We start from the raw sequence: 72,089 nt of genomic DNA on the forward strand, positions 1-72,089 counted from the left end.
AATTTGATTTTCAAAAGAAGAGATAAAGAAAAATCACTTTGCCTAAGCCCCGAGATCTACAAGAATCAAGAGTAAGAAATCATGATTCGGCCATTTGCAAAAGTTGGCATTGAAGAGACACTGGTACTTTACATAATGGCGGCTTTCTTATTAAATAAGAAAGCCGCCATTTTTGTTTCATTGCCATCAATCTCATTATTCATTCGACTATTAGATTAATGATTGCCCTGTCGCTGGCATCAAAGCGAAGCGAGACCATTCCAGGGTCAATTTATAATAGCGTAGAGTCTAAGCGACGCGAAGCGAATTCCCAAAAACTGAACACAGAAAATTCAACCTTAACTCCAGAACGTAACGCATAACATTACTTCTGCGAGGCCAGCGTGCGCCTTTAAAATTTGTTATGTTCAGTTTTAATAATTCGCTTCGATGCGCTTCGACTCTGCACTAGTAGGTATAAATTGACCCTAAATCTATGCTCATAAAATTTTTGTTATCTAATTTCGTCATCGTAATAAGCGAAGCTACGTTGGCTAAGGGCCCAGCTATGAGTACTATTGTTACACTGCTGAATTTTTGTAAATTTCCCCCGCAATGAAGCTACGGACCATGATTTGTGGGAAAATAAACTCTATTTGTTATGTTTTGAAGGACAAAAAACTTTATTAATTGTGTACCATATAGTCCATAATCAGAATGGAAATTTCTGTCTATCATGCTTGCAGTGTTTAATTATTATTATTATTGAACAAGTTTTTAGGCAAAAGTGACCATTTCAGGTCAATTTTTCGATACAAATTACGTGGTTCCACTGCGGGGGGCGATGAGAATCAGTCTTTCATTTAAGAAGAGAATTGAACAATTAGGCCTGTCTAGTGTCTAATGTCTTTGCAAATCAAGATACAACCCTGTACGTAAAATAAGATCCAATTTCGGCGACTTATTTCAACAACACATAGCTAAATCTATAGTCAACAGGAAATGTCATAAAAAAGCTCCGTAAACTCAACCGAATGATCTACTGTTATATTTGTCAAGCGTATTCATTATTTTACAAATTTACTTCAAAAGCACATAATTGGCATCTGAGCTCATCTGGCGATGTCCGCGACCACATTCACACATTCTCCTACTACCATTTACATCCTACTTAAATATTTTACATAAATACTAAATATTTTATTACATATTATGAGCCATGATTATGTTGTCACGAGATACGTATGAAGTTCGTTTTTTAATAAATATTTGTAATAAATAATAGTACAATTGTAATAAATAAAAGTAACAGGCGCTAGAATCGATCCCTGCGGTACTCCCGGGAATTTCGGTTTCGCGGCGCGATAAACGATATTTTTACTAAAATATTTAATTGACTAACAATATAAAACAATGATAAGTTGCATTTCCTATCCTAATTCGGAATCACTCCGGATCTAGCCAGTCGCCAAATGAAGTCAGACGCCTTACCTAACCTAACCGTCTTAAGCCCAGTGGCCAAAGACTTGGGTATCCGTACACTGACATATAATATGTTTTTGCCCACTTGCACTAGTCTAGGTTAAAAGTTTACTATTGGTAAAATATCATGACGTTATCTTTCTCGTTTTTTATGTAAATGAGAATGCATGATGTTCTAACGTAACTGGACTCTCTATTTAACTCTATTACATAGATTAATGCAACTGCGCAGAACCCTCAAATCCAATTTAATGTAAACGTAAATAAAATGTATTTTACGAAATAATTAGTCTGAATCTTTCTTTATTGTATTGTCTAACAATTTGGTAGCATTATAGGCCCCTGTCATAAATTAATAACTAGTTTAAACGATACCATCTTTACATCATACATGTTTACGCTTACATTAAATTGCATCTAAAAGGCGTTTAAATATGTTTCCATCATTTAATTGAGAACCTTATCGTCAGTGTAGAAATTATACTCCCGAATCGAGCTCCGGGGAATGAGGATATTCGATATTTTATTTGCCACCAAGTGGAGTAATGCAGCAGTAGGGTCTTTCGTGTCAATCGTCGTATCAAATACAGATCTATGGCAGCCGTTTAACACGAATGACCCTACGGCTACTATATCTCCACCTGGTGGCAATTGAAATATCGGGAACCCTTATTGTAAGGAATGTCGCGAGGGATATTTCGCGTTAGTCAATGGAGCCTTGGATTCCTCGGAGCTGGCGCGGAGTTTACTGTCCAACGTCCGAGTGCTAGTGTTCTTGGTCCGCGGCGTCGATGGTTTCGCTCTGAGCGAACTTGAGGAACACTTGCTCCAGTGTAGTCTGGCTGAAGCTGTACTCCACGATGTTTAGAGTTTCCTTAGCTGAAACAATTCATTAATTTTCAGTCGTCAATCTGTTCGCCTTACAAACTTTTAGGATGTATAATATATATTAAAGGTGCGAGTTTTGCTCCTCTTGCTCTATATTATAAGTTTGCTTCTCTTTGCACTATTCTACCATCCCTTTTCACCAGACAAGCCACAACAAATTTTGGGTCACCCATTCCTTTAGACCCTCACCTCTCTCTATCTCCTCGAAGCACCTCGCTAAGCTGGAGACGGCAGCCTGGGGCACGCTGAACACGAGCCGCTCCGCGAAGCTCTCCTCCAGCACGGCCGCCGGGAACAGCTTGCCCACCAGAGCTATCGCCGCCTCCGCTCCGGCGCCGCCGCTCGACTCGGTCCTGTCAATGTCACATAATGCCATGAAACTTGTATTGTACTACAGACTGAATTTTTGAAAGGATATTATGGTAAGCGAAATCTGAAACTACACCAGATTATAACACAATTTGATAGTCTTGCTGATAAGGAGCAAATCCTGGAGTTGATGAATGGATGTTTAGAAATGTTGTTGGATGTTTAGGTTACATTCTGAACTTTTTATTTTCATTGACACTAATTAAGCCGTTTGTCACCTACGCACTCTAGTTGTTTAGACTTTAGAGCTTCTTCATTAAATTCGGGGCTACATAGACGTTTAGACGGAGAAAGGTGTTTACCGTGTATGCGTCGGCTGCCTGGGTAGCGTCTGCGTAGATACTAGGGGCGTATGTATGCTTACGTCCACAGCCTCCGCTTCCGCTTCCGCCTCTGCCTCCGCTTCTATTGAGCCCGTACCCGAACCCGCTAGAAACAAGGTCAGTCACATTTATTCATATAGAAATTAACTAACATTATAGAAATTAATTAACATCTGTGTAACCTAAATTCGCAATAAATAAATGATTATGATTATTAAATAAGTCAGTCAGATTTATCATAAATACCTTCATCGGCTTCTCCAAGTGAGGGAGAGTTGTCAGGGGATCTCAAGGGTGAAGACGTCATTGATAGGTCTGACTCTATCATCTGAAATTATGACATTTATTTTAGTCTCACGCTGAATTACTCGTAATAACGAAAGTTAATGTTATCAAACGCTTAGCGAAGAGAAGAGAATGATCTAGTTAAATATTAAGTTGATAAAACATTACTCTTTTTTTAGGGATAGCTGAAGGAAACGAAAATAAGTATGTAATTGTAAATACCGTCGCCTTTTGATTGCTCTGCCCAATTTTCATTTCTAACGTATAACCAGCACCGTACAGATTTTTCAAATGTTGCGTCGAACCAATACATCTAAAATTATTTCAAAATAGGTAAATTAAACATAAAAATATAATATGAAGAAAATAAAATAATCTTTTTACAAAGAAGTTATCAAAAGCTTATTTATAATTTAATATTGACTCACCTTAAACTTCCCTTGACCATTATACCGACCCTAGAACATAAAGCATCAGCCTCTTCCATGGAATGTGTTGTGAGGATCGCACCTTTTCGCCCCTAAAACAAACAGAAGAATTTGATTGAGTCAAAACGATGCTGAGGTTTTAAATCGACTGACAAAAAGTGTATGAGTCAAATGGAGATGCAAGAAGTCGGTTTTGCGCTTGATCTCTCACCAATTGTGTTGGATAGCCTTCTACTCAGTTATAAAAGATATGAAAGAGATGTTGCTTTGCACGCACACGCTCCAGCAGAAAATATCCCCTTCATAATTGGCCTGGTTAATGCCAACGGTCTCCAAAACCTGTGTAGGCTATACCTGGAAGCTCGCCAAGATGGTGTCCCAGAGGAAGCGCTTGCTTCGCGGGTCCATGCCGGTGGAGGGCTCGTCCAGCAGCACGACGCGCGGGCTGCCCACCATCGCCAGCGCGAACGACAGCTTGCGCCGCGTGCCGCCCGAGCACGAGTCCGCGTTCTTGCCCGCGTGCTCCATTATCTGGAGGCCGTTGAGGTACGCGTCCACTATCCTGTGGAATACGGTCATTTAATGTGCAAAGTCTCTTCAATCATCTTCGCTAATTTCTTACTGCGAGTTGAGTTAGAGTGAGTCATATATAGTTTTTCTAACACACCTCAACTAGGAAATTATGTGAATTTTAACTTCCAAAATTCTTAAAATCCTGCCATATTTTCAAACTTTGTCTTAACTATTAAGCCATTCTTTGTAGAATTCCATCAATACCATTAACTTATCATATATTTATGCATTTCATCACCTCACCCAATGATGTTTTATTAAAGATGGCGTATGCTCATACAAAGCGGTCCTCAGAATTTGTTCCTTTATGACTCTCCTCTCTGGTATATCTATAAATTACAACAATGAATGCGACAGATGATACGTTACGAATGATATAGAAAAGGATTGCTTTATACTTTGAGTTGCACATCGGCACGCATGCGCGATTATTTTGTCACACGATTATCTGTCCTTATCACGCTGCAGTTGTCGTCCGAATTTTCTATCCTTTTTTAGTTAAATTTTTTGCATTATATTATTTGTCGATAATGTTGGAAAATATCCAAATAAAAATTAATTACTAGATGTTTTCATGTACTTACTTGTGGTACGTAACTTTTTCATCCTTTTTTACCTTATAACTATAATTTTTGCATTTCCTAAAAACGCAGCTTGGCATTTTAAGTCAAAAACGTGACACAATGATATTCTAACGTGACACCTCGTCGCTCACTCGCTGCCAACATGCAACTAATTCAAAAGAAGGGACTTACCTTCATTTCGCCGTATCAGACTGTACGCGCTAGTGCGATATCTACCTTTTTTTTATAATAGAATATCATAGACCTCACCACAGCATTCCCATAACTATAATCATCAAAATAATTATCATCCATCATCATTATACCTGGGCGTGTCCGCCTTGCTGATCCCGCGTATGGCGGCGTAGCACTCGATGTGCTCGCGGATGGTGACGTTCTTCCACAGCGCGTCGTGCTGCGGGCAGTAGCCCAGCATCTGGAACGCGCTGGACTGCGCCTCGTCGATGTTCTGACCACCGAGCATCACCTGAAGGGGAATGTGAAGGTCTAATAAGTCCACATGTTATTGTAGATGATATAAGAATATGTAGAGAAAAGGATTTTCAAACAAATTATACAGAAATTAAAGGATAAAGAGAGAAAAAGAGAGAGTGCAAACAAAATAAAAAAGTTATCAATTTTGAAGCATAACAAAATTAATAACAAAACTTACAGTCCCGCACGTGAGGCGCTCCTCGGCAGTGATGATCTTCATGGTGGTGGTTTTCCCGGCACCGTTATGGCCGAGCAGCCCGAATACCTCTCCTCCATGGACGGCAAGCGACAGCCGCGCGAGTGCCGCGCGACGCTGCCGTATGACGCCGCCGCAGCACCCGCTGCCGCCGTCGTCGCCCCGCATCTTGTACTCTTTGCGGAGATTCTGGTGATATGGATAAGTAATTTAGCATCCATGTAAAATAACATATTAAGATTATAATATAGTGAACTAGCTGATAATGATAAACTATTGCTAAGAATTACACTCTCGATCACAATGGATCAAAATCAGCCCACATATAGGAATGCTACGATGCTACAAACACACAGACGCGTCAAACTTATAAGCACTTCTCTTTTGTCGATAACGATATGTTGTAATGTTATTCAAACTTATTACTTTCTACGTTACTATTTTTTGACTAGGTACAAAAGCTATATTTACATGCACAAGCAGCGCCGGTGCCTGCTGCCCCGTGGGTGGCGCGGCCAGCAAGGAGGCGACGCGCCTCCTCTCTCTTCTCACATCCTCATCTTCTCCCAAGTCCCCACCTATATCTGCCTCCATATCCACCTTCTCTACTTCGTTCCGCTTCCGCTGCAATAAAATATGGTTTATTACTTTTACAAATGAAATCTACGATTTGTCATCTTGAAATAATTCAGATGGATGGAAAATTACTTCTAAAATCTGTGATGGAAAATAATTTTCGGGACCGTTACGTCACTCATCACTGTGAAACCCATGTCCATGCCCAATCATTATTTGCAAACGCTTACAACACAAATGCTCTACTCTTTTTATAAGACCTGGACTAAAAATGCGCAAGACCGGAAAATTTACAATAATTATTAATATACCTCATTTCATGCTGGCAGTATCCATGGCCAGCAATTCGTCAGTTTATTATTATGATCCATTTCCCAAAAGACTCACCGGAAACAGCCGTCCCCCAGACTTGAGGCGGTCGGCAGCGAGGAGGGCTGCGCCGCAGACGGGCACGTGGACCACCATAGCGACGATCAGCACCCACACCTCCGCCGTGAAGTAGGTGCTTAAAGACGGCACCGTGCATAACCCGCGCAGGTTGCAGGTTACGTATACTCTGTATAAGGGTTTAGTGGTAAGATTCAAAGGATAAATGATATCAGATTATACAAAGTGAAAGATTAACATGAAGAGCATGTATCTAAGACACTAATGATGGCAATAGTAAGACCAGAGAAGTCAGACAGTTAAAAAGTTTCGTACTATCGCAAAACAAGTGCAACGCTTGAGATTTGCGCTCAAGGCAGATGAAAACTTTTGTGAGGCCTAGCAAAAATTAACGATTTCATAGCTTTTTTTTAAACAGCTATACATTAATAAGTGAATACTCACCTATCAACATAGTAAATAATAGCATAAGGTATATACATAACATCTAGGAAACTGAACACTAAGTGGAGGTAGAAGGCTATGTTGCTTCCTGAAACAGAAAAAAAATTGTGAATTTACCATCAATTACTATTATTAATAAACACAAAGCTTTATCCAAGTAGTAAAAGAACTTACCCCATTTAAAAGTATCCAAAACAGCAACTAAAATGAATGGAATCACGCCAACCCATGTTGTAATATTAGGCATTATACTTTGCGCAGAGTCCATCTTGTCGAAGATATACGAGAGGCAGGTGTTGAACAAAATGGCGGATGGACTATACAAGATCAAGAGACCAGAGAGCATTGTGATCGCTGACCCGTTGGTCAAGCTGGGGATATCGTTGAGGATGACCTAAAAGGAAGAGATAAATTGACAAAAGTAGACAAACATACAAACATTTATGATGATAGTGTCACAGTAAAATATACTTACAAGTACAAGAACTCCAGCGCTCGTAACGATCATAATAAAGATGAGTATAGTAAAGTATGTAAGGAAATACATACTCATAGATAGGCCGTTTACACGCAGCTGATTTTTAGCTTTGATCTGAAAAATAAAAAAAATATATATATGGAAAGATAATAGTTTAAGAGCGACTCGACAGATAAAGACAGGCCTCAACATGTGTATTAAGGAGGTCTAACAGAGGCACCAATATGGAAGGATGGGATGTTATTCTTACCTCACGGTCATAAACAATATCGACAGCTAACGTAACGGGTACCAGAGCGAAGATCATTCCCATGAAGATCGCACAGACCACGTTACCCAAGTTAAATTCCTCCTGCTGCTCTGTCTGTTGAAATGGGTGGGTTAGCACTTCTATAGGTCTAAAGTTTTCCAGCTGATTTGAGGCCATCATTAGAACCCTGAAATACATTATGAGTTGCTTTGAAAAGTTAAATTCTAGGACCTAAACTTTAGACTGTAGCTTCTGGTAATGTGCTTCGTCTCACCTGTAAATACTATTGTCCAGTAAATTAACAATTATAGGAAGGCTGTGTGTATATGTACTATTATAATAGGCCATAATGTTTCCATAGGATATTTCACTATCTCTTAAACTGAACGCTCCAAAGTTGTCGATGTCTAGGAGACTAGAAAAATTTCCATCAAAAAAGTGTATCGACGATACTCCTAACGATTCTAATGAGTCTTTAAAGTCTGGGACGTCTTTCATACTGCTCTCTTCGCTGAACAAGGCAATCGGAGTCATATTGGCATACGCAGTAGGACTTAAATTCAATGGCTGCATACGGAAAAATACAATTTGCCGCGACTTCACATACAAGCCGATGGCACAGGATACTGAAAAAGTAAATAGAAATATTTTAAAATAATACTTTGTACAAACATTTTAAAGATTAATAGTCTAAAACAACCAACTTACTTATAGGCATGAAGATCATAACGTATAACTTGTAAGGATCTCTGATCATGCGCACAGTTCTGATGTACACCAGCGCACAGAATGTCCTCCAACACGACTGTTTCGTCTTTACTATCTCTCCCAGGACGTCAGACACAGCTGGCTCGGGGGTTACCTTTTTTGGGAAAGATAAATAACATTAAATTTTTAAGTATATTTTATGTCTGCTACATTAGCTTTTTCCACGATTTATAATAATTTCTAGGCAGTCAAAACTGTATGTTATAAAATCTTCTTGTTTTACTTATTTCGTGAATCAGTAGCTCTTCTAATACCAGACCAGTCAATGGTGCCTTACCGGGACCAGTAATTTTTAGCATTTAAAGTCTAACTTTTGCACTAGCATCAATGTTGTTTAATTATACGTATATCTTTAATAATATATTTACAATTGACTATCCTGTTACCTTTACATGTTCAACGCCGTGTGTAGTGGAATGTAACGCATGTGACGCTGGGGGGGTTGGAAGGGATGTGGTCTTTTGCTGTTCCTTATCGTTAAGTTCCTGAAAATTTTGGGTAGTTAATAGAATATTATGCATGGGTCATTAAAGAATTGAAAGTTTTTATGTAAAGGTCTTTTCTAATTTTCAATTATGAAATTGTGTAGGTTATGTTTTATGTTACGAAAAATGTTATCTTTATCTACAGTTCATTAGGTATTATAAAAATTTCCGTACCTGATAGCTTAACGTCTTGCTTTGTAATGACAAACTCCTGGACAGCGCTCTCGCTCTCACTAGTTTTACCGAAGATACTCCTTCTACTGCTTCTGTTTCTTCAGCATTCTCTCCTTCTAGACTCAGGAACACTTCTTCTAGTGTGGTCATTGATACTCCATAGCTTGTTATACCTGTCACAACAATGTTACGAAATTGTAATACTTGTTACTTTTTTGCATAAATGTCTAAATGTCAATTTCTCCATTGAAGGTCTAGGATTTATTAAGTATTTTTTGAGAAGTTGATTGGAGTTTATAATGACTTTTTACATCTTTTTGAAACTTTTGGTAAAGTTTATTTTTTACCAAAATTAAATTTTAAATTATCATACAAACCGATATTGCCTCTGGGCAAAGTTGGAAATGGCTCTAGGCAAAGAGTTTCAACTAGTCGGTTAAACCGGTCCAAAACTGGAAACCCCTGAAATGTCTATGAGCTCACCTAGCCGATTAGTCCGGTGCTGTATCTCATTCTCGATGGCGTGGAAGAGCGGCGGGAACAGGTGCACGGCGTAATGCGGCAGGATATAGGAGAGTTCCCGTCCGTGCCGTCGCGCCTTCTCCGCGCGCGCCACGTGGCCACGCACCAGACGCGTGATCTGGTGCTCGCGGCACACGCCTGGGTCGTGATAAGTATTTTAAATATTATTGTTTGTTTTTCTATGCAAATTGTATGACACATAACATCTGAGCAACATCATTAAGAACATGTAATAGTTATTAATGAGAGTCGAAATCCTTGTTAAGACGAAAACTTAACCAGGCTTTGATTAGAAAAAAGAATACGTCTCAATATTTCCTAATTATGTTTTAAATTGTACTGATAAATATACAACCACCTCATAAAAGTAAAATAATACTAAAATGTAAATATTAGAAAATAAGATAAAAACTTACCGTCTAACACTAATGTTAAATGGTATCCGATTCCAAATTTGTTTTTGAGAAACAGGGACGTTCCCGCACACCGAACCTGAAAACGCGAATTTTATTAAGAATTTTTAATTTTTTTATAATTTTAGAAACAATTACGGGTTAATTTAGTACTTACAGTAAATTGGATTGAGAAGTCGGTTAAAAATAGTCCGAAACTGCACCAAATAGTTAAGACAATTCAAACTGCATACAAAATAATTTTTGTGCGTGTGATTTACGAATTAATATAATTTATTTAATCAATATAATATATTTCAATGATATTGATTCGTAAATAAGTTTTGTCAAGTTTGCTCACCCTGCCCTTGCTAATCACAGCCTTCCTATCCCCCAGTATGTCCGCCTCGTCCATGAAATGCGTAGTCAGCAGCAGCACCCTGCCGCGCCGGGCTCTCTGCAGCACGCGCCATGTTGCACGTCGGGACACCGGGTCTACACCAGCTGTTGGCTCGTCCAGTATTATGATCTGAAAGACGAATATATAAAACTTAAAGGTGTTAGATTTGAATATTATATATTTTTACGTATAAGTATTATTATTAATTTTGGTTTGCACGTGATACCTATTCAAGTTTAAAAGACATCAATCCCTACCATTATAACACTTATAAAAGAATGGTCCTAGAATAGAGCCTTGGGGTACTCCGATTCAAAGTAACCAGAAAATTAAGATGGAAATGTAGTTTCATACCTTGGGATCACCGATGAAAGCGATGGCTATACTCAATCTTCTCTTCTGTCCCCCGGATAGATGTTTTGAATATTGTCCTGACTGTTCTAGAAGTCCCACTTCGGATAGTGCTTTGTGTACCTCATCGGGAATTCTTTTACTTGGAATACCCTAAAAAGATTATTATGTGAGTTATTTGTTACGAAAACTTTCCAGTAATTTCTATTTATGTTTGTTTGTTTGTTACCTTAACAGCTGCGAAAAATTGTAAATGTTCCTTGACTGATAGAAGGTCAAACAAAACATCTTGCTGTGGGCAAACCCCAATCATCTGACGAATTTCATGCATATCGTTGGGATCCCTGTAAGAATAGAAAATGTAATACTGAATCTTTCAAATCAAACTGAATTTGTTAAATTAATAATTGTGCATATAAGAAGTTATATACACAATTATTAATTTAACAAATAGACTTGACTCTAGAGAATAGAACTTTGAAGATTTAAAAGGCGTTCGATGGACGATGAAATACACACATAGAAATGCAAAGTTTTAAAATCTGAATAAATAAATAAAAATTGTTTTATTTCTGAATAAATTTGAATCAAATATTTTCAGAATGTTGAACTACATGTTGCCTACCACCGGTTCGGGAACTAACTTTCCCGAAATAACACCAATAGATGTTGGTTTTATTCTAAACGAATTTTCTATTTCTCACCTGACGTCAAGCCCATACACATACGCCGTCCCAGCTGTGGGCGCTGTCAAACCAGTCAGAATATTGAACAGCGTGGACTTCCCAGCTCCGTTGTGACCCAGAACTGCTGTGATTTGACCCTCGTATATGCTGAGGTCTATGCCGTCGATAGCTTTGACCTCGGGCCGCCGACAGTGACGGAAACTCTTCTGAAGACCAACGATCCTTATCGCTTCCTTGTCTAGAAGTTCCCTGTAAAATTTGGTTGCTTTGATATTAAAATGTCTGAAGTTAGTGGTGATGTCTAAAATGTGGTCCAAAGGGTCTTAAGATATGTTTAAGGAGGGTTTGCAGTCTCTAGCATCAGGAAACTTTAAAGAAGTGGGATGCTGTTTACTTTTAATTGTAGCAAATATGTTCTCACTTGGGCACAGGTTCAATGTCCTTGTTGTGTACGGGCGAGGCGGGAGGCAGGCGCGCGGCTGTGACCCCCCGCCGCCCCATCCAGAACGACGGAAGCAGACAGAACCAGGGCTTCTGTTTTATGCCATATTCACCTGGAAATTGAAAACATGAGCATTTTTGAGATGGCACTTCATCACCGTTTTTAGCGATAAATAGCACGATATGATTCCTAGGATTTTTTTTTGAAGTTTATATCTCTACGTTTTGTAAAAGAATAAATGGTTAATTTTTAATGATACCAAAAGGATGAGCACTGTATTATTGTAAGTAAAACCAAAATATAGTATGTAGACGTGTTTTATACCATATAGCATAAAATGATCGTACCCGCTATGATATCAATTAAATTCATTGCTAAGAAAATAAATAAATGATTCTTACTTGGTACAACAGCGTCAAGCCAGTACGCCGCCAGACCGTACAGGACGGTGTCAACTGCCATCATGATGAGGCTACCGCCAAAAGGTACCCCCGGCCCGCTCCACAGGTTCTCCCACGTCACGCCTTGTCCCGCCATGTCCAGAACAAGGGCCTGGTAATCAAAATATTACTGAAATCTCTCATATTCATAACTCCTTGTAAATCATAATTAAAAAATTGTGAATCATAAGGAATGCATCAATGTCGTATAATATATTTTACTTTTACTGTTATAGATGTAGGAGCTAAAGGTAGTAGTATTTATGCTGATACTAACCTTGTCCATAGCAAGTGCGTAGCAGCTGGAGCTGATGAGGGACACGAACCAGAAGGCAAGGGAGTCGGCATTGGAGACGAACACCTGGATGAAGTACAGCCCGCTCATCAGGTTCACCGCGAAGCTGCCCAGGATTCCAGCGGTCTGAAATGTAGTACAGTTTGTAATTCAAACGATGATTAAGATGATATTGAGGATGATGTTGAAATAATGGATTTGGTTAATGAAATAAAAAATCAAACAAAACTTTAATGTAAATTCGTATTAGCTTTTGATAAAGAGACTATTGTTTTAAAATTAACAACGATACAAGGGCTTGCTGGACATTCGTCATCAATATCGAAAATAGTAGATGTTACTTACTCTGGCTTTATCAAAGAACGGCGTAAGCATAAACGCGAAGGTTATGATTGTGAAACCAAACAGCAACATTAACAGGAATATGAGAATGTAGGAAGAATGCTGAAAAACCTGAAAAAAAGAAAAGTAATTACGTATTAGTTAATTCCTATTTTCCTATAATTTTGAGACATAACCAAGGTAACGGAATTTTTTGTAACTTACCTTTAACGTAAACAGCAGTACAGTGCTCACAATAGATAATATTGTAACAAATACGGCGTATATCAAAAACCACGATCCCCTGAAATGACACCAAAACACATTTTGATGAAGTAAATATATTTTATTATTTTTAATTTTTATTATCTTTTAACGATCACAATTTAGTCCATAATTCAACAGCAAAAACATTTTGTATTGGTTCAACGCTTTTTCAATGCTTACCAGTACACAGAATCTTTCAATCCCATAATCCTCATGCCCTCCCGGATCTTCTTCTCTTTCTCCCCCACCACGAACATCAGCAGATAGGTGATGAACTGGGAAAGGGTCATCACCATATACATGGGCATGATCACCCGGAAGATCACCAGCCAGTCCCCGGTGTGTTGTGGCTTCGGGAACTGACGGAGGTCGACGCGGGGTGGCGTGAAGCCTGTACCGGTGTCCATCTGAAAGTTATGGTTGCCAATAAAAAATATAGGATAAACTGGTTCGTTACTTTGCAGACTTAAGCTTAATATTGCCAGTGGTTTAAAATTGATCGCCGTTGTAAAATTATCGTTTATCGTATTTACGAAATGAAAGATGAGATATTTTGGCAAATGATTTACAGTTCAGACTTCAGCTTTAAGTATTTTGCAAGCAACAACCCGCTACTAAATAATTGCGTATACAAATAATTTCTTTTCTTAATTGGGATGCCATACCATCTGTTTTGTCATTACTTGTTTCTTTTAACGGAAACCACCGTTCTCATAGTTTAAGCATCCTTTACGTTATTGTTGCCAGTTTGCACACCTCGTCATCAAATTTATCGGTAGACCATCCCTTGGATTACACAATACCCACCTTTATCTTCACATAATCAATCAGCGTCTGCAGAGCCAGGAAGCCGGTGTAGTAGTACTGGAGGACCGGGCACACGTCCTCCCTGTGCATCTCCGAGAGGGGTATCAGCTGGCCCCCTCTCGACCAGTCGGTGGACCAGTCCTTGGAGGTGTCTCTCTCTCGGCATTTGGCGGGGGAGGTGTGGAGTGCGCGGGTGGAGGGGGTGCCTCCGTCTCGGGAGGGGTTCGTGCGGATTGTGTACCTGGAATTATAAGAATGAATAGTTAATTGTGTAAAATGGAATATAATTGACCCATAGGTGGTTCTAACACTTTATACATATAGATAGAGAAGTAATGATCTTGCTCAACGAATTGGGCACGGGTCATCTAGAGTCTCGTAAGGTGCGTAGACGCAGCAAGTATTGTCAGTTGTCATATAAAAATTGACTTTATTTTTATTTTACCTTTATTATGATAGATGTCGCCCGCAATAACGCGCGAAAATTTATATGTTGCGAAGCGTACATTTTAAAACCATCCTTATAGGTCTTGCCAGTCTCCCAACATGTACCCAAAATATTATCTCCAAATCACATTTACTTCCTCTTCGGTCCCTTACCGGTCAGTGTGAGGACTTAAGAGCTACAGATAGACATTCAATAATATTAATATGGATAATTTCCCTACCTAAGTGGTTCTCCATAAGAGGCGGGGTCGGTGTGGAATATGACAGCGAGGGGGAAGTGCTTGGCGTCGTTGTGGTAGGCGTCGTTCAGCTCCGTGGTGTTGTTGAAGCGGATCCACTGGATGGGATGCTGGTTCGACTCCAGCAGCATCACGTTGATGTCTTCTAGGAAACCCTGGAATAAACATATTTTTTGTTAAAATTTGGTTTTAATCTATATATATAAAATTCAAAGGTGACTGACTGATTGACATAGTGATCTATCAACGCACAGCCCAAACCACTGGACGGATCGGGCTGAAATGAGGCATGCAGGTAGATGTTATAACGTAGGCATCCGCTAAGAAAGGATTTTGATCAATTCCACCTCCAAGGAGTTAAAATAGGGGATGAGAGTTTGTATGTAATAATACTTCTTAACGCGAGCGAAGCCGCGGTCAAAAGCTCGTTAAAATATAAGCTAGTTAACAATTATTGAATACTTGCGAAATACTAGTTAAAAAAAATCAACCGCATTCAAAAATTTAAAAACATTCTAGCCAATGACAGCAAAGCGCGGGTTTTTTTATTCTTGTGCGTCAGATGGCTCTGGCATGTTTCCATAAAGCCAGAAGAGTTGTTACTTTTTCAACCGACTTCCAAACAAGGAAGTTTTATTTTTGGTTCAATTTGTGTACTTTTTTAATATGCATACCGGAGTCCCATTAGCGTTCCCCCAGTCGGCAACCACCGCAACCGAGTGGTTCTCCGAGATGGCGTCATGATGGATCCGCAGCAGGCGGCCAGGCGTCTTCACCTCCGGGAAGTTGGGATTCGGTACCAGCATCTTCAGGAATATCAGCACCCCAAGGGAGTACAGAGGAACTAATACTTCCTGGAAGAGAAATGGAAATGTCATTAGTACGTAGCTGCTTTGTACAAACTAAATAGGTCTTAACATCGATCTTTGGAAATGACAAGATTGTAATATAATTGAGCTCAATTAAAGGGACAAATAGCAATTGGTCAATTTGCCTTTTTGCTTTGAAGTTATTTTTTTAGGTTGCACTTCAACCCTCCAATATAAATTTTCTTTTCTTCAAACAACTTTAAGTTGTTCTTGAAGGCCAGTGCCGTGTACCCATTGATTTACGTCTGTGTGTACCATAAACTTGTGTGTACTGATAGTAACATCTCGCTTGCTCAGGCCTTTGTTTCTCTATTCCGCTAGGTATATTAACTTTATGGCCGTACCCTAATTCAACTACATTTATGCATTGTTACGTCCATTCTGATCGCTACCTATCAAAATTTAAACTAAATGGCGTCAATCACATCAACTTTCTTTTTAGATAAAAAAACTCACGGCAAGGGTCTTCCGGGTGTCCCGCTTCTTGAGGAGCAGGTTGCGGTGCACCGTGGCCCACAGCTGCGGCCAGAAGGCGGCGGGCGGCCGCGTGCCCATGGGGCCGCGGAGCCGGCTGCCGATCGCCACGCAGTCCGGCTCCTTCGAGCATTTTCTGCAACAATATACAAATACATAAGCACAGTGACATTGCGAGGCCCCGGGTGGAGGGTTTTAGCAAGGCCTTGGGCGGTAGGTCTTTGCGAGGCCTTTTGTCTTACGAAAAAATACCCCGGGCGATTGCCCTGTTCGCCACCCCCTAGGGCCGCCAGTCGCCACTCCATAAGCACTAGGTGAAGATTATAGTTATCACTTATCTAGACTAGAATTGGTAGGCAGCGCCCGTGTGTATAGTATGACAGAAACCATTTCGAGGTACTTTTGACCCCCCAAAGCTCAAAAATGGATGAGAATAACTTTACTTATTGCGATTTTTAAAGTTTTTTTTTCACCCTCATAAGTTATAGCCCAGTTTCTGAGTGGGAGAGATCAGGAGCTTATCGAAGTTTCACATGCTTATCCGATACATGGTCCAAGGATCATCTTTCTTACCAGACAATCTGGTTATCACCCTGTAACTTTCGTTTAAGAATTGGTACTTACTTTCTAGTTCATATATTGATTGATCATACTATATCAATTATCCATTTGGTATTGAAAATGTAAACAAAAAGGTCATCGACACATAGTTAGAGGCAAGTTATTAAGTTTAAGGGTGTAGATTGCGTAGGGAGTAGGGAGTAGAGACCGGAAGTAGCCACGTGACCGGGCAGGTGGCCGGCGCCGAGGGGGCTGGCCCTAATTATGTCCGGAGCCCTACGGAACCCTTTTGACTTTAATGCGAAGGGCAGAAGTTACATAAGCGAAGTTTTATATCATCGTTTATTAGAATTTAGTTAGGTGTCAAGTTAGGTTTTAGTTTTGTGAACTCTGTGAAAGTAAGATGGTCATTGGTGGTGACAATATGGTATTGCCAATAAAGCGTCAAATTATGCTGATTGCTATTAGAGAGATTGATTCATATAATAATAACTCCCACACCGGTTTCGGTGACGGTGACCGGTTTCATTGAAACCATGCCAGTTACGCAGGAGTATTTTTATACTGCCAAAGTGTGTGCACAGTACACAAGAGCACTCTCTATTCCTATACTTCCATAACCCAGTGGAACGGAAGACCGATACGACTGGCGAGAGATCAGGCGCAGGACCGACCTTTTACATGCCCATCCGACGCATCGATCATCTTACTTGTCAGACAATCAGGTGATCAGCCTGCATCGTCCTAACCAAACTTGAAAATAATATATTTCCAACACGGGAATCGAACCCACGACCGAGTCGATAGGCACTCTCTAAACCACTGGAGCACGGAGGCGTCATATGATTCATATAGTTAAATAGCGGATCACCATTATATTGGTAGCGTTTGCGTTAGGTCCACCTATGAATCAATTTCTAGGACAATAGATAAATATTATGTACACATAGAAATATTAGATTCTAACGCCGCTCTGTTGACCGTAATTAGGCGCATTAGGCGGTCAGGTCGCGCGGCCAGGTCGCTGCGGCCAACTAATTCTTCTATGATATATGTAGGTGCGCGCATTACGCGACCAGCGGCCAGCGGCCACGCTCTGGCCGCACGACTAACGAAAAACATCGCGACACACACGCGGCCACTTGGCCGCCGCGGCCAACGAGATACGGGAAGTTGTATGAAAATACTCAATGTGCGCGCACTGGTTGCCGCGGCCACACGTTTTTTGTATCCAGTATTCAGTAATATAATGGTAATATGGGGTTTTTTAGACATTCTCATATAGTTAAAAAGTATCTTCATATTGCAGAACGTCTGGTAAGTATGTGTGATATGATATTCCTTTCGTAAGCCTCTCCCGTAACAATGGATGAATCCAAAATTTTTTGGTCCTTTTTTTCATTATCTTTTGTAATAATGAACAAACTAGCGCAACAATTATTTTTTCTTCAACGTCCATTTTGGAGCACGAAGTGAATCCGACTGACTGTGGTCGCAGACGTGGCCGCAATGTTGGCCGCAAAGTGCGCGGGCTGGCCGCAGCGACTGGCCGCCTAATTTATGGTTCTAATTAGAAACATCTATTTTGTATATTAGCTTCATTAAACCATCAACCATTAGCCAGCTGCCGCATAACAATTGAAAATCTATTGCGTCTGCGATACCCACGATGGAGGTGCTACTAAGTTTATTTTGAAATACGTAGATACTTAACACCATTCGCGATCATCTGCTCCAATATCTAGGTCAATTTGTACGTAAATTATATCAATAAAACATATTTTTGAATTTTAAATAAGAAATCTATTAATGCGGAAATTCCCTTTTCATTGGTGATTTGAGGGGATTCCCCTATACATGCAATCTAGGTCAACACTCAACATTTAGTTGATTTACTAATGTTAGTCCACTTTTGCGATGGTGTGAAATATAACACTAAACACCCCTTACATCCATTACTAGCGTTAAATGAATTTGACATCATGATTCGTGACAAAGTTATGCAACCTGAGAACGATTCTCAAGCTTCGAAGGAAGCAAATACGCATTCGAGTAAGATAGCGATAGAAATTGAGATTCAACGCTTGAGTATCGAGCCCCTGATTTAGCAGGGTGTAACAAATCTTAGAGATAATACTTTAGGATACGTATAAGACCCCTGTATAGAGTTCACCGTGAAAGTAGCAGCGCTGGAAAAGTATATTTTCTTAAACTTTTGTATGGGCAGTTTTCATGATGCTGGGGCGCTTGCCCATACAAATCACAAAAAAATACTTACCCTTTAAGCGCTTCTACTTTCACAGTAAACTCAATGTTAGGCCTTAGAGACACATACACACACACACCCTTAAATGGCCGCTGTTAAGCATTTGTGTATCAAGTATCAACCCACAAAAAAAATGTTGAAATAGTTGAATGATGAATACAGTCTTGTTCTAAGTAGTCCAAAGAACATGACTGCATTCATATCTCAATACGCAATTTTTTGTAGGATGATATAGAAATTCTTAACAGCGTCCAAGTATTAGAACTAATTTTGTTACACATAGTTAAAGTTTGTCTGCCTGCAGCAGTAGCAGCCTTGTCCTCAGCTCGACATACACACTTCCGCATTTATAGTATTAGTATATGGATTAATTATGTGACTAATTAAGTCCACGTGCTGATGATGTCGGGCTGCCAATGTTGACGGGTGTCATGGCCGCCATACTGTGATAACACAATATACAGAACGAACCAGTAGGCCGACTTTCAAAATTTATAATTTTGACACAATAGACATAACTACCAGTAGTTCGACTGCAAAGAAACGGACAGGTTTCAATATCTGTCAAATTCGTCGGGTTTCACTAGGACCATGAACGGAATGTGCCTCGCGCTGGCTGATATAATTTATTTTTAAATATTTAAAATAAAGATTTTCAAAATTGGATTCTGACAATTTTAATCGCATGTGCCAAAACACAAACAAAAGAGGCACACGTCCAGCGAATATGTCATAGTTTTAAATTCGTAGGTAACAATTTAACAACCGATTTTCGTCATAATACGTCAAATTTAAAAATTTCAACATCAGTTCTAAGTCGGCATATACTCTATAATTCTGTCTACTCTGCTTTTGACTAGCTGGCCTGGCAAAACAATGTTTTGACACAGTATAAATTATTTCCAGAATCAATATAAATAGTAGATAAAAACCTATTCTCAGGCCTAACGAATATACATCCAAAATTTCATTAAAATCGGTTGAGCTGTTTTAGAGGAGTTCGCGCACAAACACTGTGACTCGAGAATTTGGATGTAGTATGTCATATTATATGATTTATATCATGTTCAGCCGTTCATACCATGCTTGCAGCGGTGCCACGTGTCAATTCGGCAATTTGTTTGAAGTCGGCCTACTGGTCTGTTCTGTCTATTGTGATGATAATCTCGCAGAGTGCGTGCGCGTCACACTACCTGTCATGTTAATGCAAATCATGATGGGATGGTATGGATTATAACATCACGAGCTTTTGCCCGCGGCTTCGCTCGCGTTAAGAAGTATTATTATATACAAACTTTCATCCCCTATTTTAACCCCTTGGTGGTGGAATTGATCAAAATATTTTCTTAGCGGATGCCTACGTCATATCATCTACCTGCATGCCAAATTTCAGCCCGATCGGTCCAGTGGTTTGGGCTGTGCGTTGATAGATCACCATGTCAGTCAGTCACCTTTGAGTTTTATATATAATATAGATATAATAGAGATATAATAGATATATAGATATAGATATAGATAGACTAGTTGCAGACTTAATAATTTTAAGAAGGATTTCGCAGAAGTTAATTAATATTTTAAAGTGCAAAGCGTAGTCTTACGACCGCACTCAGAGAGATTTGATGATTAATTAACTTTCATTTCAACAAGAGTTTGACAAAAAAAAAAGTAAAGCTTAAAATCTTCATTACTTAAAGTAAATTTTTGAGTGCACCATTCGAGTCTGGTACTCTCTCGTGGACCTCTTTAGCGACCAAACATTGCGCTTTATAATGGCCAAGTATTTTTTTCTTATTATTATCTAATACCTACTCGATCGATCGCAAAAATGAGTAGCTGCTCTGACCACAAAGCTAATATACCTAGCGGAATAGAGCAACAATCTCGAGATGTCAAACGAAACCGAAATTGGTTTTCGTCTGTGTGAAAAATATGTGTCCGTATACACTTACACAAGCATGATTGAACATGAATTCTATGAGATTAAATTGTCAACGTGCGGCACGTGCCGACTGGACGTCAAAAAAGAGTGCTGCTGTCATGTTTCACACGTCTCTTTTTACCACGCAGTGTTACTGATAGTGACATCTCTCTTGCTCAGGCCTTTGTTTCTCTATTCCGCTAGGTATATTAACTTTATGGCTCTGACGTAGGAAGTACGTAGAAGCATACGCAAGTCTTTATGTAATAAAACTTCCGTGCAACCAATTCTATTAGAAATAGCTGCTGTCCTGTGCAGGAAATTCCATTAATACGGCTGTCGCACAATTTGATCAGCTAAGAACTAATTTGCATGACTAATTTTGCGATACCCCCTTAATATTCTAGCTCTCAGGATTAGGGTTGTTGAGGAAGTGATTATGAGGAAGAGGAGGAGGAAGAGGAATTTTCACGCGCAAATTTAGAGGATGTGGATGAGGAAGAGGATATTTTTTGAGGAAGAGGATGCGGATGAGGAAGCGGAAGAGGAAGCGGATGAGGAAGTGGATGATAGGAAATTATAAATACTAGCGGACTCAACCCAAAAGTCTTTGTCCTGTCTGTACATAACTAGGTACATAGGTACATTACACAAAAATTAATTAAAAGGGCATTTTCCAGTGGACCAAACTATGAATCTAAATCATTCTCAAAACATACACACTAAAGAATCATCAAAATCCGTCCCACAATTAAGGTGGAGTTCAGTAACTAGTCTAAGAAAATTAGTTTCAAAATCGACGATCAGACCGAATAATTCGTCTAGTTTTGAAAGTTGGTACAGTTGTTCCTAAAGGTGTCCAGATGAATATACTAAAAGTCCCCGAGGGTGGGACAAGAGCCGGCGGTGGGGAAGGGGGGGAAAGGTCTCTTTTTCAAGGTTTTAGCTTGTGACTCGAAAATTATTTAAAATATCTCTTTAGTGACTTCTACCTTAATTATCTACATTACTATAAATTACGTCCAAACTGTACGTAATTTATAGTAATGTAGATAATTCAAGGTATAGGGTACGCTCGCACTGTTTTTCCATACAAACGTATTCCCCAATTTACTCCCTGGACAATGCGTTTAGACAAATGATTTTTATACAGTAAGTACTATGATCTGTTAAAGCTACGTTAGATTTTTTCTAAATTTACTAATAAATAAAACATAATGCCCCGTACCCCGCCAATCGATCGACCATAAAATAAATTTGAAAGATGTTTACGATAAAATAAAAACGTAGTGGTATAGACTCATTCTTCCTGAAGATATTTAAAAAGAATAAATTTAGATAGGATCAACTTTGAAGGAAGAATCACGGGAATACGTTACCTCGATTAACTGTACCTAGAGACAGATACAGCAAATCGGCGTAACGTAGTCCCCTGATTCCACCGCGCGCCGGCTCTTGTCCCACCCTCGGAGACTTTTAGTATATTCATCTGCAGGGCAATCGCGTTATTTTTAAACGTTTCAATTCAGGTTCACATTTGCTTTGGTTGTGGTTCAGACACCTTTAGGAACAACTGTACCAACTTTCAAAACTACACGAATTATTCGGTCTGAATTCCTTAATTTTCCCAAGCTAAACATACACAACAACGCACACAAAAAGAAAGATGAGTGAATGATACAATTCTCTGGCTCTGGCGTGTGCGTTGCCGTGATTGGATTCGCGACGCGCATGTGCAGTGAAATTCCTCATAAATTCCTCTTAAATTTTGAGGAAGCGATAGCGGAAGAGGATTTTTTAATTTTTATTTATGAGGATGCGGTAGCGGTTGAGAAACCCAAAATATTGCGGAACTTCCTCATTATGAGGAAGCGGAAGAGGAATCCTCAGCAACCCTACTCAGGATTAGTCAAAATTATAGGTTCCGTCAACAAGGAACTCTTATAGTTTCGATCTGTCCGTCCACGGTTTTGCTCAGAGAATATAAATCCTGCAAAGCTTTAATTCGGCATGAATGGTAAGTATATAAATTCTTAAAAATATATTTTTTATGGTACCTCCCCTACACATGATGATAATTTTCTTTCGCGTCCACCCGACCGTGTGGGCTGTCGTTAAATAAGTTTTTTAAAAATGTAATGAGTATTCATAGATCATTTTCCGATTTAGGGATCCATTTGTGAAATATGAAGTTTTAAAGTGGAAAAAATTGTTAGAGTCCAGTGTCCCCCCCTTCGACCAGCTAAACGGTTGCTTCTGGAAATGTGAAAAAATTAATGGGAGTAGGAAATATGATGAATTTAAAAGGAAAACTATCACAGCTACTAAAGACTTCATAAGTTTTTGAGTAAATTTAATAATCGATATATAAAAGGAACTTTTCGTTCAAATTCCATTGAACGTAACTGAGATGATGTTGTTAGTAGTGTAAAACACGTTATAAATGTGCATTCATTGACTACGGAACCCTATATTGGCCGGTTTTTTTTCACGTGGGACCTATCTGTCTGCTTATCAGTCCCGTAACCCGTTCCCTTGGAAGTTGGAACTCACACGTACGGAAAAATGATTGTAGGTTCAATGGATTCTGAAAACCACAATGGTCGAAGGTAGTAACTAGTAAGCTTTAACTCCGAATAAGATTCAATCTGTAGGTGCCCGGTTCTATCGAGGGCATTCGGCATTCGCTGAACCCCCGATACATGTGACGTACACATTAGCAACGTGACGGGGCACCTGCTATGGGATGTCTACGCACGTTTGTTGGCTAATGATCAAGACGACGTAGGACGTAGATGTCACTTATCACGCACGTAGAAACTACGAGAATTATACGCGATTTTATAAATCTGGAAACTTCATATTAAAGTCATTAAAATAGTGGAACTAGCACTTTCCTTGTTTGTATAATACTTTTGGCTGGCTTCACAGCTATTCGGGACACCCGGGTCCTGGACGCTGTGTCTTTTCCCAAAAAAGTGGAGATTTAGGAGAGCCTAGCCTAGCTACTAGCAAAGAGATTACTAAAATCTTTTTCATTCATGTCTTTTCACGCCGATAAAATGCTTCTAAACATCTTGCACTTTGCAGTTGTTTAAGGGTCTTACCTGCCACTATGTACTGTAGGACTCAATTTACACCGCCGGTCGCGGAATCGTGTCAGCTTGCACTAATATCCATACTAAAATTATATGCGAAAGTGTGTCTGTCTGTCTGTTACCTCTTCACGCCCAAACCGCTGTACCGATTTTGCTGGGTATGGAGATACTTTGAAAGGACATAAGGAAATGACATGATACTCTTTATTCCGGTAAAATGTACGGCTCTCGTGGCCAACGAATTTTGGCGCAACGGCGTTGCAGGCTAATTATCTAGTAGTAAAGTTATGTAGTACACCGCGACTTTCTCTAGAATCGGCAATTTTTCCAAGCGTAAATCGTCATCAAATTCCCTGGCCGCCTGCCACGGTGCTTCACGTCTCATCTGATACAATATCGACAGGAATTCGCCGGCTGACCGATTCCGATGAAATCGCCAAGTTTTATGCCAAAAAATATTTGGGGGATTTTTATTTTGTGGAGTGACTTGGCGAATGATAATTGAGAAGGCATAAATTATAAGTGACCATTAAGTATGTTATCGAAGAAGCTAACATGGTGAAAAATGTTATATTTAAGTACTTTTAACGTGATGCAAGTTAGATTTCAGGTGTAACATTCCTTCGGTATGCAGTTTTCCTTGCCCAGGTCCCATGGCATAAAGAAGGACGTGGACTTTAGTCGCTAAACCTCGAGCGTACCGAGCCAGAGGGAGTCATACCCCTGCTACCCTCCCCCGGGGGTTGGAGGCCTTATGTATTTTCCCTCTTCCAAAAAAGTATGCTATCAAAACCTACGCTTCATAAGGCCTACTTAATTTAGAAATGCATCTACGCGTCACGTTGTGGTCTGAATCAACCCTTAGATAGGACGCGGCATTCCAATTCGTTCGTTCGATTCTCAAAATGGTTACATTGTAGGCCTCCAGGCTTGTAACCATAACATTCGTAGCCTAGTTAAAATGTACTTTGGAATTTAGTAATACCCAGTTACTAGGTAATTATCATAGCTCATTATTGTTATTTTTAGGGTTCCGTAGTCAACAAGGAACCCTCATAGTTTCGGTCTGTCCGTCCGTCTGTCTGTCCGTCTGTCTGTCCGCGGTTTTTCTCAGAGACTATAATAATAATAATAAAGCCGTTTTTCCATGCTTTACACACTTTTTAACTTAAATAAAATATGTTTTATACTTATACAAAAAACTAAAAAAAACAATATTTTTATTAAGACACATTACCCCTATTATCCTTTTTATTTTTCAGTTTATTGGCATGGCTCCTCTTCGGATAAAGGCCTCCTCTCAGAGACTATAGAACCTACAAATCTGTAATAAGGCATGAATGCACATATTAATGATGCCGACAAAATGGTTAAGAGTTCAGTGCCCCCCCCCCCTCCCTCTAGGTACCTATAACTTTTTAGTTTTCGATTAAATTCTTTTGAACGTAACTGAGATGATGTTGTTAGTAGTGTAAAACACGTTATAAATGTAGGTACATTTATTGACCATACAAAAATTATCAAAAACTAGCGGAACCCTATATTGCGCGTGGCCCGACACGCACTTGGCCGGTTTTTATTTCATATCTTAATAGCATTTTCCATGAAGGCACATATCGTTATGTTATGATTGTTATAGTTTTATGTGCTCGTAAGTCGATAAGCAACATAATTATATTTAATCATTGTTTTCATTATTCCCTTTGTTGGAAAGAAGTTCCTTATCGTGCGTTCGGCGTAAAGGGGGCTAGACAGAACGATATTTGACCTCGACACTTTTTTATTATTATCTGCATGGTAGGGGCAGAGGGCGTTGATTGTATTCCTGTGCGTCAACTAGATGACATTTTTGGAGAATAAATAGCGATGCGTTGTTATTTTTCCTGGGCGTTAATAGATGGCGTTTTTTTAATATTTTTTTAAAGTGTATATGTATTTGTACGTGGGAGAGCCATGCTTTGGCACGAATGGGCCGGCTCGACCGGAGAAATACCACGTTCTCACAGAAAACCGGCGTGAACCGGAGGCCCAAACCCCTACCCTATTCTCTATTCCCTTCCCTTCCCTTCCCTTCTTTACCCTCCCCTATTACCCTATTCCCTCTTAAAAGGCCGGCAACGCACCTGCAGCTCTTCTGATGCTGCGAGTGTCCATGGGCAACGGAAGTTGCTTTCCATCAGCGGACCCGTTTCCTCGTTTGCCCCCTTATTTCATAAAAAACAGGTTTTTTGAACATAAAAAATAACTTCGTTCCAGTTCGTCCCATTCGGGTATCCCTATTCCCTTAACACCTTGTTATAGATGATAATTAGTTAATCCTTAGTAATCAAACTATGAACTCGACATTATAAAGGTGAAAAGGAAAAATATTTTTTCACATTTTTACGGAACCATTTTTGCCGGAAAACTCGCTCTTGGCCGGTTCAAAACAAAACCACTTTAAAGTAGAGCTCATCACAAAACCAACTTATAAAAGAACTTTACAATGTTGCTTTCATTAAAAGTAACTTCCCCTTTGTTCGTCGCACTTGGCTGTTGTGGTTCACAAACTGACAAATCTACTTTTGTATGTTTGGAGGCACAAAGAAGGCTTAAAAATAATATTATAGATACGAAAGTCTGTCAGTCTTAACCGCAGTAGATGCCAATTTGTACGTATAAAGATGTAAGATACTTGTAGTTACGAGACATAAGACATAAAACAAACATAGAATGACTCTTTTAGAATGACAAAGGGGAGTGTTCAAAAGAGTTGAAGAACTTATCAAGAGCGGAGTTCCGGGCAAGTATTATTAGAGAAACTGATTCCTAGGCAGTTGCCAGACCTTTGAATTCCATCAGATTATACCCGAAACACACCGGCTTGGTATAACCCGATTAAATATCATCATCATCATTATCATCAGCCTATTGCTGTCCACTGCTGAACGTATTACCTCCCCAATAGTTAAATTAAATAAATAAAAAATGCGCTCTAAAAACATAAATAAAAATCGGTAACTAGCATTCTAGGAATAACAGGCTCAGTTTTCTAGACATTGTAAATCTAGATCGTTTAGTCCGCCATTAGGGTAATTTGGGCCACGTGCAAGATGGAGATAAGGGCTCGCCCTCTGACGTCACACCTCGGCCGGCGCTGGGGCGACGACACTTTGGTACTTTCGCGGAATTTCGGAGGTGGCTTTAAAATTCTTTGGATGATTCGAGTCATGTTTGGTTGTGAGTAGGTATTAAGATGGTCCGAGCCACGGAGCTAATACTAAGAGGAGGTGTTGTAATCAAGTTTCCTTATGAAACGACGCGTGACAATTTGCGGGGTGAGGGGGTGTCAAGCTCCGCCCACTTCTCAATATTTCATCTATCGGCTAAAAGCCAAACTACTAGCTTAGGTCGATGTTGATGATGAAAATGACATCTAGTGTAAGATAGCTGAACTACGTTACTACGTAGTACGTAGTATGAATATATTGAAATTTAGGTATGTGACTACGGAATACTCTTTATTTACATAAACACAGACGCAACAAATAAACAGCGACATAATATAAAGTATGTTTCTGAGAGAGATAAAGAGGAGGTACCTTTTTATTTCGTATCGTTCTTATAAGTATATAACTTATTATATATTAGCTTGGCCGAATGATAAGCATTATTTGATTGGAACAGCTGAAATGTGCAATTGAATCGATTTTAGCTTCTACTTGCAGTCAAATCTCTGACGCTCCATTACCTAGTAGAAAATATCGCCCTATAAGATAGAAAGCGTACATACAGAGGACAATTCTATGGAAACAAAGATACTCAAAATTGAGGTACTTATAACTTGTTGAGTATTAAACTCTGGGTTGTTAGTTGTTACCCATAAAATCCATAAACCCATAAAGTCGTCACCACAATTCGTACCAAGGTCGGCCGGCACTGCATTATGTTGTAATGTCAAGGAAATGTGAACTTCGACGTAATTACTAATGGTGCAGCAAAATGAAGTTAGACAATTAATTATCCATTTCAAGGGTTCCGCTAGCTCAGGCTTGGAACCGTTACTGGACAGTGGACTTATTAATCAAAGAATCCATACTTTATATTATAAATGCGAAAGTGTGTCTGTATGTTACTGTCACGCCCAAACCACTGAACCGATTTTGCTGAAATTTGTTATGGAGATACTTTGAGTCCCGGGGAAACGACATGTCCTGAGAAAATGTACGGTTCCCTCGCGATAAAGGAATTTTTGCGCAACGGAGTTGCGGGCGTCAGCTAGTAACACATAAAGACGAGGCAAGGACGAGAGCAGGGGGTGCGATGAGGAGGGCTTCATAGTGGTGGAGAGGAGGAAGAAGAATCGCGGCACCGCGCCCTATGTACCTAAGCTGCGTCTGCGGAGCGAGGTCCCCGCGACGCCCCCGTACATATCCCGCCTGCACTGGTCCATGGAGGTCGAGGACGTCGTCAACTACATCAGTAAGAAGACATCCCTCCACTTGAGGGTCGAACGTCTGCAGTCTCGCCACAAGGTCAACTTCAGTTCCTTTGTGGTGTGAGTGCCGACGCATCTTCTGTCGACCTTTAAAGCGGAGGACATCTGGCCGACTGATGTGGTCTACCGAAGGTTCCGGGGGAGACTCCGGAATGAAGCGCGCGTCACGTCGTCGATAACATCGTGATAAAGTGTAGTTATTAAGTGTATATAATTTATATGTATGTTAGTCATTAAGAGCGTTTACGCCGTTCACGCTCAATTTGGCTTAAAATTGTACTTTTCAAACTTGAATAAGTCATCAACCACTTATCTTTATAAAAATGTTGATTACTTATTTTTATAGGAAATTTCACTGTCCTTATAGTTAGCAGAGAAAAAAATACGATTTTTAGATCTAGATATAGAAAATGTGTATCTACTTTTCAATCGTCACCTTTTTTTGCCAATTAAAATTTATGATACCTAATTTGAAATATAAAATCTGTCAAAGTTGCATATTATTTATTTCTTATAGAAACTCAGGTAAAATAACTCGAACGGAATATACTATCGATAGCAAAATACTATACTATCGATAGTAAAATATACATCACTAGCACACGCACACATTGACAGATCGAAAATGGTCACGCATTTTCGGGTTATCAGGTGGTCTATACGACAGTATATACCTATTAAGTCTATGGTAGTAATAGTATGCTAAAATGTAATGGTAAATCATAATCAATAATAATAAATCGACTCGCATCGACATTGCATCCGCATTCCGCACGGATCAAAATCTTTTGATTTGACTATAATGAACCAACTCACGCACACAGTCGCACTTGCTTCTGTGTGGATAAAAGTGCACTGAATTACATGAAACTTGAAATTATGCGTACGACGTAAACGCTCTTAAGACGAATATCTAAGCAAATGACCTTGGACGTTTGACGCGGAGCGCCATCTGTTTAGCTTTAGTTTGCTTTAGTTGCCAAGCTACGGTAAGTTACATAATATTTCCGCTAGATGTAGCATTTAGCAATTTATTTTGCAGAGGTGGGCAGAGTAATAATAAACAGAGACTACTTGTTTTTTTTTTCGAATTAATTAAATAAAATAAATATGTACATAGAATACTTTTTTATTTTATCCCCTTTTAACCCGTATTTTATGTATGTCCCGTATTATATGTATCTCGAATACGGCTCAAACGATTTTCATGATATTTGGAGTGGGGGAGGTTTCAGGGGAGAAGACGCGGAGATGAATGTTTCATTTTTTGCCACTGATATAGAAGTCTTTCAGCTTTTTCTACATTTTTGTTTCCCAGAATTCCTCATCACGATGGATTATTTCCGTTTTAACTGGAAAGTTTTTGCCAGACTATATACCAAAAATGCATTTTTTGTTTCTGGTTACATGAAGCTGGCCCTTTATTTGGTAGAACCATGCGTGGTTTTTATTTATTACAAAAAAATAAAAACCATATAGAAGTGCAATCCATATAGAAGTCTTTCAGCTTTTTCTCCATTTTTGTTTCCCAGAATTCCTCATCACGATAGATTATTTCCGTTTTAACTGGAATGTTTTTGGAAGACCATATACCAAAAATGCATTTTTTGCTTCTGGTTACATGAAGCTGGCCCTGTATTTGGTAGAACCATGCGTGGTTTTTATTTATTTGTAACCCGCCTTTGGTTTTTTTTATAAAACGTTAATTGTTTATCATTTATGGCTTTTTCTACACCAACATTGTAACAACATTTTGGGCACTTTATTTCTACTATAATGTCGTCATCTACAGTGCCATCTGGGGTTGCTCCAAAATATTGGACTTCCGGATATTGGACAGGACAGGAATTTTTGTATTCGAGTAAATTTGAGAATTATTTAGTTATTTTTTTTTTCCTTTTGGGCAATGGGGCTTGTTGGCTTGAATGGTGGGGGACTAATTTTCTTTTTTCTGACTTTCTTTCATTTTTTCTTGTAACAGTCTCTGTTATATACTGTGGGTCCCTAATAGGTATTTTTCTCGGATATCTAGGATCCACTAATTCTGGCAGCTGATTGTGCTGACAAAAAAAAAATACTACTACTCCCTCCAGTCTGGCTTTTTGTTTTTAATATAATCAATAATTAATATTTACGTTAAAAGATAATAATAATATTTCTTACTGGACATTTGAATCCGTGTTATCATTAATCTGATGTAATGACTCTTCTAAATTTTGTCCTTCGGTTGCATCAATTTCAACTATCCTACCTTGGATCCTACAGGATTACAAAAATAAAAATTTTGTGAATAAAAACAATTTGAAAATCAATGCATTGTCTGATGCGTATACACATGAAGGTATATTAAATGATGATGAAATGTATTTTGCGCTGTAGCTAATAGTGAACAATATCACGTAACAACGGTCCGGCGCATTATAGCACGAAAGTAAATTTCGCTAGTCCCAAAAATGTTTTTGATGATTATTGATTACTTAAAAATTAAATACAATTCTAATATTTCCTTTAGTTAATCTTTTATATAGTGTGTGATTGTAGTAGTGCAAGTTATTGAATGATAGTAACTCAATAAGTGTAACAGATATTTGTTGAAAAACCCAGAAAAATTCTTAATTTCGAAAAATGAAACTATAGAGTCAAAATAAGTGAATCGTGTTTTCCGTTAGGCAAGTATCAGATAAATATACAATCATTAAATAAATCTCAATTTCATTTGTGTTTCATCGTCTTCCGGGATCGTAATACTTATTAGAAAACACAGCAAAAAAAGGGAGCTCGGTCTTAATGCCAAATTACAGCTTTGTAAGTCCTATAGTCTTTGAGCAAGACTGCGGACAGACAGACAGACAGACGGACAGACCGAAATTATAAGGGTTCCTTGTTGACTACAGAACCCTAAAAAGTTCATTAAAAGTATTTTTTTTTAATTTTACGGCTTCCTTTAACAATACTGAACCTTCCCTGAAGCTATGGCATATTATCTCCATGTATGGCAAACATTTTTTAAACATCCTATAGTTATGTAGGTATAATAGTGTAACAGTAAAAAAATAATTGTTTGAAATCTCTGTGATAAACTATTCTGTATGCTATACATTTACGTAACAATTTACATTACAATGTCCGATAAAATATAATAGACTGTTGTAAATGCATCTGATGATCACATGATCATAATATTATTTTTCACTTTTTTCAAAATCGAAAAGTGCAAACTGTTAAAACTTAAAGCCGGTAAATTGTCAAAGTGAGACTAATCAAAAGAAGAGCACGCACTGCTTGTGCCGTGTGCGCGGAACGGCAACGCCGCGCTCCGTTGTACATATCTCGAGTTGACAACGACGCATTCTGTAACTAATTTACGCCTGTTAAATTTTATGAGCAAATGCTTTACTACATTTACTAGTGGAGTTTGATTTACAGTAGGCACTAAAGAGTTTGATGATAAAACTTCTATTTTACAATACTGTTTATCGCAAATGGTTCGCGACCAACAAGATAAAAAATAAAGAAACATGTATGCAAAGATTCATTATAAACGGATTAGCTAAACCAAAAAAAAACCCATCCTAAAATATACATCTTACGCGATTTAAAAATATATTTTCTGATAACTGAATAAAGATCACCAAAAATATCGTTCACGACAATATATTTCAAGATACACTTTCTAATTACACAAAACTTCTGTATTTCCCGATCTGTAATTTAGCTGTAAAACATCGCCAAAAAGACGTCTAAAACGCATTTTGCTTTACTATTCACCTTAAGGTATATATTGTATGGGCCTATGTAGCCTGATATAAATAAATAAATAAAGTTACGCTGTTCCTTGCCTGCCACGAACTAAGGCGGAATTTTAAATTAATTTGTTTTTAGCACACCATTAAAACTACTATGAGTTAATGAAGCTATATAAATCTTAAATTAGCTAACAATTGAATCAATATTTTTAAGAAATTTAGTATACTTTTTCTATGTCATACCTACCCATGAAAAATAAATACTAAATTCAATGACTAATCTCTACAATTGTTTTCCATACAAAATTATTCATCAAGCATATTTTGCATATCATCGTCCAGTGATCGTCCCAGTCTGTCAACCAGTCTGTCAACCAGTCGACTTTGTCGAGCGAAATCACTAATGTACCTGTTACATAGGTTCCCGTATAATGTGCCCTAATTCTCGCCCTCAAAGTTACTTCCTGACGGGCCCTACCGCGCCCTTCGATACTATCGATCGTGCTGGTCAAACCGTGCTTATCAATTTTAGTTCATTGAGTTCGTAATCGAGCGACCAAGGGGAACATTGTTAGGATTTAAAGTTGGTGTTTTACAACAACCTCCTCAGTCCGTGACCTATTGGGTAGACGCCGTAGATCTTTGGTTCGCACTCGCATAGGGTGCAGTTTTCGGGTGGAGGCGTATACTAATGAGACATTTTCTGATCTCAAGTACATAATATGGAGTATGGACGCTCATACGGTGAAGGAAAACATCGTGAGAAAACCCGCACATAGTTGGTCCCAGACGTATTGACTAGTTCTTTCCTCTGGACTAGGCCGACTATGTTGCGAGAATGTCGTATGTATTAAAAAGTTTTCACCACAGATCACTAAATAAAATAGTTATTGTGGTTTTCATTTCCAGTTACATATTTGATATAGGTCAGGATTCAGGACAAACAGTGGACATATTCAACAAGTCCAGGAAAGCTATAAAGAGGCACTAAAAGTTAGACCTAATTAGACTGGCTCTGTTGACATAGGTCTAGCCTACATACATTATACATCCTATATGATGGCTATATAGGATGTATCCTATATGATGGCTATATAGGATGGCTATATAGGCTATATAGGGATATCATAGATTGTTAATATCTGTCGGACTTTTAGGGGGTTTTAGAATAAACAACATTAGGGTCAGTTGCACCAAGACGCGATGCGGAATGGTATTTAAAGCGATTTCATACTGAGTTTTATTCAAATTCAAATTCTTTATTAAGCATACAATAATATACAATAGTATAAAAAAAATATTAATGAACGGAGTCTTAGACACCCCTGGACTGGTAGAAAAATTGTATGTGGCTGTGCCACGACCAGGTAGCCGCATACATAACAGGAAAACTTTCAACTTACCTTGTTTCGAACTAACTATACTATAGTCAACATGCACCGTTGTACCGTATGTGTTTTATGTAACTAAATAATATTATTGTTACTAGCATTTAAATTTTTTTAAATGACTGTTAATGTACCTACCTATTGTTAATTTTTTGATGCATGCAGTGTTCACATCGAGAGGGCCAAACACTAATGTTATGTATTAAATTCATTCCCTTTTTATGTTATCTGTAAAGTGTCTGGCAGGTTTTGTGAACCTTCATAAAACAAAACGGTAGCGTACATCACGTCGTCTAATCCCATGTTAAGTAAAAACTTGTGTTATGGCAATCAGACAAGACATGAGAAGATGCCTACATGTCGTATTGCGATGCTGCGCTGTATAGTGCAGCTTTAAATTCAAATTTTGCTGAAATTTGGTATGGAGATACTTTGAGTCCCGGGAAAGGACATAGGATACTTTTATCCCGGAAAAATGTACCGTTGGTCGCTGCACAATTAAATCACAAGCAATTATTATATGTTTTAGTGACGCGACCACACCGCTAAGCTATGTGAGAAAATTGTTACATACAACTGCTTGTAATCTCGCGGTTTAGCGGCTAAACCGCTCGTTTGCGTGGATGCATATAAATAGAGCCTGAGCTTAAAAATTCGTGTGGCACTCGGAGACTGCCGCGGTAGAGCATAGTATTTTTTTAAACTTATGCAATTATAATTTTTAATTTTTTTTAGATTTGTAGGCTTTTATCAAATGAGTATTTTAAAACTGAATATTGAATATTGGTTACATTTATGGTACTGAGTAGTTACAATGAGTAATTAGTGCGTTTTGCGAGTGATCTTTGTATATAAATTTAGCTATGTTATTTGTTGTTAATGACTATTGAGTGTTGTTGCTTATTTTGCTTATTCTCATTTTCGAGTTACAACTGTTGCATGTTACATAATATTAATGCTTATTTTTTCTTTTTTTTTTGTTACTTATATGTGAAAACTTTATAAATGGCTTTATGTTTCTATAATAATTGTACTCATAGTGAAATTTTTGAAAAGCTGTAAGTTTTCTGAATAAAATAAAATAAAAAAAATAAAAAAATTCGCACGCGTCTGGTCGCACGCACACAAACACCGTGCCTAAAGCTGGCAACGCCGCACCACTCCGAACGAGTGGGGGTGTTAGGATTATTTTCGTTACGGAATTTCTTTATTTGGTCGCCAGAGAAAAAGCTATGCAATTGCTTAAAAGCCCTAGAAACCGAGCATCAGTAGTTCCAGTAGCTGATCATGAACTCCTGAAGGATGGTGGACTTCGATCGACCGTATGTAAAGCCTTTTGTGACGTCAACGAAATGTTTTCGGAGCTGTGACCTTGACCTTGTAACACTGCGGCTAGGGCTGACACAACTCAGTTATAATATTAACAAAAGTAAATATGATTATGTTATACTCTGCAGTGACCAAAATATGCAGGCATTTCATACAAAATGCGTCATTTTATATTTTTGCTTTGATTCGCCGTTTGGACTTTATGTTTACAAAAGGAGGATGACTAAAAATATGTCCTTGCAGCCTAAAAGCCGGGACACAAAAACAAAAATTCACGTAGAAATTCAATGATGAGTTTCTACGACGCGACGTCGTACGATGTCGTGTCGTAGTTTTTTACGATGCGCGTCGTAGATTCCCACGACACGACGTCGCATCGTGAAACGACGTCGCGTCGTGGTACGACACGACGTCGTGTCGTGTTTTTGTGTCCCGGCCCTTTCATAGAACTTCTACCTTTTTTTAGTCGGTTGAAAATGCCCTAAGTGAAAATCTCTTTAATTTCTATTAAGCAGCCTCACCACGCTAGCCAATGATGGATCAATGCAAGTAATTTTGAAAATGTAATAGGCATACTCGTCTATAATTGCCCGTGATCGACGTTGATTGCACGTGATATAGACAAGTGACAATCGTGGTCATCCATCACGGTATTACGTGGGAATTGATGTAATTCTTCCATGAATAAAATGTATCTTAAACCAATTTTTATTTCTATAGCCATGATCTACTGGGTGTAACGAAGCAAAGTGATAATCATTAAAGGTACAATTCCGTGCAACGCGACAGTCGCGACAGGCCTACACTGTCGTCGGCCACTCACGACTATAGTCATTGTATGAAAATGTATGTATGGCACCGTTTCCGAGGCCCGCGACAGACGCGCGCGGCCGAGTCTTGAAGTTCATACGTTTCTTGTTACGGCCGCGCGCGGCCTACGACTGTCGTCGGCCGCGCGCGGCCGTGTAATATAACTTTGAAAGATATACATTTTCATACAATGACTATAGTCGTGAGCGGCCGATGACAGTCTAGGCCTGTCGCGACTGTCGCGTTGCACGGAATTGTACCTTTAGGGTGTGTATTTGTTCCTTAAATAGAGTTTAAGGTGAAAGTTGCAGCGCTAATAAGCAAATTTCGTTTTTGTGGTTATTGCTTAGTAATGGGCAAGTGCCCCAGCGACATGAATTTCCCCATACAAAATTTAAAAAAAGTTTTTCTTACAGCGCTGCTACTTTCACAGTGAACTCTATACAGGGGACTCAAACACACCCTAAAGTATTATCACTTAGACACTTACACCCTGTATATTTTAAATTAAAAATTCAATATCTATTCGATAGATGACAAATTTTTTATCGTGTGCCAGCCCTACGTACATTTTCTATTGCCTCTCGCCGACGCCAAACACTCGACCCTGCTATAATTTTATTACGAACAATAACATAAAAATATTGAGTTCTCAATTATATTGAGAAAAGTTACATTCAAAATGATTATTACTACTTGAATAAATATTAGATTTGGCCCTTTATTTCACGATGGACGTGGAAACGGTGCTTTTTTAACTGTATAATAATATCTAAGGTCCTTTGCCGAGACTTCTAGTTGATTCAAGGTTGAAGGTAGAAAAATTTACAGGTTTTGCCTTTTATAATAATATTGTAAGGATTTTTTAGTTAGTCTTAAGTAGTATTTATTATGCCATATATAAAAGATAATTATAATTATTGTTTATTAACTTTCAATCACCTTTCAATATCAATACTTGTCATGTATAATTAATTATAGTGAAGATTAAATTTTGTTGAATTTTAGCGCATTTGTTTTTTTGGTACTTTTGGACTTTGGTTTTCAACAAGACTTTTTTTCGCTCAGTAAGTATGCTTACACGGAAAAAGGTTATAACTTATAAGGAAAATGTTAACTACACAACTCAAAATACCTAACGATAATATAATAGGCGTAAATACTGAACCCTGACTGTTGTCACCTTGTAATGATACATGTTGACGGTAGCAATATACGTAAATAACGTAAAAAACCAAAGGTTAGCTCAAATACGGCAAAGGAATCTTGTACTTACTATGTGCTATCCTACGAATAATAAAAACTAAGGAAACGTAACTCACATACATCAACCGTTTTGAATTTGGTTCCTTATCGCACACTAAAATATTATGACAAGCTTCTTAAAAACGTCCTTCAACACGTTATTAAACAGTTTCGGAGAAATAACATCTCCCTGTCTTACTCCTCGGCGTAATTGGATAGGACTTGTTCTCTTTTCTTGCACTTGGACGGTCATTATTGCGGCCTTGTACAGACATTTTAATACCTCGACATAGCAGTAGTCTACTAGGCATCTCTGCATGGATTCCTGTACAGCCCAGGTCTCCACGCTATCAAATGTTTTCTCATTGCCTTTATTACGTGCAATGGCTTGCTCGGTGGCTTGGGTATTCGCCCGACGGAGGCGACGGATGTCACCCCTAATACTCTTTTTAATCTCCCGGTTGAGAACCTGACACTCAGATTGTGTGGCTATGGTGTTTTCTCGTCTTTTCCTCATTAGTTCCAGAGTCTCGCTGGTGAGCATAGACTTACGTCCATAGGACTTCGGGGGAAAGTATTTACGGCCCACCTCGCAGATGACACGAGTCAGACTGTTGGCGGCGTGGTCGCCGTGAGAAGGCACCATAACATTAGGAAATAAAGCCGTTGACAATAATTGTCACTTGTATAAAAACACAAAATTGTTTACCGAATACATGCATAAAGCATGTATTCGGGTTACATTATGTAGACTCGCGGACAAAATTTTTGACACAGTTATACTTCCTTAGTTTTTATTATTCGTAGTTAATTTCAGCTAATGTTAATTCAATGTTAGCTGTGATCGGTACGGATGGGTTTGACGTAAGGCGACCAAATTACTTAAGCCCGCCATCTGCCTAGGAAATTAGGAATCAACTTCTGATAGTACTATGTTCTAGCGATAGATCAATATGTCAGTGTAAGTTACTGCGATCGTTCACTACTGTGCGGTGAAATTCACCAATTGAAGTTAGTTATCGGAACGAAGTTCCTTATCGGGCGTTCGGCGAGGCTAGATAGGCTAGACAGAATGATATTTGACCTCGACACTTTTTATTAGTATGCATACCTGCATGGTAGGGGCAGAGGGCGTTGATGGTATTCCTGTGCGTCAACTAGATGGCGTTTTTTGAGGATAAACCGATGCGTTGTTAGTATTCCTGGGCGTCAATAGATGGCGTTTTACAAATATATTTTTTGAGTGTATATGTAACAGGTTTTTTTAACGTTTGGGCGTGAAGAGGTAACAGACAGACACATTTTCGTCACAATATTAGTAAGGATACTGTTATTTCGCGTGTTGTAAAGTACTGCCAACTCCGTGGAGGCTTCTGAGTACTGCGTATTCCAACATACGCACTTGCTAACTGATATCAACACACATTATACTACCTATTGTCTATTTCATTTTAATATAATAATAATAATAATATCTATGGACGCTTCACACCACGTCAGTCTGGCCCCGTGCTAAGTACCTAAAGGACTTGTGTTACAGGTACCAGACAACGGAAATATATTTAATACTTTTATACTATACATATATTTAAGATTTTTATTATATCATACACATATTTACTACACATCCAGACCCGGGAACATTGAAAACTTTTTGTTCCGTCGGCGGGATTCGAACCCCGGCTTGAGCTACCAACGCGCTCACCACTGAGCCACAGAGGTCGTCAATATAGTTTTTATATGTGTTTATGTCAGTTTGTAATATATTAATTTATTAAATTCTTTATTTTAAGTTTTTAATTTTATTATTTTTAATCGATTGCGCAGTTACGTAACGAAACAACATATTAGGATAGTCCGCTATGCTAACTGAGACCGATTATAATTGAAAATAAAGTAATTTTTTTAATGGTATAATGGTAAACAGAAAAATGTTTTGTATAAACTCCAACCAAATAGAATCAGTACGTTTTAGGGTTCCGTACCCAAAGGATAAAAACGGGATCCTATTACTAATACTTCGATGTCTGTCCGTCTCGTCTGTCTGTCTGTCTGTGTGTCTCCAGGCTGTAACTCAAGAACTTCTTCTGAATTGAACAAGAAAGACTTCTGGAATTTTCACAGATTGTGTATAATGTATATCTGTTGCCGCTATAACAACAGATACTGGAAACAAAATAAATTAAATATTTAAGGGGGGCTCCCATACAACACACGTGATTTTTTTGCTATTTTTTGCTCGATATCAATAACGCCAACACATAGGCACTTGAAATATTTACGAAATACTCAGTCGTATTTTACTTTTATAATGAATACCATACAAAAAACACAAGTTTCAGCCTATTTTTGCGCTATTGACGTGGTACGGAACCCTTCGTGCGCGAGTCCAACTCGCACTTGGCCAATTTTATTTATAAACACACACTACAGATAACAGAGATGAGTATGGTTCTCTCAATTTCTTGAAGTCAGTTAAAATAGTACTGGGCCTCTATCATGAGCTCTTAAATCCATTCTTTTTACGTCCTTATCTGACTGTATAAGGACCTGTACCTTTCTCTTTGGTACGATGTTCTCGTAGAGGGGCCGCTACGCGTAGCCCCGGCGTAGCGCTGCTACGAAACGTAGCGGGTTGCCGTAGCAGCGCTACGGAGACTAATATATAAATTCTCGTGTCACAGTGTTTGTGCGCGAACTCCTCCAAAACGGCTCAACCGATTTTAATGACATTTTGTATGTACCATCGAGGAAATTGATTCCTAGGCAGTTGACAGACCTACGTCATAAGGTCGACTTATGTCAATTCAATGTTAATTGTGATCGGTCGGCTGGGTTTGACGTAACGCGACCAAACTACGTAGGTCCCCCATTTGCCTAGGAATTAACTTCTCTGATAGTACATTCGTTAGGCCTGAGAATAGATTTTTATCTACTTTTTATATTGATACTAGAAATAATTTATATGGCAAAACAACGTTGCCGGGTCAGCTAGTTAATTTATAAAATTTTCCGTCCTCGCCAGGAGTTTGTTGTGAGGAGGAGGATGTTTCGCACAATTTGAGTGGTTGTATGTTTGTTTGTTTTGCTTGCTCTTATGCTTAGCAGCTTATCGCATTTCAGAGATGATATTCGTCGTAGTTGTGAGAGAGTTACGTTTCTTATGTCTGTCTCATCTGTCTGTCTACTGTCACCTTTCACGCAATGTACAAATACTCTACAGTCTACAGTCTACAGTACAAATCTATATATCTATACACATATAAATAAAATTGGAGTGTCTGTTTGTAATATTGAAAGAACCGTTTTTTACTACATGCATATGAATCTATATACGCTCCATACACCAAAAAAACATTTTTTACAATTTTTGTCTGTATGTCTGTCTGTCTGTTTGTTCCGGCCAATCTCTGAAACGGCTGGAGCTATTTTGCCGGGACTTTTTTTTATAGATAGCTGATGTAGTAAGGTGTAACTTAGGCTACTTTTTAACCGACTTCCAAAAAGGAAGAGGTTATATTTTACTTTTTTCATATTTGTTAGCGGACTATCCATCTTTGTTATTATACTATGTTGACGCGGACGAAGTCGCTGGCAACAGCTTGTACAATAAATAAAATTCGGGTAAAAATCATAGAATAGTATTCAACACGCTAAAAAGTGTACTATTCAATTTTCCGCAACTTTGCTGTACCAAGTAACATAATATCTTCAAGATCAAACTAGTTTTGTTTACAATATCATGTGATCATGAATCAATAGAGCGCGAAGTTGGGATCATTACGGAGCATGTTATAAGTTCGCGGGATCCGGGACTCCCCGCGGGTTCCCGGGACATGATATGGGGATTCCCCGGAGATTCTCGGGGTCCCGGCCTCGTACTACGTGACCGGGATTTCTCGGAATTTATGCGAATTATAAACTCGAAGCCTGATATGTTATTAAGTAGTTTTATACTTCATGACCTACATAAGTTTTTGTTATAACGTAAGTTTCTGTTTTCTTTAAATTAATAATACTATATAATTATAATAATAATATTATATCTATGGTCGCTTCACACCACGTCAGTCTGGCCCCGTGCTAAGTACCTGAAGGACTTGTGTTACAGGTATCAGACAACGGAAATATATTTAATATTTTTATACTATACTGTGCTATATGCACCCGGACAGGTGGGCGCGTCTAGTTACGGAGTGGCTACGGACTGGTCGGCGTAACAGAGGCCGACTCAAGAAAAGGTGGCGCGACGAAGTAGACGCTGTTGATAAAGAGTGGCCAACAACAGCACAGAATCGTGAACTTTGGAAAGAGGGGAGGCCTTTGCCCAGCAGTGGGACACAGTACTCCGTAGGCTGATAATAATAATAATACTATACTGTATATATTTCTATATGTATAGTATAAAAATATTAAATACTTAGTGGAACATTAAAAACAGGCGTTTCTTATACAACTGTCCTTTTCATCAAAGATTGTCAAGTCCCTACAGGAATCGTTAGCAAATGCTCCATGTTTTGGACTGTCTTTACTACACTGCCGTTTCTAATGCTATGAGTTATGAACTTATGACATGCTCTGTATCGCAAGTACAAGCTTACGTTTTTCTTTAAGCTTTCACACTACAGCGAAGCCTAATGAAATGGATGCTGCAACTTTCTTGTGCTTGTTTATCACCCGGAGATCTTACTTGTTCGCTAGACAAAATTACCATATTATGGTACGAATAATAAAAACCAAGGAAAAGTAACTCCCATAGTTCAATCGTTTTGAATTTGGTTCTCAAGGTTCTTTTCGCACGCTAAAATAATATGGCAATAGCTAAGAAACACTACTGTATTCAAATTGACAAAATATAAAGCCGTTGACAATAATGATTATTGTCACTTCCATAATTACACAAAATTCTTGCATGTATTCGGGCCTCTTTTTGCATAAAGTATGCATGTATTCGGGTCACATTTTGCAGAATCGAAACAAATTTTTTGACACAGCTCTTCCTTTTTATTATTCGGAGATCATAATATTATGTCATTATCTCTATGCCTATCAAAATTGATTCAGCGGTTCAGTCACAGTATAGCAATATGACATATAATATTGCTATACTGTGGTTCAGTCTTTCGCATAGACGTATTTATATACTGTCGTAAGTTTATGGTCTTTCGAGCCACTCTGACATTGGCAACTCACCGAGTCGGCCATTTTTAAAAGAAGAAGAAGATTCAAACCACACCTCTTTGTCTGCCCTATGGAGGGTAGATGGAGGAGAACTATCTTATATGAGGGATATTTGAAAAAGTGTCCAGCTGACGCTGTACGCAGTAAATAACAGTTGAAAAATCCTTCAAGAGTTCCGCTAGCTGCAGCAAAGGGTATGGAATGAATGTAGCCGTTGGTGACAAAATATAAATTTAAGTATATTAAAATATAACCTAAAATAGCTGAAATAAAAGCTGCTAAATGATTTAAAATTTACCCTGTTGCTACTGTAGTGCCACACTAATTTAACGCATTTCAGCGGACACTTTTTACATACATATATAGTTCTCCTCCATCTACACTCCATAGTCTGCCCGTTACCTCTTGACACTTCCACCATCTCGGACTAACTAACAGACACTTTCAGGCTTTAGCATATTATATCTAGCATATTATGAGCCGGCAACGCACCTGCAGGTCTTTTGTTGTAGCGAGTTTCCATGGGCGACGGTAGTTGCTTTCTATCAGGTGGAAAATGATGGATGCAACCTGTGCGTTTCGTCCATCATACGGAAACCATACTCGTTTCCTAGATAAAACGTACTGTACTCGTTTGCCCCTCCCTTATTTTATAAAAAAAGGCAATGCCTAATTTGTGTAAAATCGCATCCCTTGTATAATCAATAAGAGGGGTTTACATAAGCGCAGACACGGCGTCGCCGCCGCCCGCCGCCGCTGGCGCGGTGCCACCCGCCCACTGACTTACACTGATATTGCGCGAATTACACTCATTCCGAATTGGAGCTTACACGTGGAGAACGTAAACAACACGGTGATGAGAATTTAGGATAATTATGGGGTTTAAGTGGTAAACAACTTGATGTATAATATTTGATGAAATTTTAATGTAATTATGGTATTAAAGTAGTAAACACTGTAAACAACATGAGTTAGACGAGATTTTAATGTGATTATGGGATTGAAGAGGCAAAGAATACAATGTTTTCACGCTAGGGGCAGCACAAGTACAGACAGTAAACAAAAAGTTTGTTCGACGTTTGACAGCTTTTCTGTCAATATTGTGATATTATGACGTGTGCAATATGTCGGATTTTGGTCGTTAGCGCACTCTGCTCCGACTTTTGTGTAATGTTCCCCATTTAGGTGATATTGTAAAGTCATTAGTTTGGTTAAATTATAGTAGCCTAGCGATTCAATGTATTTTATCTTTCAAGAATGTAATATAGTTAGGTTAGGTTAGGTTAGGTTAGGTTAAAACCACGGACGTAAAAAAAATATAAAACATTTTGTTGTACATGAACAACAAAATGTTTTTTTGTAAACAAAGTGTGTTTTTGTTTATTAACAAAGAGTGAAAATACTCCACTTCTATTTAGGTAATAGAGAATTTCATGTGCCGGTAGCCGTAAAATATTGCATTTTGTTCGAATTACGACGATTTTACATGCGTTTGTCGCGCGGTTAGTTCTTAAGTGAGGTCTTATTACTTGTGGAGAAAATAATATATGACTGTATTATTATAAAAGATCTGTCACAAAGCACCTCAATAGAACTTGATATTGTGCTATCACAATGTTGGATGTCTCCGCATTTCTTTGAAGCTAGAGCAATCTTTATAAATGGCGTCAAATGTCTTCGCTTTAGCGTTCCTTTGGATACTTAGGCTTTTCTTTTTTTGTGCTCTGTTTTATTTCCTTTTCTTTAAAAAAAACTTATGTATGGCGTTGATGCAACCAACTTAAATATCACGTGTATTTAACCGCTCAATTAGCTTTGTCCACACTGTGCCTTTTTCCGGCCGCGACGCATGCCCTCTGACCGTATCCAAAACGTCAAAAATGATAATATTGGCGTTGCGTTCCTTGACGCATTCAATTATTGAATGCTGTCATAGAGCGTATTTTAGAATGTATTAATTTAGTTTGGTTTAAATTTTCGATTAAATGTAACAATGAATTAAAACAGAATATAGTTACAAAATAAGTAGAATTGAAAATGAAAATTCAATTATATATATATATATATATATATATATATATATATATATATATATATATATATATATATATACATTTCACTTTCAATTCTAGAAATACTTGTTATTCTTGTGTATAATGTAAACAAACAACACATTATATTAAAAGTACTCTCATAAAACAAAACACCGCTTAGAAATAACAAAGGAAAGTGTAGTTGTTTACATTATTACCAAGCAAAATAAGCTTTAATGTATTCTAACAAAAACAACCCTACAATGAATAACTTTATTATTTTGTTTACGTTTTAGTAACTCAATATTCGGGCTTTAAAAATAGATTCTATATATTATATTCTAACGTTTTTTCTTAGGACTTTAAGTAAAAAAGCTTTTATACTATTGTTTAATATTATATGCTTAAAAAAAATTGAATTTTTATGTGTAGCCCATAAAGTTATACCTAGCGGAATAGAGCAACAATCTCGAGCTGTCAAACGAAATCGAAATTGGTTTTCATCTGTGTTCAGATAGCTATGACGACAAATATTTGATCTGGTAAAACAAAGAAACGTGACCACTCAAAAGAAGATGGGGGAAATAAGAATTTAAGGATAAAATCAACGATATGCCCTCTTAAGGGAATCCCCTCCAATATTTGAAGTGTTGCCAATTGATCAAGAATACGGGCCGTGTCCTAATTAAAAATACAAAAAAGCAGATTTTGTGATAATAATCCAGCCCTAATAGACAAGTGGCAAGCGATTATAGTAAACGCCAACAAAATGTATGCGATTTGACATAAGTCATCGCTTCGCTAGCGAATACTAATGTCAAATCCCATACATTTTGTTGGCGTTTACGATAATCCAGGCCCTCTAAGCAAAGATTTCAACAGAAACGGTAGAAGAAGAACATATCGCATTGCATTATGGTTACTTCTGTTTACAATTTCGCTTCTACTCATTTCAAGTTGCTTTTGAGTTTTTGAGTTACTCGTAGTCCTGCAAATTCAAAAACTCTCATTAATGACTTGAATACTGAGGACTACTTCGTAGCCTTCCTGACTTTGGCATGGTAATCCCGTCACCGAACATCAACACAAAAATTGATGACTGTCCAAAAAAGGACATCTAAAACGTTATGATTATATTCTCTTTAAGGACATCCTGAATCGAACTTATTCATCCTAAAGATAAGTTTATTATTCTTTTGCATACCAACAGGTCTAAGTTCATACCTAGATTTAACACTATGTCTAAGTAAATACCTACATAAAGGTCTAGAATACATACACAAAGCATGAAATAATCAGGTTATTAGGTCTAGGGAGCACAACATGGTGTTACGAAGTCAGCGGGCTTGGCTGTCCGCCAGCACCCCTCTAGTAGAGGCTTTAGAGCCCAAGAGTTTGGAGGTATTTGGGTTCCATATTATAGTGATTGTTATGAAGAATTATGTGAGATTTATTGTTTTTACAGATGATTGATGAATGTAAAGTTTTCCAGTTAATACGTTGTTAAAGTCGCTTGACACTAGCACCTTCACTTCCAGAATGCTTAGTCAAAATGCATTCGCCAGTTTAGATGGCGAATTTAGATGTAAAAAATGTATGAGATGTATGAGATAACACTTCGCTAATATGGCTCTTGCATCCATATAGATACTGGCGAATACATTTTGACTAAACACTCTGTAAAATCACGGCCCGTTTTTTGTGTTAACTGTCATTAAAATCGCTGAATAAGTATGAATAGTATGGATTTTAAATTAATCGAGACAGATAATTTACTCATTGGTATCATGATAAATCTATTACAGCTAGACGGTCCCAGGGCGTGCTATGTGGAAGACTTATAATTGAATTGAGAATTTCTAGTGATTCCTTTTGTAATTAAAAGTCGTCGAGTTTTCAAAGGCTTCGCTAAAGGCTTTGATGGATTCTGATCTTACAATGGTGTTTAATTATAATATCTAAGTCTTATTACTTTAGTATTCATAAATGCGAAAGTGTGTCTGTCTGTCTGTAACTGCATCGATTTTGCTGAAATTTCGTATAGTGATATTTTGAGTCCAGGGAAAGGACATAGGATACTTTTTATTCCGGAAAAATGTACAGTTCCCGCGCGATAAACGAATTTTGGCTCAACGGAGTTGCATCACCTAGTTTCATTAAACTATTATTATCTATGGGAACAGCAAAGAAATTGATTTTAATGCGCAAATGCGGACCTACGTTATTTGTTGGGTTAAAACCATGAAGTTAATATACCTAGCGGAATAGAGCAACAATCTCGAGCTGTCAAACGTAACCGAAATTGATACACTTACTCAAGCATGATTGAACATGAATTCTATAAGATTAAATTGTCAACGTGCGGCACGTGCCGACTAAACGTCAAAAAAAGAGTGCTGCTGTCATGTATCACACGTCTCTTTTTACCACGCAATGTTACTGATAGTGACATCTCTCTTGCTCAGGCCTTTGTTTCTCTATTCCGCTAGGTATATTAACTTTATGGTTAAAACAAGGAGTATATATATATATATTTTTTTTTTTTTTTCAATTTACATTCTGTAGTAGCTAGTACCAGCAGGATCCTAATTGAATATTGTATTATTATAATATTGTAGAAAGGTAGTCTCTTAAAACACGTGCATCCACAAAATGAATACCTCGAACATCAATAGGTAAAATTAATTTTATAAACTGTACAGAACTATTTGAGATATAGCCATAAGTGACCTTCACTATAAAACTAAACCCTTGTTGAAAAGTCACAGTCATTCAGCTATCGTATGAAGAGCTAAGAAAATTGGAGGTCGCTTTTATGAATGAATTCAGCCGTAGCATATTGAAATAATATTATATTATATCAGAGTAATTGAGATATTAAATTGGCAGATCTACGAAATTTCTTAATGTTAGTCATGACTCATGAGATGACTCATGATCCTAACCTAACCCGAACGGTATTTGGTGACTTCGAGACTGCCTAGTAGTACAGTTTCTCTAGAACATTTTTTTTTCTTTACTATCTAGCAAATTTTTCGTGAGTAGCTTCATTTTGATAAGACGAACAACAATTTCCTCTGCGAAAATTCTCGAAAGTCGTAGCTAACAGAGATAGAAAGGATACAATATTTCGATTTGATGATACTAAAAATATGGATTGTTCTATTTGTAGGATGGTTGTTATACGTGGGAGAGCCATGCTTCGGCACGAATGGGCCGGCTCGACCGGAGAAATACCACGTTCTCACAGAAAACCGGCGTGAAACAGCGCTTGTGCTGTGTTTCGCCGAGTGAGTGAGTTTACCGGAGGCCCAATCCCCTACCCTATTCCCTTCCCTACCCTCTCCAATTCCCTTCCCATCCCTACCCTCCCCTATTACCCTATTCCCTCTTAAAAGGCCGGCAACGCACCTGCAGCTCTTCTGATGCTGCGAGTGTCCATGGGCGACGGAAGTTGCTTTCCATCAGGTGACCCGTTTGCTCGTTTGCCCCCTTATTTCATAAAAAAAAAAAAGGACAATGTTATTCTCGTACCATATAGCCTGTAAATGTGAATCAATTCCTTTGACGTTATAATCGAAGAAAACTGGTACTAAGTACATAGTATGTGTTGGTAGAATAATATCGGAAAATTGCAATCTTTGCAAATGTTTAATTATTGGGTTTCCGCCCACTTTTTACACATTTTATAAGAACAATGATCGTGCATGATTAAAAATTTCATATTATTTCCGACCGGCTTTTTGTATGACGTATGCATTGCTCTCATTGCTCTATTGCAATCACCATGGTATTTTTTTTCAATAAAAATCGGTCACCGATGAAAACTATCGATCATGGGCGGGTTACATTCATAAAGTTAATATACCTAGCGGAATAGAGCAACAATCTCGAGCTGTCAAACGAAACCAAAATTGGTTTTCATCTGTGTGAAAAATATGTGTACGTATACACTTACACAAGCATGATTGAACATGAATTCTATGAGATTAAATTGTCAACGTGTAGCACGTGCCGAAAGAGTGCTGCTGTCATGTATCACATGTCTCTTTTTACCACGCAGTGTTACTGATAGCGACATCTCTCTTGCTCAAGCCTTTGTTTCTCTATTCCGCTAGGTATATTAACTTTATGGTTACATTTAGAATGCAAGCTTATGTCCGATAATCATTTATTTAATTTTCAGATTAAGAAATCTGAAAATTTGATTAAACTAGCTAAAAGCCGAGCTTTGTGAGGGCTCGCGTAGTTTATCTGCGAGGTAATCTTTAAGACAGTTTTTTTTACTTATATATTTTAATGGTAACCAAACCTTGACTGACCGATGATAGCACATAGCTACATGAAAATAAAAATTACTATGTTAAAGCACAAATCAACACAAGGGCGTCGCCAGCCGATGGCGCAGTGGGGGGCAAGTTGACTTTACCTACTACAATTCATACTTTACTCACTCTCTATAAATGAGAAAAGTAGGTATGAATTGTAGGTAAAGTCGCCAGCACATGAAGCTTTTCACTTGTACTACGAGCCTTACATCTATTACCAGATTTTAATATTATAGTGGTCGTTGTTTGCATTATATTTGGCAACTTTTTTAGAGTCTCTAGGGGGGGGGGGCAGCTGCCCCTCCCTGCCCCCCCCTGGCGACGCCCTTGAATCAACAGGCGTGATAATTTTTCCGTAAAGTGCACCACAAAAGTGCTCAGGTTGTGGGATATACTAGAATCTAGATGATCCCTCAATACGTTGTCTCCATCGGGAAGGAAATAATCAGCATATCTTAATCACACGTCACTGATACTATTTACATCACAATTAATCACTACTGGTGATGAGAAAATTGGCACCGTGTTAGTCATTGGATTCATCATGACGGAAGCCAATGCTTAGCGCCAGTTATACCGGCAAACGAGTAGACAGTTCACCTGATGACTAGCTTTGAAAGGTTGCCTGCTTGTTGTGCTGAATTTTAGAGATAATCAATTTAAATAGTATGAATTCGTTATAAAGGAAAAAAATATAATATTTTAAGATCCCGAATTTTCTAAATTATTAGCCTGCTCTACATTTTATTCGTCATCAAATCTCACTGTATTTGAGATTTACACAAGTACTGGAGGAAGTACTATTATGCTATAAAAATTCGCCTACACAATCATTTCCTAATGTAACCCAATATAATACTACCCACGAAGAACAAGCAGTTGATGAATAGCATCTGAGAGGAAAATTTCAACACGGTTAAAAATACTAGTTTTTCTTGCCTTCCAGTTCTTTCGGGGTTAAGTGTTAACCCATCAGTCCCCAAGTGGCCGGCTACCGCATAACAATTAAAAATATATTCTGTGATACCCACGATGGAGGTCATAAAATAAGATAGTAAAAATTGATTTATTTCAGAATTTTGAAACAAATATCGTATTTACTGTTCGTGTTAAATTATCGTACTTCTTGAACTACTACAAACTGGCAATATTACTGTAGAGACAGTAAGTATATTGTAGAATGTAGAGCCTACACTCTTACACTCTTCACACGTTCAGAAATCGTTTAGAATAAATAAGTTAATTTTTGAATTTGAGTATTTAATCCGTATCGCCTTAGATGCTATTCATAAATTAAAACAAATTACTTTTGGAAAAATAACTCAGTAATACTTAAGTATTCCACATATTCTTTTGTGAAATGACAACGACATTTCCTTTAACAAGAAGCAGGCGCGGTCGCAGCCTGAAATTTGGGGGAGGGGGGGGGGGGGGTCACTCAGTCAGTAGTCACTACACTATTTTTTTTTTATCTGCGCCCTCGGACGGTTCTGGGTTCACAGCAGCTGTCTAAGGTCGGACGAAGTGGTGGTTAGGGGATAGCTAGAAATTTCCTTTTATTATTTAGCAAGATTTTGAGATTTTCCAATTTTACGTTAGATTTTGGGGGGGTGGTCATGTCCCCTGTGACCCCCCCCTTCGGACCGCGCCTGACAAGAAGGTAGATGTAAATATTTTAATGAACTTTACATTCTCTACATTTTCCAGAGCCCAACTATGTTCAAATGTACATGTAATGAATGTACATGTATGTAAGTACATGAAATATACATGTATGTAATGAATAAAGGTATCTAACTAAAGTATTGAAAAGAAAGAAAATCTGAGTTTCCATAGAGACAAATTAATATATTTTTCTATCGCTGTTTTGGTAATTTCCTGAAAACAACAATCAGAACATTACTTTATTAATTTTTCTAATATTTTATTATTTCATAATGATTAAAAAAGGGTTATAAGAAAGGGTTTATATACATACTCTGTATTCCCACAGCTAGGCATGTAGGCTGAACCTAATATTGGCATTACACAAAACCTCCTTGGTTTGAATTTTTTTTAATATCCGCTATTCCATTTTCAACTTACGTTAGCTGTTCAGTGCTGGCCGGCGTTTGGCGTCCATCGTCCCGCGCCAGTATTCCATTCGGGCCACTCATGCAACACAATTGCACTTCACTTTACACGAGAAAACACACAGCACACTAGCACTGCAACATTATTGTATTTAACGTAAATGGAATGGATTCCTGTTAATGAGACGCGAGGCGCGCTGCCCGAGCGACCGCCATGTTTGACGACGGTTTCGCGCGCGCGCCAAACTCGACGCGGTGTTGCTAATTTATTTTATTGCCCATTTGTTGGAAAATTTGAGTTACAGTTGGTAATAAAAAGTTAATTTAAAATTAATTGTACGATTTATGCAGTCGTTTATCATTTACTAAATCAGCATTGATACAAACTGCAATTGTTACAACTCAAATACGTTTTATATTTAAGGAACAAGGTTGCAACTTATTAATAATCTTAGCTGACCTCGTTAATATTACATTTAATGTTATGGTTCTCTTTTTACAGCCTTTTTACTGTAAAAATTGTATTGTACCAATAATTAGCACATTGCATACTTAGAAAACTTTGTAGATACCTTTAACTAATTGCTCGACACTGCACTGTATTGTATTTGTGCAATTGTCAAATTTATTGAAATAATTAACTTAGTAACTTAAGGCATTATTATGATAAATTATAAAAAAAAACCTACCTATTTAAAAACAAAATACACTAAATTAAAATCTGTAGCTCTCGAATTAGTAATTTTAGAGCTACGATGCAATGAGATGAGACGTACGTTGTTGCATATAGGAATGTATGTTTAACGTGTACGTTAAAGTTTAAACATACGTTCTTTCCAACGAGGAGGATTAAGATTAAAGACTATCTATCCAGATTCTAATTTCAAAATGATTAGGGGTGATTTGGGGCAAATTCTAGCAACACCGTCACGCATGCGCAGACCTCAACCACTGCAATACGGCGACGTAGTACTAGCGAGTTGCGTGGCTCTATTTTTATAATCCGCTGCCGCTGCCTCCTGATTCACAACACGAATGCAGCAGAAATCTCAATGACTGTCCTTTAAATATTATTATATATGTAGCTTACCACATATAATAATGTTAATACCACGGCGTAAGTAACAGTTTTGTCATGAATGACGTACATTGGTGAAAAGCTTTTTCTTTGTACCGATCAAACAGTTTAGTCTCTCTATGAAATTCAGGCAGAGGAAGAATACAGTAGGGTCAGTAGATAAATGTCCATTATGATTGTTCCTTAGAAATATCATCATCAACATCTATATCTAATCCATAAAATTAATATATACCTAGCGGAATAGAGCAACAATCTCGAGCTGTCAAACGAAAGAAAGTTCATCTTCTGAGGTTACATCTGTGTGTAATATGTGTACGTATTTACTTACACAAGCAGGCTTGAACATAATTTCTATGTCATTAAATAGTCAACGCACGGCACGTGCCGACTGGACGTCAAATAAAAGAGTGCTGCTGTCATGTATCACACGTCTCTTTTTACCACGCAGCTGTATTACTGATAGTGACATCTCTCTTGCTCAGGCCTTTGTTTCTCTATTCCGCTAGGTACATTAACTTTATGATCTAATCTGTGCAATTCACATTATTTGTTAAGCTACGAGTATCATGAATAACTGAAATCTCGGCAAAGTAATACAATTTAGAATAACACAATAAAAATACACAAAGTGAATCAAACATAGAAAAATTTATTGCGTAATTTAAAATTTATTCTTCAATCTCTTCGGTTTCTCCATTCTCTTCGGATTTGGACTCGCTGGATTTGGACTCACTGGACTTTGACTCACTGGATTTCGACTCACTGGACTTTGACTCGCTGGACTTTGACTCACTGGATTTCGACTCACTGGACTTTGACTCACTGGATTTCGACTCACTGGACTTTGACTCACTGGATTTAGACTCACTGGACTTCGACTCACTGGATTTAGACTCACTGGACTCTGACTCCTCAGGAGCGGCGGTAGTTACTTCCTCTGATTCTTCAGGAGCGGCAGTGGTTACTTCCTCTGATTCCTCTGACTCCTCAGGAGCGGCGGTGGTTACTTCCTCTGATTCCTCTGACTCCTCAGGAGCGGCGGTGGTTACTTCCTCTGATTCTTCTGACTCCTCAGGAGCGGCGGTGGTTACTTCCTCTGATTCCTCTGACTCCTCAGGAGCGGCGGTGGTTACTTCCTCTGATTCCTCTGACTCCTCCTCTTCAGATTCGGGGGCTGGTGTAGGTTCTTGGGGCACCCAGTCGAAGTTGATACCGGTCACTTCCAGGAACCAGTCGTGGTAGTGGCCAGGACGGATAAAACCTGAAATAAAGAAAAAATGTTTTAGGCGTAGTGGTGACTAGTATATATTAATAAAGCCTATATTCTGTTGATAAAGCCTATATTCTGTTGCATTTCATTTTTAATCCCCGATGTTATCATATTACATATAGTATATAAGTACATAGTAGAACATTATATCTGTCCCTTTAAATATTTTCGTTGCTTTCTTTGAAAATTTTACTTATTAATTAAACAACGAATTTCAATTAATTTAAAAAATGACGAATTGAAATCCTATACCTGGGCTGCGTTCCAGATGACGTTAATTTTGACCAAAACGCTCAAAACGTCCCCTTCTGCCGTTCCCTTTGGCGACCGGGGTCGTTTTGATAGCGGCTATGACGTCACTCATGACGTCATCATTTTCGCTCAAAACGACCCTTGACGAAGATGGGTCAAAGTGGGCGTTCTAGTTTTTTTTTTTTAATTTTAACGTAACTATATCGCGAAAGCCATGTTTGGAAAGTTTTCAGGAGAGAGTAGAGACAAAAACTTTATATTATTTCATTACAAATAATATTTTAATTAAATAACATCTCATCTCTCCTATTTTGTTGACTTACTCGTACTTGACTAAGCATTAAGCGGTATTGTTACCTAACGTTTATATGTATATTGTGACAATAGTCAATACTCAAAATATGTGGTTTTGTTATTAAAATATGATTACTTAAGTAAAAAAATGTAATACTAAAAACGAAACAAATATACATAATATTATGTACCTACATATTTTATTAAAATAAATGTAACTATAAACAATAAAATTACTTTTATTTACGACTTGAAGAAAAGGATCGTAATATCCAAGTTCGGTTCAATGTACCTATGTATAAAAAAATATAGTTCTTTTTTTTAACTTTTCTCAAAACGCTCAAAACGATCCATAATCCGTTCCACTTGGGTTTGTATCACTGACGCTCACAAGCTAGTGGAACGGGAAAAACTACGGTCTTGAGCGTGAGCGTTTCTAACGTCATCTGGAACGCGGGGCATATTAAAACTCATAAGTCAGTCGCAACGCAGACTTTATATTGGTTGGCTGTCAAAATTTGGACCAATCACAGAGCCTGAACCGTGTCTTGAGACCGAGATGCATCTTGAGTACTGACTATTTATACCGGCCTTAGAACTCAGAAGATGGTTTGTGATGAGTCAAACATAATAATACAATATAGTTCCAGACATATAATTATGTCTGTAGATAAATCATACTGTTATAGCAATCATTTCCGCAGTTGCAAAACGGTTACCTATGTATATACAGTATTGTTGTTAAAATTATTATGAAGTTTTAAATATCTTATACCTACTTACTCCTTTTGATCTTAGCGGTCGGTATGAGTATCTATAATGTTACCAATTAAAATTACGTATTATGTTGTTTGAGTTTCATTTTTATACGTAATTAGATTTGAAAAATTTTAGGCAAATTTAACGAAATAGGGAAACAATATTTTTAAATTAAGCCAGATTTGATTTGGATAAGCCCAAAGACTTTATAAGCTGTAAAGGCCCTTGCCGCGTTATTATAAGCCTTATAAGCCAGTAAATAGGTAACTTTATCCTGCCTTAATCCTTCAGCCTTCTCTGTTTAAGGCAGGATAAAACAGAGATTCCACTCCGTAATTTATTTTAATGGTAATTCGTAGCTTACAGTATGAGAGTATTAATCCATACTAATATTATAAATGTGAATATACGTGTCTGTCTGTTTGTTGCCTCTTCACGCCCAAATCTCCGAAACGAATTTGGAAAAGACATAGGGTGGGTTGCACCAGAGCTAGAGGCGTCGTTATAGTTACAGTTGTGGTCAAAGTTATGGTTGTAGTTAAAGCTAACTTAACTTTAACCTTAACTTTGACCACAGAATTTGATAGATGTCTATTGTTGGTCCGACAAGGCTTTAAATGCGTGGGCGCTGCTGGTAAAGGAAAACTGTCAAAAATGGCTTTTTTGTATCATGACAGCGTTAGTTCCTTTTTTTGCCACGTTCATTTAAAGCCTTTTCGAGCTCTATGATTATGGTTAAATATGGCGTCCGTTTTTGACTTTAACCAAAGATTTGACATTTTGCATTGTAGTTAAAGTAATAGTTACAGTTATAGTTAAAGTAAGTTGGCGCAACCCACCAAAAGGAAACTTTTTGTCTCGGAAAATGTACGGTTCTCGCGCGACAAACGAAATTTGTCGCAACGGAGTTGCGGTCGTCATCTAGTTGTGATATATTTTTTTAGATAACAAAATGCCAAGTTGAGGTGTTGCGTGGTGATGTTAAGTGACCAAGGCACTGGCACTTACCACCGATACCACCAAAAGATCGTACAACGCAATACCTTGAGAGTTGAGACTTTGATGTCCTTACAGAGCGGCTGTGTCAGGCATCACATACTAGGCGGCAGGCGCATCTCAATATTTTCTGGTTGTATAATATGTTGGTGGTCTTTAAAACCCCTCTCAGATGAACCATCAATATTCAGTTATTTGGTGAAAAACAAAGCAACCTTAAAGCTTTGGCCTAAGCTTTATTTTACGTCAGTTATTTTTTTGGCTACGGCCGCTACGGCGTTGCTACGGAGCTACGAAGCCCGAAGAAAAAATTATCAATAGACATGCACAATAATTATATGCCTGTGCAGCCATAGCTTCTACACCATTGATCAACTCGAAAACTCCGTTTATACGACGAAATTAAGACGCCTCATTTAAAATTAATTACTCATTCAAAAGTCTATCTTAATACGAACATTGGTGTTGACTTCTGATTAAGCTGCAAGTATTTCCGATAAAGCCATCTCATTCGTTCCGATGTATAGCTATTTATATACGTTTAGTATGTCAATGACAAGTGCATCAGTGATCAGGGAAGCCCGTGAACTGACAGTGTAAGTCCAGATGAATCTGAAGCCGTACAGTTAAATCATTGGAAGAGCTGTAGATACGTACTATTGTACTAAGTGGATATATTACTTTGTTATTGTCAAAGTAACTAGTCAAAGCCGTATGTTAAAACTAGTCATTAGTTGTAACATACGGCTTTAACTATTTTGCTTACCTATTATGAAACATACTTTTGACAAATCTCCTGTAAAAAATCCTTAAAAGCAGTCATTTAGATAGAGGGAGACCAACGTATCATGTACGAGAACTTTCAGAATCATTCGTCGTCGTTGTCGATCAACACCAGAGGAGGCCGCTGTCACTCTGTGGAGGATATCGGTGTGGCAGCAGCTGCTGGAGACGAGGGAGAAGATGCCGACCTGCGTCACCTGGCCGACGTCGTCGATCACCACCAGGGGAGGCCGCTGTTACCCTGCAGAGGTCATGACTCACCAGCGGGGAGGTCGGTGTGGCAGCCAGTGGTGGAGACGAAGGAGGAGATGCCGACCTGCGTCACCTGGCCGTCGTCGTCGATCACCACCAGCGGACCGCCGCTGTCACCCTGCGGAGGAAATTATATTAACTTTATGGTCAGACCAGACTGTTTCTGATACATGCCAATAGGAATATTTTTACATGACAACTTTTAAGCTGGAACGCGACAAGACTTTAGGCTCACCCCTTTAAAATATTTACGCAGCCTTTTACTTTTCAAGGTACACTATCTATTGTCTGTCACGTGACTTTTCCAGTAGTGGCTGACAGAGACAAGCAGACCTTGTGTAGGTAGTTATTTGTTCTGTAAATATTTTTACTAACTTAATAGATAAGGACATGTTTTGAGACAGTCTTGATTTCAATTCAAGAAGCCCTTTGGGCGATAGCAAAGACATGCAGCATATGCTCCAAGCCTAGACCCGAGGATCGAGTATAGAAAAATAAACACGATCAATAAAAAAAAGTACAATATTAGTTTCATCTTATCCAGGATTTCTACTTCACCTTTGATTAACCAGGAGATTGCTCTTTCAGTTACGTTCAAGTGAGTTGGCTTTTACGTCTCTTTAATAGCTACCTATCATCAGCTTGCCAGAAGCAAATGAGCTGAGCCATGTTTCATACCTGGCAGGTGGACTGGCTGGAGACGTTGTAGGCGCTGGCGCAGATGGTGGAGTCGACGATGATGGAGCTACCGCCGAACATCGTGCGGCATCGCTCGTTCGACTCGCCCGTCAGGTACACCCAGTTCATGATCTCGGGGGATGAGCCTGGACAAAAATAAGTGGATAAAATCAGTAAAAAAAGATGAGCCTGGAGCCCTTGACAAACACACGAAAAACCATAGGGCATATAACTTAATCGGTACATAAGGCCCAGTAGTCCCTAAAATGAGCAGGTCGATGTCTGTCAGTAGAATATCGACGTTAAGGACATTAAAATAACATTAATATCAGCGCGCCTTGTACAGTGGCTGTTACGCGCTCGCCGCGTGCCTTGATAATAGAAAATAGGAGTAAAAAAGAGTAAAATCCTTTTGTTTTTAGTATTACACAAATCAAATATATCAAATCGTTTACGTTAGGTTACGACTTACGACACATAATATACTACATTTTTTGTTTTTTTCTAGCAAGTGTGTAATTTAGCCATAAAATGATTTAATTATGAAAAACAGCGTTATAACAGTCATCTTCGAGATTTTTTTCTATCGAGCAGAATTTTTCAAATTGTGTACTGATATACCTTTGCGTAAGGAAATTTTCTCAATTTTAAAACGGTACTTATTTTATACTTAAATAATGACATCTCCTTTACTAAAAACGTGTTTTAAAAAACCCATTGTACGTAGTTGCAACAACCACAGCGCCTTAAGGCCATCCCTGAGCAAACGACCTTGACTATACATTTGCCGCGTTGCCAAGATCGCACCAAAATCCTATTCTTCTTTCTTATCTTAGTTTAAAATTGACCTAAAAAATTTGAACGTGCAGTGTGTAGTTAATGAAATTGTCGATCTATTGGCGTGTGTTTCAAACAACCGTAACTTGTAAATACTGGGGAGATACTGAATGTATGCTTGAATTTAAATAAATTGGTATTACTTTGGAAGCTGATATCATGAGCATAAAAACAAAAATAGGGAATTAGTAACTATGAAAGGAACGTTCATATACTGAAGATTATTGCTGTATTTTTATTATAATTATGTAGCTTTCAAATTATGAGTTAATAAGACTCTAAAAACGGGAAATTAATATACCTACGGCATCTCCGTAGGGGGAGCGTCTTAAACAAGAGGATTCGATTGGAAATGCTTTCACTAAACGACTTGTAAATCTCATGAAGCGTATTTTAAAAGAAAGATCATAGTAATTACTGAGCATATCCCTTAAAATTGTCTTGCAATCAGTATTTTGTTGTACATTCGTAATACGAGTAATAGTTTTGGATCCGACCGTAAAATCCTGCAGGAATCGTTTTTTTTCGATCAAATATATTTTAAAATAATCTTTAGAACGTATAGAATGGATTAATGTTGGGTTGCCTTGTCAAAAGTAGTATAATAATCAGTGTAAAAGTGTTTTTGTTACTGATCACTATAAAAATCAAAATTATCTGTTGCAAAATTAAGAAATGAATTCAGCAATATTTACATGTCTCAATGTCAACTGATTCGTTGTCCCATAGCATGAGCTATAGAATAATTAACGCCTCCGTGGTCCAGGTGGTTTAGACTTCAGAGCATGGCTCCAAGACTCGGAAGTCGGGGGTTCGAATCCCGCGTTGGACAAGTAAGATGATCCATGCGTCGGATCGGCATGTAAAAAGTCGGTCCTGCGCCTGATCTCTCGCCAGTCGTGTCGGTCTTCCGTCCCACTGGGTTATGAGAGTAAAAGTAATAGAGAGTGCTCTTGTGTACTGTGCACACACTTGGGCACTATAAAATTTACTCCTGCGTAACTGGCCTGGTTTCAGAGAAACCGGCCACCATCACCGAAACCGGTGTGGGAGTTATTATTATTACTATATAGAATAATAGTAATTAATAGGAGCCAGAGTTTTCGACTTTTTATTTAGCCTTTTAGCAGCACTTACCTTCAGTCCAGGTCCTGCCCCAGCCGCTGGCCATGAGCCGGTTGCCCTCGTAGTTGCGGTTCTTGTTCAGACTGTTCTGCATCCTCACAGGCTGGATCAGGTCTGCAATGTGATAAATTGTATATGGGTGAATTTCCCAAACGGCTTTTTTTGTCTTCGTTAAAATTACTATTAAAAAAAGGGAATATTGTTGTAAATTATTTGTTTTACTATTCAATGGGTAGCTATAGGATTGTGGCAAAAATATAATATGCCTAGGACTATCACAAAGGTAGAAATAAATAACTTGAAGATCTATTTTTATCAAATCGGTGCTGTCCCTCTACTTTTTTACAAACAAAAACGCTTACATACTAGAAAATATCAATAATGTAAGGGTATAACTTATATTATTTCGTAGAATATTAGTTAATCTAAAATTATATGCCATATTTTATTACATAATTAACGATTATAGTTACTTAGATGCACAAATGTCCTGAGAATTTTCCTGGATAAAAGAAATTTGAGCATTACTTTTCATCGACGAGTCGATCAGTCTCCCCACCCCAATTTTAATTTACTCCTTAGTGTGCTTCCACGCAGTCAAGATAGATATTCGTCAAACCGCTGCATATTCGTGCCAACAATATGAGTATGCCATCAAAATGTTCTCGGGCAATTATTTTATAATATCAGTGATTGCATTTTTTTAATGTAATTAATAGTTTTAAAATTGTTGTTTGGTTCTAATGAATGTATTAAGTGATTAAGCTTCATTATCTGTAACCAAATTTATCTTAGATATAATGCATTTTTTTATAATTTCCTAAAAAGTGCGTTTTTTCTCACGCCGCTGCTCTGATATCGGTGTAATCGGTGGTCATTTTAACCACCGATATGATAATTTACACCGAAATTATAAGAAAAAACGAATTGGTGTCTTAAATCTAATATCGGTGTTTGGAATCATGAGCAACGCACAGTTTTGTCACATCGGTGGATTGCTTTATCATATCGGTTGATCTAGTGGCATTTCGTTAAGTATACAAAGAAATTACAAATGCGCATGATAGTAAAAATTAATGGATGTAAGGAGGTATGGGCCATTTAAAGTTTCTTTTCACATCTAGTTCATTTTAATAGAGGCAATGATGATAAATTTTATTATTTTATTTATTATATATCCCTACATCAAATGACTCGATTTCCTAAACCGCTTTTTTGCACGGCAAGGCTGAAAGCTATCTTATTTTTACTAGATATCGTTTTCATTTTTGATTTTAAAAGTAAAACATAACGCTTATAATTTGGGCCTATCTTTATTTTTTTTTTAATAATTGTTATTTTCCAAGAAAATAAACATAATTTATAGGCGATTTTCAATTTTGGTGGCTTGTCGCCGAACTATTTTACTCAATATCTAGACCGATTAACAGAAAACTTGATACTGGATTAGATTTTTATTTTTATGTAGTTGTTTTTAGTTGACTCTTCATATATATTAATTTTATTGTTATAACTTCTGTAGTTGAGTTTTTATGACACAGTTTAGGTCTGTCGCGAAGAATTTTTAAATTTTGGTGGGATTTACGAAACGTTGTTTCTAAAAAATACCATTGATCCCTTAAGCATAAAAAATACGCCATTTACTTCATTCAGCCACACGCTAACCCGTTTAGGAGGTGGCTGTGGGCTGCCACACGCTAACCCGTTTAGGAGGTGGCTGTGGGCTGGGTCGTACCAGTTTCCAGCCAGAAATGAAAGAAAACCGTTTTATCACAAACCCTACCTTATGCAATTTTGGTGTACTTAAATTATCCTACTTGTGGCAATAATATCATGTTGTTATTTTGAATATCGGTAGAGTTTTGGTTTGTTTATAGTTAAGTTAATGTGCTATAACTTTAGTGCACGATTTTTTTTAATGATTATTTTTCTCGCAAATTCGTATTTTGGTGGGTAAGGGTGAGTAAAACATTATTTTTACAAAATACTATTGATTCTTGAAGCATAAAAAATACGCCATTCACCTCATTCTGTCATAAGCTAACTCGTCTAGGTGGTGGTTGTCGTACCAGTTTCTCGTAAACACCTAATCTCCAATTTTGGTGGAAACAAAAATTTCCACCAAAATTATATAAAAATGCAATTTGTTGAAATCCACTCAAATATTGTAAAACATTTTAAAAATATTTTAATTTCATTTTAAGCACCCTTTTCTTCATAGAAATAAATAAATAAATATATTTTAAAAATAATATTATCACATCGCTGGATTAGTATGTCATTTCGATGGTTAAGCTTATCATATCGGTGCACAGAAATAAAAATCGGTGCCGGTTTATCATATCGGTGGAAACCAGAATTCAAACTGAATTTTCTCCTTAGTCTTAAATGATACGTTAATGATACATAAAACCTGAAAAGTATATAAAATATGTATAAACAAGAAAGTTCACCGATATGATCAAAAAAAGGTCATTTGTTGAAGTTGACCCATATGAGCTAGCGAGTGGCTTGATGGCTTCCATAACAAACCAAAAAAATCTTTGAGGAGCAGCATTAAGCATATACGTACAGATACATTGAAGCTACGTGATCTTATACGTGGGAGAGCCATGCTTCGGCACGAATGGGCCGGCTCGACCGGATAAATACCACGTTCTCACAGAAAACCGACGTGAAACAGCGCTTGCGCTGTGTTTCGCCGAGTGAGTGAGTTTACCGGAGGCCCAATCCCCTAACCCCTACCCTATTCCCTTCCCTACCCTCAACTATTCCCTTCCCTTTTACCCTATTCCCTCTTAAAAGGCCGGCAACGCACTTGCAGCTCTTCTGATGCTGCGAGTGTCCATGGGCGACGGAAGTTGCTTTCCATCAGGTGACTCGTTTGCCCCCTTATTTCATAAAAAAAAAAAAGCTACCAACTATCCGGTAGACCCATTTTTGCAGGAGTTTTAAAAACAAGCAAATCTCCAAAAACATAATTAGAGCACTAATAAATAGATAAATTCCTGTGAGAAAACGTTAGGTGTAAGATGTTACCAAAGCAAAGTTCTTATTATAGCCACACTTGCACGCTACGAGTACGAATAATAAAAGCTAAGGAAAAGTAACTTCGTCAAAAAATATGTTCTACAATACTTGTCAAAGGTTCACATTTGACAAGTATTGTAGAACATGCAAATGTATGCTGAATACATTTGCAATATTTAGGTTGCCTTCTATAGCGGATAGCGGTATCAGGCGGTTACATGACAGTTCGAAAGGAACCAAATTTAAAACGGTAATAGTATGGGAGTTACATTTTCTTAGTTTTTAGGGTTCCGTAGTCAACAAGGACCCCTATAATTTCTGTCCTGTCCGTCTGTCTGTCCGTCTGTCTGTCTGTCCGCGGTTTTGCTCAGGGACTATATGGACCTAAAAATCAGTAATTTGGCATGAAAGCACATATTAATGATGAATGATGATGACGACAAAATGGTACATGAAATCTTAAAAAAATATTTTTTCCACTTAAAACTTAATATTTCACAAATGAATCAATAAGTCGGAAAATGATCTATGAATACTTATAATATTTTAAAAAACCTATCCATCAATACCCCACACTATGGGGTGGGCGCGATAAAAAAATCATCCCCGCTTGATGTGTAGGGCAGGTACCATAAAAATAAATATATTTGTAAGATTTTATGTACCAACTACCATTGTGTCGGCATCATTCATCATCAGGAGCAAAACCGCGGACAGACAGACGGACAGACGAACAGACGGACCGATAGACCGAAACTATAAGGGTTCCTTGTTGACTACGGAACCATAAAAATGGACGACTGTAATCTGATGTTGATGGCTTACTATTGTACTCAATAACGCGGTTGAACTTGATAAGGCCGATGTCGTGGGGCTGGACGACGGTCTGCAGCTGCTCGTTGTACAGAGGGTGGTTGTAGTACTCGGTGGTCTCGAAGATGGCGAACGGACGGGTCAGGTTGGTGACGCCGGCGCGGATGACCACCGTCACACGTCTGAGGATGAATGTAAACAGTAAATCTTACAACTATCTTAATGTTATTTTTAACCGACTTCCAAAAAGGAGGAGGTTTCTCAATTCGACCGTATAGAAGTTGTAACAAACTATTTAGGGCGTGTACGTGTTCTTTATATAGAGATAACTGTGAAATTAGCTGCGCTGAACTTTTTTTTTTGGATTTGTATGCGCAAGCGCCCACGCGTCATATATGTTTTTCATACGAAGATAACAAAAAATACTGTTTCAGCCCTGCTACTTTCACAGTGAACTCTATATGGGGACCCATACACACCCATACTTAGTGTTGTTACACCCTGTTACAGTACCCTAACCCCACCCTTATGGTGCTCCCACAACGCAGTTAGAAAATGTTTAGTAACGTTAGTAAACATTTGATCACAAATGTTTAAAAAAGTTAAAAATGTTTTCATGTTAGAAAATGTTCAGTAAACGTAAGTTAACAAATTATAACAAAACAAATTGTAACAAAATAAAACGTATTGTGTTACTTTTTGTTTGTGAACCTTTTATAAAGGACGACGGGGTATGCAGTGAGACAATACCAGATTTAAATGTTATAAAATATTAGTTAACATTAGTAAACATTTTCTATTTTAATGTAGGAGCACTTATAACATGTAACTAGCATGTAACAATTCCTACAAAGAGAACGAGTTCCTAACAAAATGTAACAATTGACAACATTTTTTTTAATTTATTTATTTAAAGTCGCATAAAACACCTAAAGTCATTAATCATTTAATCAAAATTAATCATCATTTATTTGCAAAGAATGTGGTTTACAAAGATCTTATAGTTATATATATACAGTATCAAACACTCTGCTTTTGAAGCATGCAAATTTATTATAAATATTTAGATAATATAGCAATTTTTTTTTTACGTGGGAGAGCCATGCTTCGGCACGAATGGGCCGGCTCGACCGGATAAATACCACGTTCTCACAGAAAACCGGCGTGAAACAGCGCTTGCGCTGTGTTTCGCCGAGTGAGTGAGTTTACCGGAGGTCCAATCCCCTTACCCCTACCCTATTCCCTTCCCTACCCTCAACTATTCCCTTCCCTTCCCTACCCTCCCCTATTACCCTATTCCCTCTTAAAAGGCCGGCAACACACTTGCAACTCTTCTGATGCTGCGAGTGTCCATGGGCGACGGAAGTTGCTTTCCATCAGGTGACCCGTTTGCTCGTTTGCCCCCTTATTTCATTAAAAAAAAATTACATTATCATTTTTCTATATTAGCCTTATTAGAAGATAGCTACATAATACACATTCATTAATCACAATAGGAAAAAGTTGCCTTTACTATCCAGAAAAAAAACTACATTTAATCGTCTAATGTCAGTGTCAAACAATAAAAAAAAACTAATTGTCAAATAATACTTTATCTATGCTTGAGGTTTTCATCAAATCTGCAATATCATCCACTTTCCACGTGGCGTGAAACATGGAATTACAGACAACAGTCGTATAAGTAATATTATTAGCGACTACAAGTAATAGTTCAATATATTTAAAAACATTAAATCACATGATAAGATTTGTTAGTAAATGTTTTTATGTTAGAAAATGTTTACAAACATTTTCTAACGGCGGTGTGGGAGCACCATTACATTTTTTTTAACAAGATGATCCCCGCGACTTTGCACGCATAAAATCCGGTAAGTAAGACCGTGCATTCTTCTGAGATAAAAGTATGCTGTATTCCATAGACTTATTTATATACTGTCGTAGGTCCTCGTCTACTCTACATTTGTGTTAAGTAAATAATATCGTGACCAGAAATCTTTCACTTTTGTACGCAAAGCCTAGAGGAATGGATTTCCAGTTAGATAGAAGTCGAAACCGATTATTGTAAGTCTTTACAATAATCGGTTTCGACTCAACAAACCGTGCAGAATATATCAGGGGCTACGGGGCATGGTCGATGCTATACTCACGTGGCGGTACAGTGCGCGGCGGTGAGCGCCCACTCCGGGTGTATGATAGAGGCTCCGCAGCCGGTCACCCCGCCGATGGCGCTCACCATACGCAGGGAAAGCTGGTACGGGATCTGACCCTCCTCCGCCTCCCAGCCGGACACGATGCGTGCGCTGCTCAGACCTGGCACACAATGGGGATAAAGAATAATTCTTGAAAGGAGATTCTTTGGGAGATTGAAGGAAGATTATGCTTCAGATTCTGACAGCATCATTCTCGGTTGAAGACATAAAGCTAATATACCTAGCGGATTAGAGAAACAAAGGCCTGAGCAAGACAGATGTCACTATCAGTATCACTGCGTGGTAAAAAGAGACGTGTGATACATGACAGCAGCACTCTTTTTTTGACGTCCATCCGGCACGTGCCGCACGTTGACAATTTAATCTTATAGAAATCATGTTCAATCATGCTTGTGTAAGTGTATACGTACACATATTTTTACATACAGCTGAAACCAATTTCGGTTTCGTTTGACAGCTCGAGATTGTTGCTCTATTCCGCTAGGTATATTATTAACTTTATGGTTGAAGAAGGGTTTCATTTAGGGATACTAGATTCTGGGTATGACAATTAAGCAGATTTGGGCAAAATCATCACTTAATTCGTTATCACAAAACATTACTCATCATCACTTAATTCGTTATCACAAAACGTGGCGCGCAGTCATACCGCAATTAAATGAATCCGAAGTTTTTAAGCCTATTCGATACAACTTTTCAAGTTGACTCTACGTAGAGATACCTTCTCTACGTAGAGTCAACTATCATATAATTTATTACAAAGTATTTTGTAGGTATTAAAAATGAACTGTTATTAAAGTACCTCGCACATCTTCAGGGAACGCGAAGCGGGATGCGTCCTGGAAGCCCTGAAAGATTAAAAAGTTTTAGACCAACCTGTCAAGGATTTTATCGTAATCATTCTGTGAATGGAAAATGTACATCCAAAACAATCATTGAACTAAAAATAATTCGATAATCAGAAGCTTATCAGAACAAATGAAATCTCGCGCGTCAGAGGATTAGCGCGGCCCTGACGATAATCCAATTAGGTGATTGTTATACGTAACTATTTTCTATAGAGATTTGCAATGTAAGAGCAACGCGAAGCCACATTGCTTTGTTGCATTACGTTGCGTCGTTTCATAAACTCAACGCACAATGCACATATTAGATCGACCATCGTTCCGTCCGTCCTATCTAGCCCCGGATTTATTTAAACAGGCCGTATAGGCCGCGGCCTAGGGGCGAGCATGTCGCTCCATTTGTATGAAAACGAGCGTGTCACTTTTTTCCTACCACTATGGCCTGCCGATGATAAGAAACGTGTCCATTATCTAGGCCAACGTTTCTATTTGAATTTCTACAGCTCAATACGGCACTTTTGGGCATTTAGGTATTTTCAAAATTCCGATTGACATCCGATTCCGATAGCAGACTAAAGAACAGACTTTCGAAAGACGAGACATTTGGGAACGTGATATGGCACGCGTAGTATATATACACGCAGTATCTATCTTGATCTACGTCTGTGGGGCCGACAAATTTCGTACATGGGGCGGCGGAAATAAGTGGCCTACTCTCATAAAACATATAAATTCGGCACTGCACATAGTGCGGCCACCAGAGAAGCGCAACATGACTTCGTTTATCTGTCAATCCGTATTTAACACTGCGTCCGACAACTCAACGCATTGACGTGTTCAATGTTCATCCTATGTAGTATTTGGTCAACTGAGCTTGATATATTAACACAACCCAACCACATCAGTATACCATATGGCATATTGTATCTACATTCTATGGTCGGCCGTCTGCCTATATTATGAACCTATTTCTCTGACAGTATGGCCCACCACACATTCCCACCGCTGTATCTCCTGTGTCGCCAGGATCGACAGCGGTATCCAACCACGAAAACCCTTTGATATGATCTCAGGAAGCCCGAGGGACATGCTAAAGCTGTCTTGGGACCCGCAACGAAATTAATCAGAAGAAGATAGGAGGAGTAGGAAGTATACAGTTTTCCCTCCTCATAAAAAGCGGGAGACAGCACAAAGTTGCAATGACCGAAAGTCAAAGAACTAAAGGGAAAGCACCACGGGAATAATTAATGTTAATTATGAGTTATGACTTCTAAGCTAAATCTAAGTTAATGTTGGAATTTGTTGTGTTACACTGTTTCCAGTAATAATTATGACAAAAACGCTTAAAGGCACGGAAGTTCCTTGCGCTATCCACGAGATTATCGTAATATCTCTGACAGTAGGGATTTACTTACCCTCATTCTCTACTACTAACGCGGCCGAAGTTTGGCATGATTATGCCTGCAATATGTTTGAATTACCGATGACACACCATACCGAAATTACGTCGCGTAACTTCGGCATAGTGTGTTTAGAGTTTATAGACACGTACGTTCGTATATTATTATATTGTATGCGGACCTACGAATAATAAAAACTATGCGGACATTGCTGACGTAATCATGCCGAAGTTCTGCCGCGTATGGTGAGTTTAGAGTTTAACATAATATGGGACGGATACCGCATACAAAAGCAACCTGCACAAACTTTCTGCCTGCTAAAATTTTAAGAGATAAGATTTGGGACAGCTTAAGTTTGTATGTTAATACCTACTTAATTGTTTTCGTACTTTAATCCGCTTGTTATCTGATAAGAGCTTTGTAATCGATACTTAGGATAAATTTAACCTACATTATCAATAATAATTACCGTCAGATTATATCCTGTAGGGTTTTCCCAGCCCAGCGTGTGCAAAAATAAAGGCAGCTTTAGATTGAGTCCGTAACTGACGTCAGTCCACTGAATGACGTGTCAGTGCTGACATGGCACTGCCATCCCCTCCCCTATTACCCTATTCCCTCTTAAAAGGCTGGCAACGCACCTGCAGCTCTTCTGATGTTGCGAGTGTCCATGGGTGACGGAAGTTGCTTTCCATCAGGTGACCCGTTTGCTCGTTTGCCCCCTTATTTCATAAAAAAAAACTTACCTATAACCTACAGTTAAAAACGATCAAGACGCTCATAACGCATTTTGAGCGTTTTGATCGTTTTTAACACTAAGTGGAACGCGGGGCATATAGTGTAAAAATCTGCCTTTACACTGTAAAGGCCTATGGTAAAGGCAGATTTACATTGAGTCAGTGGCGGTCGTCAGTGTAGTGACAAGTGTCATTTCGCCAAAACTTTTTCGTTGTCGCTTCGTTATAGAATCACCGATCAAAATGTAGGTATGGAATTGACAAAAGCAGACGTTGACGTTCAACTCATCTTATGTTAATTCCATACATTTAGATCGGCGATTCTTTAAAGAAGCGACATAGAAAAGATCTTGGCTCACCCCCGCGCCGTACTGACTTGAAATCAATTTGCTCTACGGCAGTGCCAACTGCCAGGTCAGCACTGACACGGCAGTGGAAACATGTCAGTTACTGACGCAACGTAAATATCTGCCTTTGATGATCGTCTTCCATCAGGCATTCCGTCGCTCGTTTGCCGTATTATATATTTTTCTTTAATCCTCGATACAAATACACCGGCTTTACTTAAAGAAAAGTAAGTAAGTGCTTAGCCAAAAAAAGGAGGTGAGACTTCAATAATTGAAAACGATAACGCTCATCATAACTCCTCTGGCGCTGCGAATATCCATAATCCACGTGTTGTACTAAACGCTAGCCATAATTTAATATTTCATTTTTATTTATTTTAAAATAATCAAAAGCTCGTTAAGCTTTTACTTAAAAACTTTAAGGGCCTGTTTCACCACTTTCTGATAAAGTGCCTAATAGACTATTCGCAACTTTTTTGACAGATTCTCCATACTTGATCTGTCAAGTTAATTGGTGGATATCCTTATCAGGAAGTGGTAAAGCAGGCCCTAAGTGAATCTGTAATAATTCAGATTTTATCTTCACAGTTACACAAAAAAGTTTATTTACCAAAGCTCCGGACACAGCCACCAAAAATATGAGCACTCCTAAACTCGCCATTCTAAATACTGAACTAACACAACATTTTATTAATTACATCGATTTAGAGTATTAATTGATAAGTATTTAAATGATAATTCTTAATCATGAAAGATAGCTTAATGACACAAAATTACCTTATCAACATTATTTGGGGAATTTTTAGCGCTTAAGCAGGAACTAAGATTTTGTTCAAGAGATTATGTATAAATATAAAAATTTATACATAATGTGTGTAGTATATATATCTATAATCCTACTTTTTAGTGTTCCGTTTGTAAAATATTAAGTTTTAAAGTGGAAAAAATCGTTAGAGTCTATAGTGTCTCCCCTCTACCAGCTAAACTGTTGTTTCTGGAAATGTGAAAAAATTCACGGGAGTGTGGCGGTACCTACAATTCGCCTAACATTCCTGCATCGCACTATCGAAGTTTTCTGAGCGCGTCAGTATATATACGACATCTGAAATGTATCAAGAGGGCTTCGGCCTAACCAGTGACCGAGCATAACACCTCGCTCGGTCGGAAGATCTTCCTTTGGCCACCACACACATTATCCCACAGGAGTATGAAATAAGCTGAATTTAAAAGGAAAAACTATTACAAATAAGAAGACTTCATAATAATATGCTATTGAGTAATTAGTCGATCAACTAAAAAAAATGTATTCGGCGAAGTATAAGACCGGTCGCACATTGTCCGAAATTTCTGATACGAAGCAGTTGAACGTCCGCGCTGTCTCTTACATTTTGTACTGAGCCGAGTGAGCTCGAACTCGCCGGAAGGATATTTCGGATAGTATGCGGGGTGGCGGTCCGACGAAATTCAACTGTTTCTGATCAGAATTCGGACAATGTGCGGCCGGGCTAAAGGAACTTTTCGTTCAAATTTCTTTTTAATCTATATAAAAATTTTAAAATCTATATAAAAATTTACAAAAACTAGTGGTACTATGGAACTGTTTTAACGAAAGTCACCCTATATTGCGCGTGGCCCGACACGCACTTGGCCAGTTCTTTTGAGGATAATCTTATTTTACAAACTCTGGAGACTGGAACATGTAAGAATGAGAGATACCAAGAGATAATAATGTTATGACCACCGATTCCAGTAAATCAAGGCTTTATCACAATGTTTAATTTTCTTTACCCAAATGAAACGCATAGTAAAAAAAGTCTCTTGCATTTGACATCAATAATCATCTACAAATATATACTAGTAATCTGTGATTATTCATTTGTCATTTGTCAATGTCACAGCTGTCACATTCTAGCTTCAACGTTTTTTTTATTTATTTTCAGTTTTTCTTTGCGTAAGTTGGTATTTGTATTATAAAGTAGCTGTAAATTGCTATATTTTCTTGAAGATTTCGAAAATATAGAGTTCAAAATGAGTGCTTGGCCAGAAGTCGTCACAGCGAGGTCTGAAAATCGACACGAAATAAAATTGGCGGGCGCAGCTATCTCGAAGCGCATTTCCGAAAACGGTTTAGACAAATCCATATTCCAATTAACCAATATAAACTTGCTCAATATAAGCGAGACATGTCTAACAACTATTCCCAATGAAATTAAAAATCTTATCAACCTACAATCTCTCCTACTGTATGGTAACAAGATAGCAGATTTCAATCAAAACATAACCTCTTTGCCGAAATTAAAAGTGCTAGACTTGTCGCGGAATCAAATTAAAACGATTCCAGATTCTCTAAATAACATGAAAGAGTTAACTAGCATCAATTTTAGCTCCAACGAAATAGAAGAAATGCCAAAGATGTCGGCTTTTCCTAATTTAATAATTGTAGACCTGTCTAACAACAAATTGACTCAGTTTTTGGACACTGAGGGTGCTGATTTGCCACACTTGACTGATTTAAAAATAAAAGGGAATGAAATAGAAGTTATACCGAGCCACATAGCCAAGACTTTGCCAGCCTTGAAGAACTTTGACATTGGAGAAAATAAGCTGAAAACCATCCCAGGAGAACTTGCATCTTTAGCTAAATTAAAAGGTAATTTGAAGTGAGATTGAGTTACACAGTTTGTATTATTTTAATGCAACGCACACATGACGGACACTGCAGCCCCTGAGACGAAGCGAGAGGGACTGTTAACGTTAAGACTGCTTCGTAATAACGCTGCAATGACGCAGCGCCTGTGTGGTCGGCTATGCGTCAACAACTGTTACCTAACTCTAAATGCTAATATGTGCTCATTTAATAGTAAACACCTTCACATTTTTTGTTTCTATCCAATTTTGTATTCAGAAGAGTTTTCTGTCAGATGTTTACACAAAAAAATGGTTAATAATATGACAGAAACTAGTTTCTTGTTGTGAATCTATTTCTTGACCTTGTTTATTATATTTCTTGATTCTTTAGGTGTTGAACACAAATTGTTTGCTTACAGAACTGAATCTCAAAGGAAATAAATTGGCTGACAAGAGGCTGATGAAGCTTGTGGACCAATGTCGCACAAAACAAGTAGTAGACTACATCAGAGAGCATTGTCCAAAATCTGACAGTGCCCAGCCCTCCGCCAAAGGCAAGGGCAAGAAGGGAAAGAAACAGGAGGAACCCCAGGCTGATGACGTCAATGATCTGTGCCATTCGCTAAAAATACTTCACGTAGAAGACGATGTAATGAAAGTAAAGATTGTTGAGAGTGAGGTCAGTAGTGTACGTCCGTTTATACTGTGCTGCATCATCAAAGAGCTGATGTTTGATGAAGCACTGTTCAAGAAGTTTATACAGATGCAAACTAAACTGCACGATACTGTCTGTGATAAGAGAAACACGGCCACAATAGCCACACATGACCTCAGTAAAATTCCCCCAGGTAAGTTAACCTATTGCTTTTCCAATGTATGTATGAGAAGACAGCAATATGAATAATAACCACTGACCTCCATTATACAAGTATGCTGGACTTATGATACCCTTTGAAATGACAGTTTTTTTTTTGTGCATATTTGAAGCGGAACCAGCGCCCCTTAATGCGGGGGAAGAGAACTAAATCTGACATCTGACTGTTTGAAAGTTTCTATATTGGCGCTGATAGCATAGTGAGAGTACTTGGAACTGATACTAATGATGACAACCAATAATGATTAATCGCCACTTTGCAATTTACGTCAGATTTAGTTCTCTGCCCCCGCGTTGGGGCGCTGATTCCACTTCAAATAGGCTTGTGCCT

The 72,089-nt window shown here is 38.2% G+C and overlaps 3 protein-coding genes across 4 annotated transcripts in view; 1 reads left to right on the forward strand and 2 right to left on the reverse strand.

Annotated features, from left to right (window-relative positions):
* Positions 1-778: 778 nt before the first annotated feature.
* On the reverse strand, positions 779-50,777 carry LOC121728337 (cholesterol transporter ABCA5-like). 2 transcript variants are annotated; one of them, XM_042116496.1, is made up of 36 exons: positions 50,561-50,777; positions 16,078-16,231; positions 15,427-15,606; positions 14,735-14,907; positions 14,067-14,307; positions 13,440-13,666; positions 13,218-13,296; positions 13,017-13,124; positions 12,654-12,797; positions 12,338-12,488; positions 11,916-12,048; positions 11,513-11,743; positions 11,038-11,152; positions 10,812-10,961; positions 10,419-10,586; positions 10,082-10,157; positions 9,627-9,803; positions 9,144-9,316; positions 8,871-8,969; positions 8,425-8,578; positions 7,991-8,342; positions 7,717-7,903; positions 7,464-7,580; positions 7,163-7,382; positions 6,989-7,076; positions 6,545-6,713; positions 6,053-6,205; positions 5,564-5,770; positions 5,217-5,377; positions 4,109-4,316; positions 3,755-3,846; positions 3,549-3,639; positions 3,288-3,369; positions 3,021-3,147; positions 2,539-2,702; positions 779-2,340 (listed from the first exon to the last, which is right to left on the reverse strand). In XM_042116496.1, exons 1-36 carry the CDS (start codon positions 50,629-50,631, stop codon positions 2,228-2,230), a joined length of 5,535 nt encoding a protein of 1,844 aa, XP_041972430.1. In that variant the 5' UTR covers positions 50,632-50,777; the 3' UTR covers positions 779-2,227. The 2 variants fall into 2 exon arrangements, with proteins under 2 accessions (XP_041972430.1, XP_041972431.1); XM_042116497.1 differs by lacking the exon at positions 8,871-8,969.
* A 1,918-nt stretch (positions 50,778-52,695) lies between these two features.
* LOC121728241 (collagenase-like) lies at positions 52,696-68,917 on the reverse strand (the record flags this gene model as incomplete). Its single annotated transcript, XM_042116382.1, has 8 exons — positions 68,867-68,917; positions 65,730-65,775; positions 64,865-65,027; positions 62,730-62,899; positions 58,887-58,988; positions 56,913-57,058; positions 56,244-56,352; positions 52,696-52,889 (listed from the first exon to the last, which is right to left on the reverse strand). Coding segments are annotated over exons 1-8 (981 nt in total), but the record flags the coding sequence as incomplete, so codon positions are not given.
* Positions 68,918-70,198: 1,281 nt separating this feature from the next.
* Positions 70,199-72,089, forward strand: part of LOC121728342 (leucine-rich repeat-containing protein 47-like) — a 3,617-nt gene continuing 1,726 nt past the window's right edge. The window contains exons 1-2 of the mRNA XM_042116505.1: positions 70,199-70,906; positions 71,304-71,732. Of these exons, the coding sequence (XP_041972439.1) occupies positions 70,285-70,906; positions 71,304-71,732 (1,051 nt within the window). The 5' untranslated portion in view covers positions 70,199-70,284. The remainder of the gene's footprint in view (positions 70,907-71,303; positions 71,733-72,089) is intronic.

The sequence above is a fragment of the Aricia agestis genome, chromosome 6 (assembly GCF_905147365.1).
Source record: "Aricia agestis chromosome 6, ilAriAges1.1, whole genome shotgun sequence".
Lineage (NCBI taxonomy): Eukaryota > Metazoa > Arthropoda > Insecta > Lepidoptera > Lycaenidae > Aricia > Aricia agestis.

Bases quoted from the DNA above. Each gene is read 5' to 3' on its own strand.
- LOC121728337 (XM_042116496.1), bottom strand. From the start codon at position 50,631: ATGAGTGGCCCGAATGGAATACTGGCGCGGGACGATGGACGCCAAACG. The intron at 16,232-50,560 runs GTAAGTTGAAAA...ATATTGTTGCAG, and splicing joins GCCAGCACTGAACAGCTAAC to AAAATGCTCGAAGGAGCCGG. The intron at 12,489-12,653 runs GTTAGTATCAGC...TTTGATTACCAG, and splicing joins ACGCACTTGCTATGGACAAG to GCCCTTGTTCTGGACATGGC.